Raw genomic sequence first — 71,031 nt, 5'->3', positions numbered from 1 at the left:
ATTGAGATTGAATTGTATAGGACATGGATGAAAGGAAAGGAAAAGGAAAAGGGATCTGCTTTTTCTATTGTTCTTGATTGGTGATTGGGTTGGGGGTAGCATAGGAGAATAAAGTTCTTCTCTTTCGGAATGCCCCCTCCCTGTTTTTTTTTTTTTTTTCCTGATTACTTTTTCGATGACTTCTTCATAGGTTTATTCAATACATCGTTGGAATTTTCAGTGGGAGGAAGCAATTCTCTCCCACGTTCATTTCTTCAATTGCTTCCCCTGTTTTTTCTTGTGGTTCGATTTCTTATTGCAACCTAGGGATCTAAGAAGGGTGCCTGACACACTGTCGAAACAATGCTACAGTTCTTCCGCTAATAATAAGGTCAGTTCGTGCCAAATTGGTCTAATTCCGGTCTCTTTGCCGATGGAGTATCTGTATGTTCGGCGATTGCTAGCCTGCTCGGTTAAAGTTATAATCTTGGTGACTGGAGCTGCAGCTGCAATCAGATACCTTCTGATTCCCGATATAATGCCGATGCTTCTTCTCATTCGGCATAATCACTGCCAATCTCCATAGAGATCGGTTGCATTGCTGATCCTACTTCGCTCTCACTGAGCCCGTTATAGAAGGTTGCAGCTTGCACTGTGGAGATTGGTAGGAGATGTCGAAGTGCAGATCAATGAAAACTGACACTCTTGCGCTGAGCCCTCAACCAGCACGCTTACCTGATTTAGCAAGAATCAATCACGAAATGCACTAAATGCTGATAGGATTGTTGGGCTTCCATTCTTGCAGGGATTCAACCGGTATACGATACTCACTGACAGAACTCGGGGTAGCTTTGGCTTTCAGTGTTCCTATCATCTCCTAGGCCCCGAAAACTGCACTTAGCAGTTTGTATCATAAAGGGTGCGGTCATTTTTTATCGGGGCTCGACTTTGCTTAGTAGTGCCGAGGCAGTGATCGGGGGAGTGAGTGAATTTAGTTCTCGCAATATTGCTTTCCTCATTCGGTGATCTGTGATTCTGTAGTGGAATGGAACAGTATAAGAATGCGCCTTTGCCCTGCGGCTTGTTCCAATCTTTCCAGTCTGTCATAACTCAGTGACAACGAAGACACAGACCTGCGCCTTAAAATCATTCACATAATCCCTGTCCTACCTGTCCCGGTGACCCTGGTCCCATTATTAATAAAGAAAACCAAAAGAATTATTTCGCGATTTCGATCCATTTTCAAATCGTAGATCTAAAATATAATTGCCAAAATCTTTTGTAATATCAATCTTGATGAGGGTATCTTGTAATTGTTATGGAGCTGACGCATTGATTTTCCCTACTGATGCTGATCTCTCCCCCAAATTGATGTTGGTTTAGGTGCCTACGTTGTCGGTAGCAGCAAGCTTGACTCTTTGTCCTTCCCCAACTTGCTCTACGTATTTAATTATAGACTTCCTTTTATAATATATATATATATATATATATATAAACAACCTGTCGACGCGGTACCATGCCCTCCCGATGCCATAGAAATTCCTCTGCTCTCGCGGGAGCTTCCTGCGAAGCTACGGAGGATTTAGGACCTGGCTTGGTCGCAGAGAATCTGCTTGATGGCCCTCATTAGATCTAATCCGATCCAACGATTGACATTCTTCTTTCTTCAGTTAGTTAGATGCGACGACCTGACGGGGTCACACAGTAACTTCATAGCACAAGATCATGGATCATAGGGCGACACCAAATGAACGAAAGAAGCTTGAATGAGTGACCGATGATTGTGAAGCGGTATTTAAAATTTCAATGTACTGGTATTTTCTCTTGACTTAACATGACAGGATACGAAATAATGGTTTAAAAGTTTGATAAATTGATGGGATGTGTAAAGAAAAGGTCGTGGAGGCGTTGCGGGATTGGTCATGAGAAACTTCCAAGATGGCTGAGCTGAGGAATAGAGTGAGTGGGTAAATTATGTCATACAACATTACGCACGATGCGTAGCATCACCTATCAATAGCCGTTATGCCTTCATATTCAAGTATTCGTCCACTACTCATCATTCATCGGTTGGTGATACCACATGTCAAATGTAACGTAACAAAATTACATGATGTAACAATGTATCTTCATGAGTGAAAGAGTCAAACATGCCTGTGACTTGACCTCAGCCCGGAGAAGAATGTTAAGGCATGGTGTCTTTCTTGATGGACTAACCTAAATTCGAATGGACTGCGATTTCAATTTAGCCACCTGGAAAAATCTAATATATATCTTAGTGCATAAGAACCAATGAAATTCATGTTATTGATTAATATCATGGCTATTCACCTCGTCTGTCCAGCAAAGCTATCCATTCATTTGCTATGATCCTAGTAATACTCCGTATCGTCAAGCGGCAAAAAATGGTCATATGACAATCAATAGATCCTCGCAAAAATGCTCTCCTTTCAACCACCAAAGGGCCCAACCTGCCCATTATCCCAGGTCAAACCAACAAGCCCATAAAAACATTTGCAATTGCAATCTTCAGTAGGTGGTCGGTCCACGTGATGAACTCATTTGGTCACTACATAAAATCAACATAATTTGAGTATCCATTTTCAGCATGGAGAAGAAGAAGACACAGTTATAACTTATAGGTAACTGAATTTTCCAACAACAACTCAGGATCTTTCGAGAGACAGGTCGTTCGTGTTCCCTTCCCTTCTCGTTTCTTTTCGGAACCTCTGTATTGCAGGAGAATAGATAGGAACAGAAAGTTTGCTATTTTTGTGCATTTTGGTTGTGCTCTTTGATTTGAAAACCCATGGAGCATTGACAATAAGTTCCTAAAGGAAAGAACCAATGTCGGGACCCTTTCGGAGACTTTCCTTCGCCATCTCAACCTCGAGACAGATCTTTCGAATAGAAGAAGGATCGTCCCGTGAAGCCCTTTCTTCTTTGAAGAACCATGTTCGTGATGATTGCTCTCGTTCCCCATCTCTCCATATGGAGAAGATATTAGGATGGAATAAGCAGGAGAACGTGAAGAATTCCTTAAAGGTATGCAGATGTCCATTGAAAATACAGAATTGTGCTCTAAACAACAAATTTGGAAAAAGGATTTGCTTGGAATACGATGTCCAACTTTATAGTTTGTTCTCTGGACGGAAGATCATGATTAGGATTCAGGGGGGCAACTGCAAAACCGGTTGGGACGAGGGTCGAATTCGAGCTAACACAATACATAAAGGGAAGAGGAAAAGCTGTACACTTCTTTTTTCTCCTAGACCCCGTGACAAAATTGAAAGCAAAGATGACTTTTGCATGATTTGGGAATTGGGAGAACGACATGTCCATCTTTCTGCTGTGTAAGACCAACCAATTTAATTAGCCATAAGCCACAAGATCTTCTTCTCGTTCTTGGTTCTTGATATTGATCTCTCTCTGCATCTGATCTTCACGGGAACTTCCCTAAAGTTCCCAACTTTTCCGAGAAAGCTACCAACCGAGCAACCACCACCACCACCTTCGAGCTGACAACTTATGATCACAATTTGCTCGCCCCTCATGACTCAGTCGGACGCTATTTATGCGTAAATATATTCTGCTTGGAGTTAATCGAATGAATGCACAAGGCCGTTGTAAGCTGAGATTTTCCAGATTTCTTCTCTTCAGCTTCACCACTAGCAAAAATGGACAGACGCTCAACTTCTCCTAGCTCACCCGGGAACCATTTCGTGGACATCCATGAAGTCCTGCCTGAGGAGATAGAAGTAGGGGCAATTAAGAGAGCGGCTGATAAACCTCCCGATAAGCGGGTCAACAGGCCGATAAGGTTCCGTGATGGGAGGCAGAGGCAGCAGAGGAGCTTCAGCAGGCAGGTCTCCCTTGAGACCGGCTTCTCAGTTCTGAACAGGGAGTCCAGAGGCGGAGACAATGAGAGAAAGGTTCTGTCGAGAAGTGGCCTCAGCTTCGGGGGGTTCGAGTCAGCCAATCGGGTCGTGGGAGAGGGGACCGGGAAGGGAGATTTCAGCATGTTTAGGACAAAGTCCACTCTGAGCAAGCAGAACTCCTTGTTGCCTTCCAGGAAGGAGAGGGAGAATAATTTGGATAGTCACCAGAGGAACAACGAGGGCTCTGGCGGACCGGAAGAGTCCGTAAATAAAAGCGTTCCTGTAGGAAGGTACTTCGCCGCTCTCAGAGGCCCCGAACTAGATGAAGTCAAGGTAATAATAATCATCACTTCTCATGCCTATATATGGTTAAGATTTTGCATAAACATTCTCTTACTTACAATAGCATACCTGCAGGACTACGAAGACATCCTCCTGCCAAAGGACAAAACCTGGCCCTTCCTACTTCGCTTCCCGATCGGATGCTATGGGATCTGCCTCGGCCTCAGCAGCCAAGTCGTACTCTGGAAGGCCCTCGCCATGAGCCCCGCCACCCAGTTCCTCCACGTTACCCCTTTCATCAACCTATCCCTCTGGATCCTGGCCCTCACAGTCATCCTCTCTGTCTCGATCACATACTTTCTTAAGTGCATATACTACTTTGAAGCTGTCCGGAGAGAGTGGTTCCACCCGGTGAGGATCAACTTCTTCTTCGCACCGTGGGTCGTGTGCATGTTCATGGCCATTGGGGCTCCGCGAGCACTGGCCCCGGGCCCCCCGCACCCAGCTATCTGGTGCATCCTAATGGCACCATATTTCTTGCTGGAGCTAAAGATCTACGGCCAGTGGCTCTCCGGAGGGAAGCGGCGGCTCTGTAAGGTAGCCAACCCTTCCTCCCACCTCTCGGTGGTCGGGAACTTTGTCGGGGCAATTCTGGCATCTAAGGTGGACTGGAAGGAGGCTGCCAAGTTCTTCTGGGCAGTCGGGTTCGCGCACTACCTTGTGTTGTTTGTGACCTTGTACCAGAGACTGCCTACCAGTGAAGCCCTACCCAAGGAGCTCCATCCGGTGTACTCCATGTTCATCGCTGCCCCTTCCGCAGCAAGTATTGCCTGGGAAGCCATATACGGGGAGTTCGATGGATTGTCGAGAACTTGCTATTTCATCGCACTTTTCCTCTATGTGTCGCTTGTGGTCAGGATCAACTTCTTCACCGGGTTCAGGTAATATTTCGAGTCTTCTCATCGGTATAATTCCCAAGATTGGAATGCATACTTTTCAAAAAAATAAAAATAAATTTACACACGGATGGATTAAAAAAATGCGTTTGTTGAGAGTGGGATTTGAACCCACGCCCTTTCGGACCAGAACCTTAATCTGGCGCCTTAGACCAACTCGGCCATCTCAACTGTTGACGTTAAGAATGAATGAAATATTTACTATTTCAACGGCTGCTAAGTTATTTCTCTTTTCGGTTGCAAGACAACGAAGCCGAAACCTCTTGTTTCTGAGTTGGTGACCTATGTCATTAAACAAAGCCCCCTTCCTCGACGAATTCTAAGTTTTAGTTCGTGTATCTTCTGCAGGTTCTCTGTGGCGTGGTGGTCATATACATTCCCGATGACCACAGTTTCTGTGGCAACCATCAAGTACGCCGAGCACCAGCCTTGTGTCATAAGCAAAGGCCTCGCGCTGGCACTCTCGTTCATGTCCTCGACAATGGTGGCTGTCCTCTGCGTCTCCACTTTGCTCCATGCCTTCGTCTGGCACACTCTTTTCCCTAACGACCTTGCTATCGCCATCACGAAGAAGAGGCAGGCCAAGGACAAGAAGCCAGGGCTAGCTACCAAGAAGGCTTATGACCTTAGGCGCTGGACCAAACAAAGTCCCCTGTCCTTTGTCTCCAATATGACTAAGCAGAATTCGGGCTCCAAGACCACGGGATTGGACCGAGAGAATGGAAGCGAGGGTGAGGAGTGAGATTCATGGTCTCACTTGGTACGAGGAATATAATTAAGAGGAGTGCCATGGAACTTAATAGCCATGTCAATGGAGTTGTATTCATGTCTCCTCTGCTCGAGGTAGCAATACTATTCGATTCTGAGCCATATGATATAATGAATGTACGTATTCCGAATGTTGACGAGATTGAGATCTTAATGTCAGGAAACAAGCAGGCCTCTGGCTTATAGAGCGGGTTCTGGACTCATCCTTATTGAACAAATTGATTTTGCTAAGGGAAGTGGTTGAAGATTATAGATGTTAGGCCTTTAGCATATTTCTATGTTGCCGAAAGTTTAGTAAAGGCAATTGTTACATTATTCTATTTCTGTTAATAACATTGACTAGCACATTAGCTTGTATATTTTCCTTTTCTGGATACTATGGAAATGGGACTTTTTTTTTTTTTTTGGGGGAAACTTTTTCGATCCACCCTTACGTCTCTTAATACACATAACAGATAATATCCTCTACTGTGCACGGGCTCGTGCCATTTTGTGTCGGAGTGATCATAGTCACCATCCATACGCAATAATCTGCCATCAGAAAATGCTTTATAGTAAGTACAAAGGCCTTGTAAGCTGAAATTGCGCAATTTTATGGATCAATTCGGTCTCATCCTTCTGCCCATAGAAAATCATCGTTCATTATCTTAATGAGGAATAGACTTAGTTTGATGCTCCTCCATATTAAAAATTTATATCATTGGAGAAATAATGACTCTGAATCCTCGAATACTTAAGGCCCCGTTTGGATTCACAATCTATTAATTTTAACTTTAACTTTAACTTTAACTCAACACACTACATAACAAAAATACACATTTCCCAATTCAAAAATTTTAACTTTAACTTTAACTCAACACACTACACAACAAAAACACACGTTTCCTAAGTCAAATTTATAATCACATCTCATTTGTCATTTTCCACAATTAAAATCAAAATTAAAATCAAAATAACTTTAACTCTGAATCCAAACGGCCCATAAATTTACTGGCTATTTTAGTTCCAATATCATGAGGTTGGCATGAACTTGTCAGATAATTAAATTATATTATTTTGTATGCGATAAAATCGAGAGAATGTCGCTAAATTTGACCAACTAAACACTATATAATCGTCTGTTTTGGGGCACAATGGTGGGGATATCACATATGGAATCTAGTGGCCATGTTGAAGGATTTGCCTTCATGTTTCCCCTGCTTAAGGTAACAATACTATTTGATAGCGAGCGGCCATATGATATCCCTAATGAATAAATCCCGAATTTATGAGGCACCATACATATTGTTAATGATTGAGGTAGAGACCGGGCTTTTGTTGAGAAACGAGCGAGCATCCTTGGAGCAGGGGCGGAGCCAGCTAATTAGCAGGGGGTAATTGCCCCCCTGAACTTTGGATTTTTTTGAAATTTTGCTTCAAAACTATGTAAAATTAGTATTTTGTCCCCCCTGAAAAAAATTATTTATGTACTATATATATCGAATAACATTTTTGCCCCCCTGGACGAAAATCCTGGCTCCGCCCCTGCCTTGGAGCACTTACCAGCATGTACTCTTGTTAATGAGCGGGTTCGAGACTCAAGAGAATGTAGATCTTAGGCCTTTAGCATATTTCTATGTTGCGAAAAGTTTACTAAGGCAAAGCTTGCATTATTGTGTCAATAACACTGACAAGCATGTATGATAGCCTGTATATTTTCCCTCTTGTGGTCGATGACTGGGAACGTAATTCCTGTAACGAGGACAACATCTTAATATCAACTAGAGCAGAAAATCAGAAAAATGTAAAGCTAGGAGCCCAAGCCCCGAGTTTTCGGACATATGTAAATCAATAAGTCGTAATAAATTTTGAAGCCTGTATGAGATTTGAATCACAGACGATTTCGTTATATGGAATACCTGTTTCTTGAAAGATTGAGAATGTCATATGTAAAGCTCAGCTCATTGTGGAGTAGTTGGCTCAATATGGTCTATTAGATCCATCAAAATTTGGTTGGGCTAAGCCTGGCCCTTGCTGCAGCCCGGAAGTCGAACCCACGGCCGAATTACAAAGTTGTGATCCGCATACTTGTACACACTCGACCTAATCGTGGTTTATATGTGCTACAAGCCATCTTGGGACCACCATGATGCTCGTAGAAACCGAGTGACGTACAAAACGATACAATATACTCATTCTCATGAGGTTGCTTGTTAGGTTGAAAGGATGTAACACCCTTCAATAATCAATATGAAGTATCCCTACATGAGCAAGCATAAAACCGATAAGAAAACAAAGGAGGCAGCGATCCTCGAGTCGAGATTACGTGCATGGATGAGCCGAATTGGGAGCAATAACAAGGCTTTATTTCGAACCCATGCATTGTATAGCTTTATAGTTCGTCTATGTCCAGACAAAGAGAAGTGACCCACAAACTATGACTATATAATGTATGGCCTCAGCTTCCTCATCTCTTAACAGAGACAGATCAAATCAAACGTTGCTTTTGAGCCTCAAACATTCACATCCGCAAATGTCTCTATATCTCCATTTGTCTTATTCTTGCATAGTGTTGGGGAATTCTTCTCCCAGTTCCACGCGGCAGCCACGAGCAAGAAAAGAAAAATCTTCCACTTGCCCTTCGCTCTCTTTAGTAATTTAAGATTTGTTGAATACAACTTACAATTACAACTTTTTGTCGGGAACCACGAGGTCTTCTCAATCCTTCTAACGAATGCTTAATTTAGTTTCGGAATATGAAGCCAAATATTTTAGGTTATGGGGTGAAATCGCAGTAATTTATTGAAAATCTAAAAAATAGTACGTAAATTTCCTCATAGTCCTAAAATTTAGGAGGCAACCAGTCGTCTCCTCGATTCCGCTCGATCTATCCCTGGTCATATAAAATATATTCACTGATGATATAGTTTGTCAATTATAACACATCAGATCATTTCGTTGTTCTTATTTTTGATAATTTCCTTTTGCTTTGAACTTTAGACTATTCGAGTAAGAATTTGGGCGGGACATTCATTAATTTCTGCATCCAGCATCTCATAAGATTGCCCTTCATTTATTGGGCAGTCCCATGCATGCATATATGGCTCATATATGCAATTACAAATATGCAATTATATATGGCTTTTTTAAGTCTATTTTCCTTTGTAGTTTGTCCAGCGGACCAATCTAGTTTCATGTTCCTGTAATTCATGTATAGTGTTTGGGTATTTTTCTCTATATCCGCTTTTGCAGTAGACCGATGAATCCATTTGGAAATCAATAAAGAATCCTCATTACCGCAAAAAAAAAAATCCTAAATGGTCCCATAAAAAAAGGCTGAGAAAATGACGAATAATAATTTAATTTAATTGAAAAACATACCGCTAGTGCTTAGTAGCCAATAAATTGCAACTAGTCAAATTTCTCTATGCTGTAGATAGAATGGCTTTAAATTGTTTTATTAGTATGCGCATTTATTATTAACTAATAAAATAATCACGTGCAATGCACGTGAAAATAATGTAATTTGATACACTATTTTATATAATTTTTAAATAGATATTAGTTATTATACAAATTTAAATTATATATTTTTATTTTTATATACTAATACATTTCTAAGTGCATTTTGATTTTTCTAGTTTGAAAATATCTTATCTATTAAGTTTTATATTTAGTTCAAAACTTACAATTAACAGTGAAAAATAAATCGTATACCAATACGTATAAATAATTATAATATGTTAGAAAATATGCTTCAAAGTAAGCTTTTATGTAGTAGCAAAGGATTTTATATATACAAATACAATAGTTGACAAACTCACCTATTAGAAGTATGTGAGAGTTGTTTCTTTTATTTAATTAAAACTGGGATGTTGAAACAAAAAATAAAAAGAAAGAATGAAAAGAAAATTGATTTATCCATTCTAAAATATTTTTATTTGTAAATAAAATAGATATTTGTAGTTTCTTATCTAATAGTTGTTATATATCGTATACTTATATGAAATATCGGTTAATTTAATAATAATGATTTCCATAGCAAGTTTGGATATTTCGATTTGGAATAAACCCGAATGATGACAATGGTTCTAGATGAACTTTTAGAATCGATTTATGAAGAATTATGTAAAGGTGAAGTGGAATAATAAAAAGTGAAGACTTATTATTAAGTCTTCAAGAAACAATTTGTTGAGTATCTGACGTTTGTATCAGTTATAGATTATATATTATACATGTTAATAATTTTAAATATATTTTAATTTTTACTATTAATATAAAATGCATATCTTTCATTGGATAATCTAAAATGTATTTATATCTGGATCTATAAAACTGAAATGGAAGAATGGGAAAATCTGGTTTATTTCGAATCCTAAAAGCCACGATAAAGAATATACTTATAAGCTTTAGAACATACAAGAATTAAACTTTAGAAAGATCTAAAGCCCTAGCTTAATTTATAAACAATATCTCAGAGAAAATATGTCGCATCTTCCTATTCATCAAAAAAAAATCATCATAAAATGTTGCATCTTCCTTTTTGGCCACAACTACATGTTGCATCTTCTTTCCTATACTAATAACAACCAAGAATATTTTGCTTGTCTCCACCCCAATAAGAATATTTTGCGTGTAAGCACTGTGTATAAACTAATTTAATATCTTTAATTGAATTAAATACTACATATAGGTAGATCTAATCTGCAAAAAACTAGAAGGTATAAAGTGTCAGTGTACCAAATTCTATTTTCTAGAAAAAGTGATATACCATGAAGTCGCACGTGATGATAATATATTACACCGAGCAAAATCCCACTTCCCATTTTAACTCTTAATTGCAAGTACCCAAGGACAATCAAGTGAATGTGGAAATGCATGCAATGTGGCTAATATGATTGTTTTGACCGCTTGGCCACAACCTGTATTATAGCGTTTAAATGGTCCATTTTTAATCATGAGAGCAGAGATTTCATATGTCTAAGATATTTAATATCTCGAGAAAATTCCCATTAAAAAAAGAAAATATCTCGAGAAAATACTGAGGTGCATGCATGCAATTGGTGGAGGCACGGTGTCTTGATGGCAATTTCTGAAGAGAGTTCATTGGTAGTGCTTTTTGTTTCCAAATAATCTCCGCGATATTTCGTGTTTCGTTCTCTGTCTACAATATATATATCTATCATTATTATAATATATGTGAGGAAAAAAAGTTTCTTATCTAACTTTAAGTTTCTTATCTAACTTTCTCTTTCCGAATTTATCTTTATTGCGTATGATTGAATCATTATATGAGGGATTAAGTGATAAAATGACAAGAATAATCATTCACTATCTTTTTTTCACCCATCCCATGTCCCCATTTTTTCTCCACTCTCACCCCTTCTCTCTCTTTAACGTCACTTTCAGTTTCTTCAATCTTTTTCTATCTAATTAGTTATTATTGTGGTATTTTTATTATTTATTTATTTTAATTATTTTGTGAAAAAAAAATCACTTATTAAAGGTATTATATATATTTTCACCAAAAAAAGGTATTATACATATATTTTTTTATCAATGTTATTGACATGAATATAAAATAAATTAATAATTAAATTTATAGAATTTATGTATTAAATTTATAAATTAATAAAATAATATTGATTAAAAATTCCCGCACTTAGTGCGGGCACACATCTAATATATATATATATATATATAATTTTGAACATTTTAAAAGAAAAATCATCAATAATGCGCGGCGAATGCATGACGTATATCTGAACATAGGTTCTTATGAGAAATTAAATCAAAGAAAGAATTGGAGAATATTGATAAGGTTACAGTTGAAGTTGAAATTACATGACTTGTTACATAGTTGGGCAAATATATATATATATATATATATATGATTTTGCATTAATAGATCACTTTTGATTTTTGAACCCTCGGGAAATAAAATCACGAAAAAAATATTATTTCGAGCTTTCCTTGGCCATGAAAATTTTTATTAGGAGAAGTTCATTGGGGAAAAAAAAAAGAATTCATCATGGAGAAAATTAGTATACTCCACCTTCTGTTGTATCTAGATCATATATATATATATATATATATAAAGTCAAAACCTTCTCTTTTAGTGTCACTTTTTATTTTCTAAAATGTCCATAATATATTTTTTTTAATTAACTACAATCACTATATTTTAAACAATTTATGTAATTTCAACAAGTAATTTTCAAATTTACTCACTCATTTTTCTCTTCACATCTCGCTCTCTCCATTTCCCTCACCGATCCCCATCTTACTTTTTTTTCCTAGTAATTTCTCTCTTTTTTTTACCGTGCATAGTGCGAGTGCGTTAATCTAATATATATGGTGATGCATAGCATGGCATTTGTTTATATGTATCAGCCATGTTTATGAATGGAGGAACCACACATTATTTAATTGTCGTTCATCATATAATATATATATATATATAAGTTAAATCCCAGCGCAAAAGCAGACCATATCTTTCTGTGGAAGATCCTCACTTACTTATATACGTACACTTGGCAACATAGGGTTCGATAAGGAATCAAAATCCTTCAATGCCATCAGCCATCTCATCATAATTTTGACGATTACTCGTTTCAACAATTGGTTAGAGTATAAATTATTTTGAGGATTAAAATTTGATTTCATGTATTAAATGAAGTAGTTAGATTACATTAATCTTAATATTATTAATCTTTTATACACATTTAGTCTAAATTGATCGATTTCCATTATGTCCATGTCATCTCCAGTTAAAATACATATAAAAAAAATGACATGTTTGGATTAAATGTGTATAATACACTAAACGTTTTAGAGCTGATGTAACCATATTGATACGTTTAAAACCCGGATTTAAATTTTAACATACTTGTATGACTTCCTCTATAATTATTAAGTATTGATTGACTTATTTAAGCTACAAATCTATTGGCTATGACTCCTGGATTATTGATTCTACGGTCATGTATGGAGAATTTTTGTAAAACAAAATTGGAGGGAGAATGTTATACATTTGAATCCCTCAGCTCGAAGGAGGGGTCTTTTTCCTCGTCAATGCTGAAATAATTTCTTTTTACATTCATATAAGAAAAAAAAGAAGAAGAAGCTTTTCAATATAAACGAAGGAATATAATTTAATGACGCACTTCTATCGAACAGTTGCTTACAAAATACATAACAGATTAAGAAAGTGTTTACACAAGAGAACGATAAACATCAAATGGATAAACGTTGCAATTGAAATAAACAACATAGAGAAAAATTTTAAATGATTGATCTTTCTACATAGTAATGTGACAAAAAAGAATTAACCAAAATTATTCCATTATGCAAATTCCCGTCCGACTATCCAAGTGATAATAAATTCGTTCATTCATTTGTTGCAATTTTATTAGTGCTTACTCATGTCATATGACAAAATTAATAGGGTTTCCACCATTTGAAATTTCGAATATATATATATATATAGTTGTATCCCCATAATTAATAGGATTAGAAATATAATGTTATATATAATACAATGTAATAAATGTAAATGTCTAAATAAATAATTGTAAATGTATATACAATTAGAATTGCATGTAAATCATTAAATACTTAATAATTTTGCTATACAAGAACATTCTTAATTAAAAAAAAGTAATCTCAATATTTATTGAGAATAAAATATGATTTCATAGAATAAGAAGAAATATTTAGTATTAAAAAATAAAAATCTACTGATATGCAATAAGGATGTTTAAATATTGAATACTTTTAAAAAATAAAATATAAATCTATCTATAATTTTTTGAAAGTAAGAATTTGTAAGAGTAATTTATGATGATAGATCATTTCCACTTCTTTTTTTTTTATACATGGAAGTCATCTATTACAATTTTTAGAATTTGATATTTAAAAAAATTTAATATGTTTTCTAACGAACATCATTATTTTATCCATATTTGATATAATAATTCATTTTAAATATTCCTTAATTTGTTATTGTATACACGGATATTTGAATTGTTTCAATTTAAGAATATATATATATATATAAATTAATGAACATTTCAATTGTGATATTAATATTTTTAAAAATCTACTTAAAAATAACGACTCTAATCAATAAACCCGTACTTTCCTTGTTGGTGATTAGGCGAGAAATGGGGGGCAATTGAGTAAATTCGGTCATCCCATGGATCCCATCTTCTCCTCAAACAAGGAACGGCGCGAATAATGTCTCGAAGTCTCAACGAATCAAACGAGGCAAAGAAAAAAAAAATTCTGACAACATCGAGAGGTCGCCACTCTCCTCACTCCAACCCCGCCCAAGACACCAACTTTCCCTCCTTGTTCTCTCCGACAGCCTCCACAGCCCAATACCCATCAGCCGAGTTTCAGTCTTCTCATCGGAGGATGTCTATGGATTGAAACGATGCTTGTTTCCGGGCGAAAATGACCCGGACCCCCTTTTTCAGGGCCCGGCTCCCCGATCCAGACGAAGACTCCAGGGCTGCGGTGACCACCAGCTCCGGTGCCGGCGGCGGCTGGGGGACAGCCATGAGAGTCATAGTCCCCTTGCAGGGCGTGGTCCAGGGCAGGGGCGGCCTCGTCCTGGGCTCCCTCATTCCCTGCGCGCTCTGCTACTTCCTCCAGCTGTACCTGAAGCGGCATCGCTCCGGGCCGGCCCGCACGCCTCCTCCCTCACCGTCTTCCTCGGCGGATCATCTCTCGGAGGTCACCGGCGCGGTGCTGCAGCGGTCGTCCTCCCGGGCCCACCTTTCGCCGCGCGGCTCCGGCGGGCCGGCCCACGTGTCCAGCCGAGCGGCTTTGATTCTTAGGGGCGGGGACTCGCCTTACTTCGTCGGGCTGAAGCGAGTCGAGGAGGATCCGTACGATGCAGTGGCCAATCCCAATGGGATTATTCAGCTCGGATTGGCTGAAAACAAGGTTGCTGCTTACTTAAGTTTCGGTCTTGGCTTTGTTTTTCTTCTATCTTACTATTGCTTTATTTTCTTGGTGTTAATATCCATAAAATTCTTGCGTAATTTGTTAATTTTTGTGATGCTGGCTATGGTGGCATGACGTGCTTTGCCGATTAACAATTGTGATATGATGAGTAACCGGGTCCCCTGTTTGCATTGGATACAGTTGTGCTTGGATTTGGTTTGTGAATGGTTGGTGGCAAATGGGAACAAGGCAATGCTTGGAGATGAGGCGAGTATTAGTCGGATTGCAACATACAAGCCTCTCGATGGATTGATGGAGTTGAAGATGGTAATTTCTGTTGATTATTAGTTGTGCCTAATCTTCTTGTATGTCCTGCTTCTTAATTAATGGTTAGTGACAGTTAGCTATTTCGTTAATCTCAATTCAACAGCTATCCTCCTTGGAGCTTCGATATGAATTTTTAAGTATTGAAAATTGAAGCTGGATCAGCTAAAGTTCACATTTTAAGAGATATGAACTAATTGTCATTTCTGTAACATCAGCAAATATCTGGAAGGATATTTTTCCGGTGTACTATATCCGGAAGCACCATGATATTGATGGGAACATGTCGATCATTTTCCACGTCTCCCTTTTGCTCTTTAATATAAACGCATATAGTGGTCTCAGTCTCTTTTTTCAATTTCATGCAGGCTGTGACAGATTTCATGTCCCAAGCAACTGAACGATCAGTTTCCTTCGATCCCTCACAAATAGTACTAACAACCGGTTCGACCGCTGCAATCGAAACACTCAGCTTCTGCATAGCTGATGGAGGAAACGCATTCCTCGTCCCTACACCTTATTATCCCGGGTAAGGTTAATATATATTGAAAAAGAATTCCCATGAGAGCTTCCTTCTTTGGAAGCCATGGTTATTGTTAGACTACATCCAGGAGCAATTACTGAAACTTAAAACCTGAATGCAGCTTTGACCGAGACATTAAGTGGCAAAGTGGAGTTGAGATCATACCTGTCCCTTGTCGGAGCAGCGATAACTTTGCCTTAAGTATAAATGCTCTTGATCGGGCATTTTATCAGGCAAAAAAGCGTGGAGTAAAAGTCCGTGGGATCATCATCTCAAACCCATCAAATCCTGTTGGGACTGTGCTCAGTCGGGAAACACTCTACAGCCTCATCGACTTTGTCACTGAGAAGAACATTCACTTAATATGCAATGAGATCTTTGCAGGATCCACTCAAGGGGCCGAGGAGTTCGTGAGTGTGGCAGAGATTGTTGATTCTGAGGACTGCGATCGGACCAGAGTTCATATAGTATATGGCTTGTCAAAAGATCTCTGCCTAACTGGCTTTAATGTTGGAGTTATTTACTCTTTAAATGAAAACGTTGTTGCTGCGGCTAAAAAGCTTTCGAGGTTCTCTTCAGTCTCGACTCCAACCCAGCGACTGCTGATCTCGATGCTGTCAGATGCAAGGTTCACTCAAAACTTCATCCGAGTGAATCGAGAGAGACTTCGGAAAATGTACGTGGAATTCCTTGCAGGTTTAAAGAAATTGGGTATTGAATGTACAAAAGGTAACGGAGGCTTTTCCTGCTGGGCTGATATGAGTGGGTTGATCCGATCATACAACGAGAAGGGGGAGATTGAACTTTGGGACAAGTTACTGAACATGGGTAAGATCAATGTAACTCCAGGGTCTTCTTGTCAATGTATAGAGCCTGGATGGTTCCGATTTTGTTTTGCCACATTGTCCGAGAATGATGTTCCCGTGGTCATGGAAAGGATTAGAAATGTTTCTGAAACATGTAAATCCCGCAGTTAAAACATTGTTTATTGATTTTAGTACAATTCTATATAGGATGTAGTTTGCCCGTGGATTCTTTCCTGAAGTTTTAGCTTGCTCTGTGTGTTCAACATGTGCCACAGCGGCTGCTCGAATTGGTTCATATAATTGCATTGCCGAGCAAAGCAGTGTCGGCAAATTGCAGCAAAATGTGGAATCAAATGATCATTACATTCTTGAGGATTCTGCTTTTTGCGAAATGATTGCAATGTGAAGTTTCTGAATTGGACTGGAAGTTTGTGGAAGAATATTCCGTTAATGATAGCTCCCATGATTAGGCAAAAAGGCTTCATTCCAATAAACTAAAGCAGGACCGTACCTTCATATTGTAAAAGGTTCTCACTTCTCAGCCAAAGGTGCTTCATTCAATTTTTCAATGGCAATTTCTGAATTTCTTTTTGTGTATAAAATATCTAATTTGCAGACTCTGTTTTTTCTATGGTTCTTAAGAAGAACATCGATGAACTTGCCAGTTTTATTTATTCAACATAGACGAACAAGCAGGGTACACAAATGAATCGATTTTATTTCGAAAAAAAAGAAATAAATGTCAAAGAACAACCTCATGATGATGATGATGATGATAATGATGATGAGCAGCTAATGAAACAATACAAAAGAATGCTAAATTCTGTGTTAAGGAATCAATTTCCCTTCTGTTCCCTCTGCACAACCAACCAGAAATCTAATGACTATCTCTTTGTACCTTTTCACAGATAACTTCACAGTCAGAATCAATCCGGGTCGACCTTTGCATCTTCCCTAAACTCTCCCAGTTAAACGGTTTAGGCCCCCTATGGTTCTAGTCCGTTCCTTATGGACTCAAGGACCTGAACTGCCTCGGCCATGCTCGGTCTCCTCAACGGCATATCTGCTGTACAAATCAATCCCAACTTCATGACCTGTATCAGCTCATTCTCGTCAAACCCTCTCAACCTCCGGTCGAAGCAATCCGAGGCGCTCCCACTGTCCAATAACATCCTCACATACTCGCACAAAACAACCACTTCACTAGGTCCCCTGCTCTCAACGGGCTTCCGGCCTGTGACCAGCTCCAGCAAGATCACCCCAAAGCTGTACACGTCACACTTCTCGCTCACCCTCAGGCTCTGGGCTAGCTCCGGTGCAACGTAACCCACTGCAGTGTGAGATCTTGTGAGCCCGTAATTGTTCAGAAGGGCAAGCAACTTCCCGAGACCATAATCGGACAGTTTGGGCCCATAATTTTCATCCAACAGTATGTTGTGGGATTTGATGTTGAGGTGAAGAATTGGTGGTCTACAATCGTGATGAAGGTAAGCGAGCGCCCGGGCCGTTCCTAGAGCAATATTGAACCTCCGAGACCAATACAACTCACCAGCCCCACCACGAGAGCTTGTGCCCGGGTAAGAACTATTCCCATGAAGGTTATCATACAAGTTCCCATTCGGGATGAATTCAGTCAAAATTAACTGCATTGATGAGGACCAGTAGTATCCTTGAACTTGAACTAGGTTCAGGTGTTGAAGGTTCCCAAGCCGTCCAATCTCCTGCTCAAACTCATCCTGGTTCTTGATCCTCCCGATATTCTCAAGCTTCTTCACTGCGATTGAGACCCCGCCCTCAAAGCTGCTCCGATAAACTCTCCCGATTGATCCGACACCTATCAGACAGTCCTTGTCGAGTAGAGCCTTAGTCCCAGCCTCCCAATCCTCATACTTAGAAGGCAGAGTTTTGCTGAAAAGAACCAACTTTCCAATGATAACATTTGATTCTGTTGAGCCCAAAGGAGTGCTTTCTACGATTTCCACCTCATTATTATCGACCTTTCTTCTTCGGGTCCTAAAGTTCACTATTGTTATCACACAAACACCAGTAATGATCAGAGCAGCTGCAACGATCGCCACTATAGCAGATACGCTGAGCACTTTAGGCTTCCGTTTTGACGGAAGTGCCCCACCACCAGTTCCTGAGCAAGCTACGTCCAGTGGGGGCCCACACAAGCCCGGGTTGTTGGAAAACGCAGATGAACCAAATGCTTGGAATGTTGGGACTGCAGGAATCTCACCTGAGAGGTTGTTGTAGGAGACATTAAAATGTTTCAAAATTTGTAAGTTACCTAGGGATGAAGGGATCGGGCCAGAAAGAGAATTCTGTGATAGGTTGAGAGTCTGGAGCTTTGAGAGGTTCCCAAGGGTTTCAGGAATGGTTCCATTTAGACGGTTCCTATGAAGATCAAGAACTTCAAGATATGTCATATTGTATAATGTTGGAGGAATCTCCCCATCCAATAGATTACCGGAAATATCCCTGCGAAAACAGACCATAAATTGTTTTCACTTCAGAAACATGTCAAAGCAGAAGAGAGTTGGCAACACAATAATATCCAATTATCCATCTATCTCTTCTTGAAAAGCAAACCATTGCAAAAAAACGTGGTTAGACTGCTCTTCGATAGATCCAGCACATAGTTTTAAAGTCATTCAGGTACATTTTTTTTTCCAGTCATTTTTCAATCAAAACGAGAAACATGGGAGCTGGAAAAGTTTTCCAGGTTCCCAAGAAACAAATGTAGTCTTTGCATATGGAAAGATAGGCTGATGGGGACTCACAGCTCGCGAAGAAATCTGCAGTTGCTTAAACTCTGTGGGATTTCTCCTACAAGTCCGAGATTTTGCAAGTCCAACACCTGAAGCAGCTCAATGTCTCCAATTTCATTGGGAATTGTTCCGCTGATTGAATTGTTACCAAACCTAATCACCCAAAGCTCCTTCATGCTCCCAATTGTAACAGGAATTGTTCCGCTGATTGAATTGAAACTTAAATCGAGAAACTTCAAGCTGCTGCAACTGCTAATGCTAAAAGGGACCTTATCGCCCAAGTCGTTCCATGAGGCATCCAGAAACTCAAGACTCTCACTGCACAAGCTGAGATCAGGGACCTGCCCGATGAAGGAATTGTGTGAAATGTTAAAGTAGGAGATGTTCCTCAATTCTAGAAACCCGAAAGGAGCTGACCCACTGAACTTATTATCAGCAAGATCCAAATGGTTCCAGCCTAGGCATTCCGATATCTGTTGTTCAAGGTTCCCACTGAGACCGTTACTCCTCAAAGACAGGAATCCCAAACTCGGGATACCACAAATTTCTGAAGGGATTTCCCCGGTCAGGTTGTTGTACGAAAAGTCGAACCCTTCCAGATGCAAGCAATTGGCAATTGATCCTGGGATGGAACCTGAGAGACCATTGTGAGACAGAGACACAAACCTGGTCTTGGAACAGTTTTGGAACAAAGCCGGCGGAATACCCCCGATATAACCGTTGTCGGATAAGTCGAGGAACCGAATGTTCAGTAACCCGCCCAAGAACTCAGGGATGGACCCCGAGAGAGCGTTGGAGCTCACATTGATCTTCCACAGCGACTGAATGCCTCCGTACTCACTCGGGATATTGCCGGAGAATCGATTGCCGAACAATGTCAAGATTCTCAACGATCCAAGACCTGAGAGAGCTGGGGACAGGACACCCGCAAGGCTAGTGTTCCACAAGACTATCTTCTCCACAAACCCAGCATCATTGCAGGAGACGCCGGTGAAGTTACACGGGTCGCGGCCGAGGACCCAAGAACTTAAAACGTTATTCGGGTCGCTCGTGATGTTGCCCTTGAACTGAAGCAAGACCTCAGTCTCAGTCTCCGGGGAGACCGTACCCAACGACAGAGCAAAGCAAGTAATCAAAAGCAAGAGAGCATGAGGAGGAGGGTTCCGGCGGGCAAGTCCTCTCATGCTCTCATAACAGGGGAAATGTAGACAATGCGTGTAATTGAACGGCAGGGCCTACCCGTTCGGCATTGTCGGCGGAGGCTGTCGGCTCAATTCGGGAAGGACATGCTCTGCTCGAGTGCTTGGAACACAACATCAAGATCGCAAGTGAACAGCAGCATTCTGGGTCAGCTGCTACGGCTGCAATGCAGCTGAGTGGCGAAGAAATTCAGCCGGCGTCGTGCTCCAATTCGAGTGAACTCTGACTGCGAGGAGGAACCCAGCAACCGAGGATCGGGAACTCCGAGGAACCCAGAAGCCCCTCGATTTCAAGAAACAGAGGAAATGGGCAGAAGCGCTGGTGCCTTGAGCTGGAAAGGGAGAAGAGAGGGGGGAGAGAGAGAGAGGGGGGTCAGAGAGGCAGAGGGGGGTGGGGCAAATATTAATGGCAGAAAATAAAATAGTGGGCAAAAAAAAATTGCAAAAAGAAAAAGTGGAAAAGACCAATTTCTATATGAATGAAGAAGAGAAGAAGGGGGGAAAGCTGAAGCACGTGCATAAGCACTTCTCCTCTGTTTTTTTGCTCTCTTCCTCTGTTTCTTGATGATGGTTTTAATGGCGGAATCGGATCATTAAGAGAGAAAGCAAAGCGAGAGAGAGAGAGTGAGAGGTCAGCTTCTTCTTCTCCTCCTCCTCCTCCTCCTTCCAATGGTCACCGTGTAGGGCCCTCGGGGCTGGGGGAGCATTTATTCTGCCCCACCAACCTCTCCAGCTGAGCAGCCCATCATCATCACCATAGACCCCATTATTAGTAACCCAAAAAAAAAAAATCCTCTTTCTCTTCTTCCATCCTCCATTTATGACTCATTCACCTTGAAAATGAAAACTGGATCCCGGGCACGGGACCCATTTACGATCATCAATCGACATTGAAATGGCCGCGTTGATCTTTCTGGATTTGGTTTTCTTTCTCGTTCTTCTTCGGTTAATGTCCATGGATGCATATGCAGCTTTGCTCTTAGCGTTCTGCATCAGGTTTCAGCTTAGCTTTTATTAGCTGCTCCATTGAATATTCGGGCAAGCAAATAGAATAATAACGACATTATTAGAAAAAAAAAAAAAGTGAAGCGGGAGGAGGAGGAGGAGGTTGGTTTGTCTTGTCTCATGTAACGTTTTGTTCTTTGACTCAGCCTTTTCTTTTTCCCTTGTTTTTTCCTTTCCCACATTTTGATTTGGAGTTTCTTTAAAAAGACATTTGGTGGAATCTTTTATTACGGAATTAATTTTGAAGCATGACACTGTTGACAAACTACTACTTCATATGTACACAAATTTTTATCTGTCTTGTAAAAGTTCGAAATAACAATCCAGCAATTACAGTCAAGTCAATAACTAAACGAGAATTAGTATAATAATACCTCGTATGTTGTGTTATTTGGGGGGAAAAAAATGTATGAAGTAGAGGAGATGTCCCCATTGTTTATTGATTGCTTAATTTAATACGCATAAATGAATCAGAGGAAGTCCGAGTCTCCCCAGCAGAAAAAATTCGCATAATTTAATCTTAATTAATTAAGTAATTATTCTACAATCCGTATCATCGTGCCCAACAACAAGGTTCCCTACAGCTCAGACTCTGATGATTTTCATTAAAAAAATGGAGAACATTTGCTTCACATCATGCCACGTGGCCTTCTGGGTTTTCTTCTCCCACTAAAGCCAATTCCCGATCTTGATTTTTGCCTGATATATATATATATCAGAAATTGGAAGACGAAAATGCTAATATTTGTCATTCGGGATTTGTTGAAATTGATTGCGTGCTGACGGGGTCAAAGAAAGCAGACTTGACGGACAAAAACCGTGTTCTTGCAGTATTTGCACGCTGCAAAGTCTACGTAGCTTGATGGAAGTACATTGTAACCCACCCGTCGGTCCCGGATTAATGAACCGATCAGAGGAAGAAGATCGCATCGTCAATACATGGGAATCAAGTTTGCATTTGCATTTGCAGTGGTGGTCTATCAAGTGCAGCCTTAAATGGGTTCCGGTGCCACCACGTGGACCGAAAGCGATGAATGCAAATGGCATTTAACTCTTTCTCATGGTCATGGTGGTGGTCCTAAGTTAAAGCATCACGTTACAGTCGTCTTCCCGCAAATGATTGAATTTCATATCTCCGCCAGGCCACGCAATAAAGCATTAGAGACCAACTTTAAGCAGATGTAGTTAAAGATAATTAATTAATTAACAGAAGCCCTGCAGCATGCAATGCACTATAATGAAGGTTCAAGCAAGTGCTTGCTCGCTGAGGTAATCCCTCCAAGCACATGGCTGTGGGGCTCCGTCCTCTAAGCCTTGTTGATGAAGGTACCTACCTCGGGGTTTTATTTCATCGATGTGCCGGTCAGCCAGAGGGGCGTGGCACAATGAGAAACAGAGACACCGTGCTGTGCGTAATCTGATAACAAAGATGATTCGGGCAGGTGATAGATACATTATTATTACAAATACGATGTTCGTAAAAAACCATACGGAAAGCTTGGCATGGCTAAGAAGTAATAATGCCGTTGCTGCTGCTGCTCTGGGTAGGTCATTAAATATTTAATGGGCAGGGCAGGTAGATCGATGTTGTCACCAGTCACCTTCCGCTTTCGCCCTTTCTGCACTTACCTTATTTAATGACCGTTCTCGTTTGTTATTGTCTTTCAAGGAAAGTCTCAATTCCATCGTCCATGAATTGAACGGTTCATGAGGCCTCATTGGCCCAGAAAAAATATTGATCGAGTATTTACTTATTCAAAGTAGATAATTAGCAACCAATCAAACCAACCGAAATTCTGCAGCTCCTTAACTGGATCGACCCAAATCAGAATTCTATGTTCCCTTGATTAGACCAACCGAAACCTATTTAATGTTGGATTGTATTCTGCCTTTTCTCATCATGTTGAGAAAAACCCAATGCCCATCTCAAAAAACCGCCATTCACGTTGCATCCTACCATGAAATGAAAGGAAGCTGAGATAACGGGTCTCCAGCTCTTCCTCTTGGCATACACTTACCGCCACCATTCAAGATGGCAAAAGAGAAAGCAGATATGAAGAGAAAATGGTCGACAAGCAAAATGATCTTTAACAAAAACAATTCCATTTCTATTTACATACACGAATTTGCGAGGAATCCAATTTGACCCTCCAAACAGGCATTTCAACCATATACAACAGGCAACCAATTGCGAAAAGAAGGCCGTAAGTTAAGGGACTATTCCCGACCTATGGAGCATCGAATGCGATGCATCTTATACATAATTCAGGGAGACAAGTCAGGAGCAGGAGAGTCTGCCTATCTTTAGAATTCTGGCCAATTGGGTTAGAATGTTTTTCACTTTCATTTCTCACAATACTACCAATCCCCACGACATTAATATTCCCATGGATGAAGCTGCTTAATAAATGGAACTTCACCCTAACCACCGGAGTTTTTGCAACCATATACGTGACAGGAAGTGCCTTGAGAAGCTTGAGAAGATCACTCGAGCAGTGGTTCCTCTTCGCTCTTCAATTTCTTGAGCTGCCTCTTCGCGTAGATTGTGAAGATAACCGTAGTGGCAATCGTTGCTAAGAAGCCAAGAACATTGAATATGATCTGAGGGGCTGACAGAGAGTGCCGATCGTATGAAGCATCGGCCAGAGTCTTTATAAAAATGCCACTGCAAAGAAGGGAAAAATTATGTAGGTTAATATCAAAAGAACCACCAAATTACGGCAGGATTTCAGGATTGACAAGTGACCGATTTTAATTTAAAGAAAGCTTCAAACTAGTGGAAAGATGCATATGAAGTGAGAATTGTTCACAATTTCCTCACACGCAAACCAAACATGACACGTGCAAACTGAAACTGGAATAGTGAGAACAGATACAGACAGGATTAACTAAAAAAGGGTTTGTGTTCAGATGCAAGGTGTAAGTTTTAAACAGTAGGTGAACCACTCACGCATTAAGTAAAAAAATGATAAATTCATCAATATTAAAAGGCATCTCCAGAATTCTTAACATAAATTACAAATCCAAGCAGCATAAATATAACAGAGTAAAAGCAAACTTCAATGAGGTATTGCACGGAGAGAGGGAAAGAACGAGAGCTTACGTATACATTGCAACAAAAATTTCAGGTATCACCCCAATCAACGACCCCAAGATGTATGGGACATACTTGACATCTGTTGCCACGGCACAATAATTATATAAGATATAAGGGAAGGGAGATATCCTGATTAAAGTCACTGCTCGAAGTTGATGAACCCAGTTCCCGGCACCAGCAGATCTTATTAGTGAAGCTTTTTTTGGGTATTTCTCCAACCAACCCTGCATAAGAAACATGTGTGTTTAAAGAAAACTGAGAAAAAAGCCTAATAAGCATGTCTACTAGAGAGAGATTATAACTTAAGGATTGTCACAAACCTGTATTTTGTGATGGAATCGAGACCCGATGAAGTAAGGAAGAGATACACCGATGGGTACTCCAGAAATAATGAGCAGGAAACCGTAACCATATCCAAAGGTCATCCCAGCGACCCACATTGAGGGAGTGGATGGTAAGAGAAGAGTGGGAAATAGCGCTATTGTGATAAAGACGAGAACCGCAAGGATGGGAGGGCTAAATGTTGCCGTTTCCCAATTTATGATTGGGATAATTTCCTGCCAAACAGCAATTAACATTCAGAACATGACACATAAAGACATGTTTAAGCTCCCACAAAACACAATTACATTGTCCATCGTCATTGTTCGCAAAATAACAGTGAGAATAAACACAGCTGACAGGGAGATGCAAACGGATTAAATCTAGTTGACTTGCATTACTTCTAGAGAAAGAGAGAAGAAGCACAGAGTACAGCGCTTGCGTGATGACTTCAATCCTTGCTATATCATGACAAAGTGAATGTCATTCACTGATGCTATCTAACAATATATATGTTACATATACCACAGATAGCCTATGCCAGTGATGAACCAGAAGGTCCAGAACTACAAGATGAATGCCATAAGGAAGCAACCTTGCAAAACTGCAACCATAACATGGAACATAGGCCCGAAACTGTAATAGCCAAAGTCCACACACACCGATTGAAGTCATCGAGCAACCTAAATCAAATCTAATTCAAGGGACTGAAACAAAAGGCCTAACAATCCAAAAGAAAAAAAAAACGACACAAGGCCACAGGGAAGTACCTAATCTCAGACATAGCCTTCCAGAATCTCTCCCAAACAAAATTTTCCACTATTAGTTCACAGCCGCGATACGAAGACAACCTCAAATTTATAAAACCAGCCTCAAGACACAATCAGCAGAACCGAGAATCTATATGTACATTCAAGATGACATGCATGAATCGGCATATCAGCAAAATAGCGAGGAAGTAAACTGTGCCAAACGCAAATTACCGACCTTGTCCATGAAATACGGCCACACCCATTTAATGCAGACCCCGGCTAACAAGCCCAGGCAAGAGAATAACAGAGCCAGCTTAACCCAATACCACACGAAACTTCTCCACCTCCTCCTGGGCGACGGGGGCGAATCATCGGCCTCGCAGCTCCCCGCATTCCGCTGCCCCAAATTGACATAATCCCCCTTCTCGACGTCCCCGTCCTCCCCCAGCATCAGCTTCAGCTCGGGAACCACCTTGTCCTCATCATAGTAAGTCATCGACGATCACGAATTGCCGGCACCCTAGGGCTCCCCGTGATCCCCCGTTAAAGAAACCCCAGAACGCCGCCAATGCCGGGACAGCACCGGCCAGCAGAATTGGGAACGGAGAACGAACGGTAGCCTCCGAGAGTCCAACCCAGTTGCCGAGGGAAGACGGGCAGATGGGAGGGTTTAATCAAAAGGGAGAGAGAAGTGCAAGCTTACAAGCAGAAGGCAGACATTCGTTAGACGCAAAAAAAAAAAAAAAAAAGATGTTAAGAAATAATTTGGGGGAATTTTTTGGGTATTTTCATTCCGACTGAGCATGAGATTACGGTTTTGCCCATAGATATAGCGAATCAGGTGGCGACGCGTGGCGGCTTGAGGGGGTCTTGCTTGCCTTTTGGAGTGGACAGGTAGAAGAGGACCCCCGCCGGGGTTCGTTTGTCGTGACTTCACCGTCACGGCGGTTCCGATTCCCTGTTTCCGTGAAAGCTTGATATGACTGGCACCCTATTTTCCTTTTTCCCTTTTTGCCTTTTTCGGGATATTTTATTTTCTGAATTTCTCCCACTTTAATAATTCTATAATTTGCTAAATTCACTAAACTAAATCCACGACCTCATAGCCCTAAAGCCCTATAACTCTCCTGTACAATATGAAGGTTATTGAGATACCATAGACGGGCACCTGCTGCTGCTTGCTGGGAGCTGAACGCAATTAGGGATGATCATGGCCTCTGTAAATGAGTTTTTACCATCCTAAACTCTGATGACACGTTAAAAATTTTGACCGTTAGATCACGATAATGATTTAGGAATTTTTATTCAAAACCCTATTATGTTCGAAAATGGTACAAAATTTAGCATCAAAACTCAGTTTATAAAATTACTAAAATATATCTAACCATTTATTGGGTTTATAAAACACCCTGGCCTTTATTCATTTTTATATTATATATTAGAATTTTTTTACCCGTGTATTGCACTGGTAATTTTTCTAGGAAGAATTGTTAGATTTTTTGTCTTTAAATGTAATGTTATAATTCTTTTTTTCTCAGTGCAGAATTTTTATGTTTTTTGAAATTAATTATGATTTCAATTTGAATAAAGTAGTTTCTATAAACTAAGCGGGATCCAAGGTACAAATAATTATGTCTTTATTTTATGGAATTAAATGATTAATTTGTTATGCATAATATAAATTGTATTTGCTATAGTGAAATTTTCAAGATAATTTTAAAATCTTAGGATATTTGTTTTGCAATAGTCTAACAATATATTGAACATTGTACTTATAAGTTTTAGTTCTTTCATAGATTGTATAATTAACTTATTACTTAAAATTTAATTTTTTTACAAATAAAATTTTCCAGATTGGGGCAAGAATACCTACATTAATTAATCAAAATAAAGTTTCTTCTCTATCTATTTTATTTTTAAAATACAAATAAAATTTTCAAGATTGGGGCATAAGTACTTAGATAAATTAATCAAGTAAAGTTTTTTTTCTTATTTTATTATTTTTAAATTTAATTGAATCTAAATTAGATGTAGAAGTAAATATTATTTAGATATTGACTAATCTAACCCTGTATCAATAAACATATACTTTTCTAACCATATTTATTATATAAATATTGACTTTTCTACCATTATATAAACAAATAATTACTTTTATAACCTTATTTATTATATGGCATATAACTTTATATATATATAGATTGAGTGAAATTCAATGTGATGGAACTTTTTTGGTACTTTTGTTAATTTAGGTTGCCGATTCTTACTGTTGTTTTTCTTGTTCATTTTTAAATGTTGAAAGTTCATTAATTGGAAAAAAAAAAGAAGGGATTTCCTGTTGGATATCCGTTAATTATTGAAAACGGTTTCGAAATTTTTCTCCAATTATTCATCCAAAAAAAAATTTCTTCAATTGCTTAACGAGTCTGAAAATTAACCCTTTCCAACGAGTTTGGATATGAGAAGGATCCTATCTTCCCAAATCCATCCCATGATCATACGGCATACCTACAAGCAATGTCCTCTAGGAATCTGTTATACATTGTCTATTGGTGACATCAAGATAATTCTTCCAAAGTAGAAGATATATAACACGTTTTGAAGGCACAAGGGTGTTGCATTTGCAATCATCCGTCACAGGAGGAACCCAGACGTCAATCCGCAGTAAATTTGCATGTGAAGGTTGATGTTGATTATTGCATTGCAACCATGGATGCAATACAAATCGAGCTTGAGTAGCATATACGCGTTTGGTACAAGGTAATCCATGTGGATTACTGAGAATCTAATTTTAAATTTTCTGGAAACACTAGATTATAATATTTAGCTGAAGCAGATTTATGATAATTTGAATATCCAAGACAATTCACTTTTTCACTCAGCTATAATATACTTTCTTAGTAGGGAGTTGACTATTTATCTCACCACCAAGATTTTCCAGTAATACTGAACATTACTAGTCCATTTCAAATATGGTAATGAACATCCAGTGATTTCAAAGTAAGAATTTATCTTAATGAGAATTTAAATTACCAATAATCTCAACAGTGATGTACCAAACTACCTAAAGTCATTCACATAATAGATGCGTGAGTTGCAGAATATGCATATACTGCATTTAAAAGTAATGGCAAGATCAAAATTCAAAACCTGCCCAAAAACAGATTAAGAACAATTTTTTTTATTATAAAACAAATTGAGGATTAAAATCAACATTTTCCCTTTTATATTAAACGAAGCTATTCATTTTTTTTTGGGTAATGAAAAGAAGCTACTTATTGGATGTTAATTGATATGATCTGAATTACAAATAAATAAAAATCAACTTTTTTTTTTGGTAAGGAAAAATTGTCTCAACTTTACGTGATCGATTATTTCTCTCACTAGATTGTAGATAATTCATGAATATATCACAGAAATTTAGTAGGATAGCCTTCTCGAATTTCAGAAAATCGAACATCTAAAATTTGGGCAAATAAAGATAACTCATATATACATATTTGAGAACCTCTCGAAAATTTCGAGGTCTGATTATCCTTAATTACGCCTCGATATGTAATGTCGGCATTCTCCTTTCATTGCCAAAACATCAAATTGCCATCGCTATTATATAAACGTTACTTGCACGTAGTAATATAGAGGTTTTTCTTTTAAAATATGTTCGTTGACGGATATCCTTCGATTAAAGATCGGTTCGTTCCTATCTGATGCTGAGTCGATCGGTGCCGGTCTCGGCCGCTAAGAGCCACAATGCGGCGGCTCGGCCCGCACATCCTTATCCAAAGTGACGGAACCTCCTGGACCCACAGACCTGTGCGTTGCACGCGCTTCGTCGTATCCCTTGATTTCCTCGAGCGTTGAATCTCAGCCGCACGTTAACTGTTGGGGGGCCCCCGATGAGCGTGGGGGTGGTTCCGAAATATCAACCGTCCAGTTGCTAATGGAATGCTGCCTTAGTAATTGCCAGCTAAACCGATGGCTCATGAGCCCAATGAAAGCTTCTCTTTCAATAATTGCTGGGAGATAGACAGAGCCGCTGATGTTTTAATATTAATTAATTAATATTATACTAAAAAATCTTTAAATGATTATTGTTTTACAATAAAAGTTTACTATTAACTCCATAAATGCCGCTTAATCACATGAGTTAATTTAAGCGATTTGTGACTACTCTTCTTAAATAAAAGTTTTATGTTCGAGTTTTATCGCATTGAAAATATTCATGCTTGGGATTTTGTTCTTTAGATAACTGTTTTGGCTCAAAATGAATCAGTGGGGACTCTCTGAACTTTTCGAATACAAAAGTATACGCCGAAAATGAAAGGCGTGCGTCACGTGCCTAAAAATGATAGTAGATAGACTTTGCTACTGGCATGCTTAATAACCCATTCATTCTTTCTCTTTGATTTTGTTTATTTATTGTGAATTCACTCCATTGTGTGCTACAAATTTTGTCATGGAAGTTTTGCGATTATATGTGACCATCATTAATAAAGGACAGAAATTCTTGAATTGAATTTAGAGGTCTATCTTACAAAAGATTATTCGGTGATTCTACCTTCCCACGTAATATGAGGAAACACTAATTAAATTATAATAAATTAAATACTAAGTGCTAATAACTCGATTCGTTGTGGTAAAATTTTTTAATTGAAGCAATCTTATTAGTTCTTGCTCACCACGTCATTATGAGATAGGATGATTTAAAATTTCCTCCTATCTTACGCGCTCTCTCTCTCTCTCTATATATATATATATCATATATCACGTCGAACCAAACGGAGCAAGTGCTTCCTGCATGAGAATTGAAGGGATTTCCCTTGCCTAAGATGGAGTGATTTAGTTATAAATGTATAAATTAATTGATCGCGATCGTCATTCCAGATATTAGTTTTTAATATATCCAGTAATATTAAACTATACACAATTTGTTTGAGGTAATATATATATTTCATTTCTGTTTTCATTCATTTGACTGACTTAATTGATTCCCCTCATATTCTAATGAGTAAGTGGTTCAGATGATTGAAAAATATTATTTTCAACTTAATTAGACAAGTATTATCATCATAGCTGCGTTTTTCTGGATAATGTAAAATATGGGTTCCATAATAAATGCCCTTAGGTGGCATGTGATGTCTTTTATTTACCCAAAAAAAAGAAGCATTTGATGCATTATCATTTAAAATTACTAGTAATCTAGATATTCACTTTTTAATATTTCATTACAGTATTCGGTACGATGCGGTAATGTTTTATTATTGGTAATTCTGCTGGTAGTCTAGATAATCAACTCTTCCTAAGAAAGTATATGATCAATTTATCAAGAAAGATGATTACCATGGACATCTAGATTATTGATATGTTTCAGCCAATCATTGTAATCTAATAGACTCAAGAAATTTAAAATCAAATTGCCAATAATCCACGTGGATTACCTCATACCAATTACACTCTAAATAAAATTAAAACGACAATCAATGTAAACAGATTAAATCAGAATTATTCATGGTTGAGAGGATTTTACCTCCTTAATGAGTCAATCCGCCTCAATGATTAATACGACGGTTAGACTTTCAGATATCAATGTGCACATTGAAAATAATGAGATTTAACATATAAAATAAAATCATAACTCTTTTCTTTAGCATTAACTCATTCTAATTCTAATATACATGCTAAACTAAAAAGGTTTTTTCACGAGTATGCTAAATGTTAGGAGATACTGTTCAATAGGGAAAGATTCAAGAGTAAAATCACAAGTTTATGAGAGATTTTGCACCACAATTTATTAACTCGAACTTTTTTTGTTGAAGATGAGTTCAATTGACACAGTGAAAATTTCACATGGTATTAGAGCGGATTATATTTCCGGGCGCTCGTGTATAAGATATAAGATACATGGAGTATAACATAGGATAAATAATATACAATATATTCATTTCACATCTATATATATATATATTTACTGAAAATTCAATGTGAATGAGAAATTGGTAAATATTTTGTTCATGAGAATTCCCAAGAACATAATAACGGGCTGTTTGGATTCGGAGTTAAAGTCACGAAAACTTTAACTTTGATTTTAACTGAGGTAGAAGACAAACCTGCTTTATTACCGTTGTGGGCCCCCTTCATCTGTCCCATTGACTTTCAGAGTTCGTATTGCAAAAGACGGATGACTGGCCCCCCTCTTTGCAACCGTGTTCTTCCCCTGCGACACAACGCCGACCCCCCATCCTTCTTCCTCCTCTGCTCGACATCTCAAGGTTAACGAGTCGAATCTGTTCTACCGTGCTTGTCCTCTGCAAGAAAGAGTAGCCCCTACACCTACCTCTGAAGCATCGTGTCGGCAGTGAAGCAGTTCCAGGATTACGAACAAAGCCGGTCCCCTACCAGTTCGTTCTCTTCTTAAGAAGTGCCTCAGCTTACTTCCAACTTCCATATCGACATTCTAGGTAATTTCTGCGACCTATTTCATAATGTTATCGAATTGTATCGTTGAATTGCTGGTTAGGGTTTCGAGAATGTCAATGCCGTTACTGAGGGTCGAAGCATTCTTCGTTTTTTTTGTTAATTTCCGTTGGATTCTGTTCTGTATTGCATTTGTTTGGTGAATTTGTTGGACCAATTTAATGTCACTTTGTGTTTATGAGCTGCGTTGGTTGCTTAACACAGAAAACTTTCTGATATGTACATTAGTTGTTCGATGAAATGTATGTGAGAAAGTGTTTGATCGAAACTTGTTAGAACTTACGGATGGTTCAGTTCGTTTGTTTTTTTTTTGTACTCCGATTTCACTTCGCTTTTATATGAAAGTTTGTTTTGTTGGCAACTCTGTTTCGCTGATCGGTACTGCATTTGTTCGCTGAAATGCATTACAGAAATTGATCTGATCGATACTTGCTGTGACTTAATGATGGTTCAGATCGTTTGTTTTTTGTTGTCCTCCTATTTCACTTCGTGTGTTGTATGAGCAGTACAATATGAAAGTTTGGTTTCTTGGCAGCTCTGTTTTGCTGATCGGTACTGCATTTGTTCGCTGAAATGCATTACAGAAATTGATCTGATCGATACTTGCTGTAACTTACTGATGGTTCAGATCGTCTGTTTTTTGTTGTCCTCCTATTTCACTTCGCGTGTTGTATGAGCAGTACAGTATGAAAGTTTGGTTTCTTGGCAGCTCTGTTTCGCTGAGCTGTACTTCATTTGTTCGCTGAAATGCATTACAGAAATTGATCTGATCGATACTTGCTGTAACTTACTGATGGTTCAGATCGTTTGTTTTTTGTTGTCCTCCTATTTCACTTCGCGTGTTGTATGAGCAGTACAATATGAAAGTTTGGTTTCTTGGCAGCTCTGTTTCGCTGAGCTGTACTTCATTTGTGGAATGAAATGCAGTACAGAAATTGTACCGATCGAAACTTGTTGTATATTGGATTGGTTCAGTTCGTTTGTTTTTTAGAGTACTCCAATTTCAGTTCGCGTGTTGTATGAGCAGTAGAGTATGACTTGTGTTTCTTGGCAGCTGTGTTTCGCTGATTTCTCGCTCCTTGTGTTCGCTGAATTTGACTGATATTGTGCTTGATCGAAACTTGTTTCTCGGATTGTTCAGAGTTAGGTATCGTTATGTATTTGCATTTGCCATACTGCGATTATCACGTCTCTGCTGTTTTACTGTTGTGGACTCCCTTCTTGTATGAGCTGCGTGTGAATCTGATCTGTACTGCATTGGACTGATATTTGCGCTGAACAGTTCGTGGTTTCATAATGGTAGTTACGTGCGTGGCTTTGTAAGTTTTTGCTGCAGCATTTAGAAAGAGATGGCCCCCAATGGTGATGGAATACTTGAGTGGACAGATGCATTGGAGAGTGCATTCATTGACGTGTTGCTCGAGAAGTTCACAAGGACGCATACTACATCTTGGAAAGGAAAGGATTGGTAACAAATGAATAAGGAGCTGGAAGAGCAATTTCCAAGCACCACTCTCGGCAGCAAGAAGTTGCAGCAGAAGCTTCGCAGGCTGCGGACCCAATACACGCAGTTCACTGAGCTTGTTTCGCACACTGGTGTCGGTTGGGATGAGACAACCAACACGGTAAAGGCGAGTGCTCATGTGTGGGACAAATTTATTAAGGTATAGTAATAATAACCTGTGTTTCTTTTGCTTTCCAATTTGTATGTTTTTAGTGTAAGTTGTTACTGCGCAACTGTTCATTTTTATTTACATGCAGAAGAACAGTGGGTACAAGAGTTTCCAAGCCAAAGGCTTCAAGCATTACAACTCATTAAATGAGTTGTTCAGATCTAAGACAGCAACAGGTGCGTTACGTATTTCGTCTGCAGAACCACCAAAGAGCCCAGAATCTTATGCACGCATGGAAGATGACTTCCTAGCAGCAGCGACAAGTCGGGGAAAAGAACTAGTCAATCTTGAAGAGAGCTCCGGCGATAGTGATGACCCGGTCCATGAGGTTACCGAACCTATTGTTACAGCGTCCCGTCGGCAAGTGCGTAGAAGGAGTTCCAACGCTGACTCCCGATTGCAAGAGTGCCTCGACATGTTGAAGTGCAATATGAGCAGGAGGGAGAAAGAGAGAAATTGTACCCCTCCGACATCGAAGAGAAGTAAATTCGTGACGAGCCCGGAGAAACCAGCTGCGGGTTCTATCGAGGAGTCGATGGCTGTACTGAATGATTTGCGTCCACAACTGTCCATTGAAGAGTACCTCGTGGCCAGTGATTGTCTATCAAAGGATGAGCAGACAAGGCGTATGTTCATGTGCTTGCTCGATGATACAAGGCTTCCATGGGTTCGTCGCCTTGTTGCCCCTTGAGTGGGCATGATGCATCCTCTACTCTGTCGTAATTTCGTATCGTTTAAATGCTATGACATTAACTAAACACTTCCCTTTTATATTTGTTGTGTGTGCAAGTACGTTGCTTTAATTGTTTGCCTTGGTTATATGTGAATGTTGTGCTATTTGTCTATTTTGTTTGTGCACTGGTCTTGCATTCGTATACAGTGGTTGAAACTTGATTCGTTTCACCTTATAAATCCGAATTACGTAGTTGATGCCATTTTGTTTCTCACTATAGTCTGCTGAGCAAAAGGGAAGGCACGATGCCAAGACATGGTAATTCACGACGAAATGAAACTCAACCAAGTGATGAAGAAGATTACGACAATGAGCTTATGTGGATTTATCTTGCACTTGAGAATGCAGCGGCCGAACAACATGTCCCGCGCAACATTCCTTATAGAACCTCAACTAGGGCCGGCAATTCGTATCGTGTCGTGTTTATACGTGTCGTGTCTAAACGGGTTCGTGTTATCGAAGTCATAACCCGTACACGACACGATTATTAAACGGGTCAGGTTTTGGAAACCCGTACACGACACGGTTATATTCGTGTCAACCCGTACACGACACGTTTAAACCCGTTTATCGAAACGTGTCATAATAGGTACACGAATACACGACACGATTATAACCGGTACCCGGACACGTTTACACGACCTGTTTATCCGATAAACCCGATTACCCGTATACGTTTACACGACCCGTTTATCCGATAAATCCATTTACCCGGACACGTTTACACGACCCATTTACCCGTTCAATCCGGTTACCCGGACACGTTATACGACCCGTTTATCCGTTTATTTCCTCCATGCATTGCACAGTTGCACTGCAGCTCAGCAAAATTTCAAACAATACAATTCAGATCTTACCAATACAATTAGTTCCGGAATTATGCAAACACGACATGTTCATTGACAATTCCACTGGCAACTTAATCATTAAGGAGTTCCGTCATCAATGTCAAAGAACGAGACTCAAAAATGAATTCATCAATTCATAAATTCAACCCAGTAAATGAACTGTCTTGCTTACGACATCAAATGAAAAGCTGTAATGAACGAGACTAAAAAATGAACTGTCTTCTGATTCTCCTTCAGACTCTTCATCCGACACTTTTTCCTCTTCATCGTATGGAACGTCAGTTTCCTCCAGGAGATGGTCAATTGAATCACGCCTCTCACCTTCACCGTTGCTCTCGCTCTTGTACATCTGGATATAAACAACCGGACACTCAGTATCTGAATACATAAATGCTCAATATCAGGGACAAACCGTTCTCGCGACAGAAAACGACAAAACCCAAAGTTACCACTTATCTACGAAGGGAATAGAAGCAAATTAATGATGTGGGCACTTAAAATTGATAACTATACGAACCAGAAAAATAATGTGTATTATTTTACAATTTGAACAATATAACCAATCACCTGAAAGATCTTGCCGCATAAGGGGTAAAAATTAAAGTACACAGCTGGTGGCCAGGATCGTACCTTCATTCCCATTGATCTTGCATAGCTTACAGCAGCCACAAGGTCGCCATCGGTGGCCAACAAAACTTTGTCCCCTTCTTCATCTTCATACTACCAAAAAGAAATTCGAGGATTTAAAACGGATATTGACGCACACAAATTCCAGCCTTTAAGCCATGAGAACAAAGGAAACGACTGCCCAAAATCCAATTTCACCAAGAGATGTGGTCGCTGATCATCACCGGCCCCAACCCTTTGCACGACAGCGGACAAAAGTTCTTCCAAATGCTCCGTGCCTGGTAAAGTAAGCAACCACAACCAAATCAATCTATTTTGTGTTGAACCACATAGTTCTCTAAGAGCTTCCCACCGTGCAAATCTTCATACCACTCAATAACAACCCACTTACCACTATTTACCCTGTGAATGCGACCTTTAAGGTCCTCAAACTTAAAAGCGAAGGAAGTCCCGAGACCGAGAGGAGGATAATTGGATTTCCCACTTTCTGGGAGGTCTGATGGCATAACTGCAGACATTTCACTGAGAAAATCTTGCAGGATCAGCAGCAGAAATGACCTACAGAGAAAACGAGACGAGAATATAGACAAGAGTGGCACCTCTGAGTGTCATAATCATCTGCTGGCTCCAAAGCAAGTGCTGAGTCCTAGAACTTTGTTGTGCGCCATCATTTCTCCCGTGTTTGACCTCAGAGACTTGTCGGACAACGATCTCTGTGGACCAAGCAAATCAAATCAAGCAACGACTACAGACTGTAAGTTCCGATAACACATGCTTTTCCGAATACAGAATCACTCTTCAAATAGTCATATTCTTTCTATACATTTTGTACAGACAACAGGGGAATCCAAATCTTGGCAAGTCATGTTCCCCAGCAGAACATAAAAAATAAAAAATAAAAAATAAATTTATACCTGATACTAGAAGGTGGACGCGAATCAGTGACGATAATCAGCAAGCATACCTGATACTAGAAGGTGGACGCGAAGAGGAGTATGTTGATGATGAGGAACGTGACGGAGAGGATCAGAGCGGAAACCGTGTCCGATCGAGATCCAATCGAAGCTCCGGCGACGGAAGGGGAAGGATACTTCCAGTGAGGTTCTCCTCCGGCCAAAAGGCAACGAAGACGAGAGATCTTTGACTGGACTGTGAAGACGATCGAAGTCGTTCTTGACTCAAGTGGAGGCTGGATCTACAAGAAAGAGGGAAATCGACTTCGACTTGTGATTGTGAAGATGAAGGATGAAGGGGGGCGTGTGAAAGACTGAAAGTTGAAATCGGGTACTGCGGCTACTGCCTATGGAAATTTCGAAATTAGGGTTAACCTAAGGATATTTTTGTAAATTCAGTTAGATAAACGGGTTAATGGGTTACACGATTATAGTAACACGATTAAACACGGTTAAATAAATAGGTTTAATCGTGTATAATCGGGTTACACGGGTTCAACCCGCTAAAACACGTTTATTAATCGTGTCTAAACGGGTTGGACCCGTTTAACCCGAATATCAAAAATACCCAACCCAAACCCGTTTAACTCCGTGTCGTGTAATCGTGTCGTATCAAATATTGCCGGCCCTAACCTCAACGCTACAAGGTAGACATTACATAGAGGAAGTTCTTGCCAATGACACAAGGTGTTTCGAGAATTTCAGGATGAACCCTCACGTATTTCATAACTTGTGCGATACGCTAAGGACAAACTGTGGAATCAGAAATACCAGGAAAGGTACAACCGTCGAGGAAATGGTCGGCATGTTCTTAATGGTTGTTGCACATAGTACGCGATTGTCTGTGGTTGCCGAACGCTTTCTGCATTCTAAGGAGACGGTGTCACGGCTCATCAAGGTAATAGTTAGAGGAATTCATTCATTGTCACCAACGTACATAAGACGGAGGAACGTTGACGTGCAGCCTGAAATTCAGAGATGCCGAAAATGGTACCCATTCTTTAAGGTATTTTTCATACATCTGAGATATTAATTTGGCAGTTAAGTTTTCCAATTAATTTGTAATTCGTATTCTTTCCATTATTCTCGTAGAATTGCATTGGAGCAATCGATGGAACACACGTGTCGGCTACTGTTCCTTCATCGGTGAGAGGTGCGTATCGCGATCGAAATAACGAGATTACGCAAAATGTTCTCGCCGCTTGTTCGCATGACATGATGTTCACACATGTCGTGACTGGATGGGAGGGTTCGGCTCACGACTCGAGAATTTTGTCCGATGCCTCAACATTGCAGACATTCCTCGCTCCATATGGTGGTAAGTTCTTACTCATATCGCATGTTTTCTTGTCAATCGCGTATGTATTTCCATAATTACATTTTACAAATCTTATATATTAAATCTATATTTATAATATTGCAGAACAATATTATGTAGTTGATGCTGGATACCCCAATATTCCCGGTTATATGGCTCCTTACAAAGGGCAGAGGTACCACCGCAGTGACTTTAATGACGACACACCACCAACGACGGAGCAAGAGTTATTCAATCAGCGGCACGCATCCGTTCGTAATGTTATCGAGCGGTGTTTTGGGGTGCTGAAGAGCAGATTTGCCATACTGCGGTCAATGCCAAATTATGGCCCGGTTTGCCAAGGACAAATTACTCTTGCATGCTTCGTATTGCATAATTTCATTCGCCTTAATAATTATCACGACAGATTATTCGCAGAGCATGGAAATGCATGGCAATATTACGATGAATTCCGAAATCCTCCTCATCTAATTGGAGATCGGGTTGACGTAAACATGAGAAGCAGGGAAATGGATGCATTACGTAACCGTATTGCAGATGCAATATGGCAAGCGGAAACAAGATGAAGTCGGTAAAAAATAAAATGAATGTATGTAGTAGATAATTGTGTATAATGAGATTGTGTGTTTGTATAAGATATGGGGCTCACCAGTTTGACTTTTTAAATGTGTATTTTGTTGTGTAATGTAGAGTTAAAGTTAAAGTTAAAGTTAAAATCATGGTGATTTTAACTCACTATCCAAACGGGGCCATTTGCGCAGTCATGTGTAGCTGTAGCATTTTTCCTGGTGCGACCCGGAAATACGGACTGGGTTCCGAGGCATGCGAAAACAGTATTTCCATGCACCGGGAGCACCGCAACCTGCACACGGCTAGCCTGACCACTGTGGGTCCCGCCTGCCTTTATTCCCCCCATTTTACGTGCTCCGGGCGCATAATGAATCCCCCATCTTAGTTCAGGCTCGTGAAGGAGACGTGTTTATGAAGAGACGATAGATAAAAAAAGGCAGGCGAGGGCGCAGTATGTCCCGCTTTCCCGAAAGCAACGTCTCATTATTCACATCCCCTACTGCAATCCCCACTCATTGGCCCAGTAACAGCCGTCAGATCCACTAACCCTCCCGCCACGTCAGAATACCAATCTGATCGGACGGTTACCACTGCAGTTCCACAGGAACACTGTGAGACGCAACACAGGGGATCGTATGGAGAGGCGGGGGCCCCTGGGAAATGAAATGAAACTGGGGGTGGTGGCCTCTGATTTTTCTACCCCTAAAAAATTAATTAATAAAATGAATATAATCATCATTCATCCATCGTCAAAAATCAGGCGCGCCCTTCTCTTTCTATATCTTCGTCCCGATTCTCCTTTTCTCCCCCTTGCCCTTTCCCACACTTTCCCGTTCCCAAAAAAAATCCTCAATCGACAGGTCCCATCGAGCCGAGACGCAGTCGATTTCGCTCTCTCATCCGATCAGCGGATTGATTCAGCAGCCTACAGAGGAAGCAGACCTCCGGAGAAAAGATCAGGTGAGGAACAAATCTCGCCGACCTTTTGGTTTTCTCCTTTTACCTTTTCTCCAGAACCGGTTGAGTTTTCGCTAGGGTTGACGTTTCCGGTTAAATTGCCGATATCCGATCGAATACCATGTCGTGGAATTTCTTTCTCCGGTCTTTGTTTCTCGTGAGGATCGTCGCCGTCGTCGTCAGCTGGAGACGGAATCGGAGAGAGGAAAATAGCTGGAAGAGATTGTGACGATCGTAATTAGAAATTCCTGCTTGTGATGATTTTCCTGAATTTTGTCTCCTATTTTCCTAGTCAATCTTCTGAAATTTCTGGCTGCAAATTGCATGACGGCCAAAATAATGGAATATTAAAATATTTGGAAGTGATATTATTTTTGGCCAAAAAAAAATTTACACTTTTATATTTTTGCAAGAATAAAATCCGGGGGTTTTATGAAATCACGGAATTACCCCCGCAAATAAAATGTTAACATTTTTCTTTTTTCTTTTTAATATAAAAAAAGAATGAGTCCACTGATTGGTTTAGGAAGGCTCGATAAAAGCTCAGAAGGTAGCTTGTGTAGGGATTTTTTTCTTAAATAATAATCAGCGTAGGTTCATTCGCGTTGGCTTACCTGATAGCCATGTCGATAGCCATACTGAACGTGCTTCGGTTTTTTCGGAGTCGTATACACCCCGATTATACGGTCACTGATATTTATGGGAGTTCTAATCTTATGCTTCAGCCACTTATGGAAAGGGCATCTTCTCATGGCATCGTGTTAATATGTCGCGTGTGGTTGTGGATATATATAACGGGATATGGAGCGATACCGATATGTTATTCATCTAAACGGGAGAGTTGGCGAGGATTCCTAATTTTGCAAGACGAATTATTATTATTATTATTATGGATTGATTAATAGTAAAAGCAGAATCTGATTAATTTGGAAACATCCTTTAATTGCACGCGGTTTCCGCCACGGCGAGTAAGCCCCCGCGCCCCCTGAATTGACTGTTCTGGCCCTATTAGTTGGGAGAGTTTAGTAGGGCCCACCAAACCTGCCGGGGGCAAATATGTCAAAAGAGGTCCCGGTCAATCACGGAATTATGTTGTTCTCCCACTTTCCTTCCGAGTCGGCTCTTCCAGCTATATAAGAACCCGACCAGGACAATCCTTGTGCATGAGAGACATCATAGAATCAGGGAGTTTACACTGGTCGATTTTCTGCTCACGTCTTTGAGTTTTCTGGTTGATTTTCGATTGCTTCAGAACATGGCTTCCGAGCAAAACGAAGGATCGACAAGCGTGCCCTTCTCCGACCCGAAGCTGTGCGCGAACAACTGCGGGTTCTGGGGCAACCCGACCACCATGAATCTCTGCTCCAAGTGCTACAAGGACTGCTGCCTCAAGGAGGAGCGTGACGCCACCGCCAAGGCCGCCGTCAAGAGCTCCTTCAACTCCAAGCCCGCCTCCTCATCCTTTCCCAAGGACAAGGCTGACATCTCCTCCTCCATCATCGACTGCTCGGCGGCAAAGGCGGCGGGGGCGGTCGAGGTCGCGGCCCCTGAGGGTTCCGGGGCGGAGCAGCCTCCGCCGAAGGGGCCAACCCGGTGCGGAGGGTGCAACAAGAAGGTGGGTCTGACAGGGTTCAACTGCAAGTGTGGGAAGACGTTCTGCGGGGCGCACCGGTACCCGGAGAGCCACAACTGTACGTTTGACTTCAAGGGGGCCGGGCGGGATGCCATAGCCAAGGCCAACCCGGTGGTGAAGGCGGACAAGGTGGAGCGGTTCTGATGCCAGGTAACGATCACTGGTGGGTCCCCCCTCAATTCCTATGGTGTCTTAGCTACTTTAGGGTGTTATCTCTTTTGGTGGGGTTGGGTGGAGCTGGTAGGGGAAGAAAACAATTTGGAGGGGCTAAATAAAAAGGTCTTGTGATAGGATCGGTTGGCTTTGTTGTTGGAGTTTAGTTCCTCTTTGCTGTGGTTCCAATACAATTTGTCTTCCTCTTTTATGGATGAAAGTTTGCGACTGCGATGCAAATCGTTGAAGCTCTGAGCTCTGACAGGCGTGGAGTGCCTGGTGCGACGCCGTGAGAATGTCGCAAGTGTTTTCTGAAACCTTTCATACATATGTTACTTCCCGACTCCCTTCTATGAGAAGATTACAGTTGCATACCGTGCAATGTTTTCTTTCATGCTGTTGTATTATTGAACTGTCGGGATACATATGAAAAAGTCGATGTCAGCATGAATTTGTCAACTCGATTTTTTTTTATTGATCGATCGATCTACCAAACGGTTGACCTCTATGATTATAAAATAGCACCGCTTCAATTGGATTCGTCTCTGCTGTCAATTGATGCTGCTCTAGGAACTAGGATGATGAGATACGTGCCTTTCTTGTATCAATATTGTTGCTGCGTCTCCAAAAACAGTCGCATGATGTTTTAAGTATATCTTCTATCCATGAAGAAGATGAGATCATATGTGCGAGGACCTCCTGTTCAATTATCGAATCGAAGCTTTCGACATTCCCGACTCAAAGATGCACATAATTCCGACCATACGGGATCTCCAGAAGGATTTTCAGTGCGTTGTTTAAACTCAACTCTAGACGTGTGAATAAATTTATCTTAGTAACTAGCAGGAATGGAGCGAGATTTCAGAGTTAAAGAGGGGCAAGATCTTTGAGGGAGCGATGAACACGAGAACTTCGATATAAGAACTTTGCTATAAAATGCAAACGCAAATTCGAAAAACATGCAACAATTCTACAAGAGATCGGTAATATCAGGGCGGGGATGCAGCTCCCCTCCCTAGTCCCCTTAGTGATATTTAGAAACGACACTCTTTGAGTGGAATCGGAAAGGGGCTCCTACCCGCTACACTACACCTCGACACATATTTTATATTAAACCAGTGTGATCAATTTTCTTGGAATAAAATGATGGGTCCTTCAGTCATTACATGATAATGAATAAAGTGGCCAGTAAAGAGACATTCTACGACATTATATCTTTTTAATTTTCTCGATTTGGAAAAAATGCTCACTAGGGTAGCAGATACATCGCATTAGGGCATAACCACATCTCCTTTTCAACCCCATATTTCTCATGACATAAGACATCGAACGATAATTGCAATAGGAACGGTTGACGCTAAGTCAGGGGGTCCTCCAATTCTTTCACAGAAACAACTCCGATTCGTTCACAGAAACAATCTCTAGACATTAAGGATTTGATCAAATAGGAAATACTAGATCAAATCGGAAATGAAGGCATGTGATAGATAATGATTGATCTATCTTGATTCGATATTTTTAGCCTTTAAATCTTAATTAAGATTAAGGAGAAGAAAAATCTTATCGTGCTTACCTCTAAATCAAATACTTACCCAAAAAAATAAAAATAAAAGAAGCTCCCATCTCCCCTGAAACCTACCAATTGGAAATTTTGGCTTGAGAGAGCCTATCAGATCATGGGCCCTGTTTGCCCAAATACGGGGTCCTATTACATGCTAAAACGAAGCCGACCGTTTGCTCAATGCAAATTGGTTTTGGGCTTTAGTTCTAAGTATTCAAATTTTCTCCATTGGATGCTAAAATGCTAAATGTTAAATTGCAAAGGAATTGAACTAAAATGCAATTATCATTTTAACCGAAAAAAGAAAAAAAGATAAAATACAATTAGCATGCAAGCATGAAGTGTATTGGGTTGTCATGCGATATTCACTGGTACAAGATCGTCGGTGCATGTAAATCTTGTTTACATATTAATTTGGACGCATTGTGGGTATATATATATATCACCTATGATCATGGATCAATATTATGTATCTACGTAAGTGAAATTTTCTAGATAATGAGCTATACAAGCTGATAACTGATACACATTTCTTTTATCTAGAAACTACTCTAAAATGCATGGATCTTCGCTAAGAATGATAAGAAAAGTTTATATGGATAGCTTAGAAAGGTCTAATTAAACATCACGTTATCTCGCCTCCATTTAATTAGCCTAATTGTTTTGTTTCCTGCACAATGATCTCAAGCTTGCTATAAATAATGTTAGTTAAGATCATATCATCATTATTCATAAAAAAATAAATATCATATCATCATTAGAAAGCATGGAAGAGATCAAAGACAAGAAGGATCATAGATAACAATAGTCGTTGGTAATTGTACTTTGTTTTAGAGGCTATAAGAGAATATTGGTGATTGTTCATACAACAAGATGAAGTTCCTAATTTATACAATTTGTCGATCTTTCCCCCTTCAATTCGTTTCATTTTTACAAAATTTGATCTTAGACCAAAGTGACTAAGATCATGGGAGTGAAGGGCACTAACTCTAGGTTTCAGGTACATATCTAGTCCACAAAGCTATTTAAAGCAAGCCTATTATCCAAAATAATATTCCTAATCTTCCAAGAAGAGTTCCCGGGATTCGCAACAGCGTCTATCACTAAGAGAGCATCACCAACCAACTAAGTTGAGAAGCAAGGAAGGCAACAAGCAAAATGGCTTTGGCTTTAGCTTGGATGGAGGAGGCAGAGTTTAAGTTGAAATCCATGACCTGTAGATTGCGTCTGAGATGTCGAGTACCACTCTTGCTGCAGCAGTTGCAGTTGGACTCTGTTGTTTTGGTGGGAATTTTCATCCATCCTTCTTACCAGGACTTGGGTGGGGCGAGTCCGTTTCTTGTAGTACGAGATGGAGGCGCACCCTCTTCCCAGCAAACAACATGTTCTCTATATGAATTGGAGATGCGATGTAGGGCTCCCATTAGACCGACTTGCACCTAGCATCCATTCGAGTCCTCCGAGTCGAGGCTAGGGTTTGACTTGGCGAGACGCTTCCTGCTCATGGTGGAATGAAATTCTTGCTTTTGATTTTGCTAGTGTGTCGGGGAGAAGAAGATTCGAATTGGAAAGAGGTGCAAAAGGTGATGTGTACTGATTGAGTGTGCAGGGTTCGTCCATTCTTTCTCCCCAGCTCTCAAAAATGGCTGCCTTTCAATTTCTTTGAAATAGGGAATGGCATCTAATCTTGGGAAACCATTGCATCTCTTGCAAATACTGTTAGTTGAAGCTAAGAAATGATAAAGACATATTCTCAGCTCTTTTACACCATGAATGACAAGTTTTCACTTATTCACAACATCAATAAATGTGGGTTGCTCAGCTCCAATAAGAACTTGAGAAAGTTGAAAGGCGAAAAAGTCAATACAGTTAGTGGCGCAAAAACTTGAGAATAGTGAAGCTCAAGAAATTAAAGTGGCAGTTTCAGCATATGGAAGGTCAACTAAGAGAGAGGTTGGAATATTTGGCGAAGATATACTGCTAATCAGAGAGGAGAATGTTGTAAAAGATATGTAAGGACCATGATAAAGGTGTAGCTCACATGTATAGGGGAATCCTCAATCACTTTCGCAAAGCTTGTGATTCCAACTCAGCACCGGCTTCACCTTAGCCCACAAAGAAGGGGAGGAAGAGGAAAGTTTTAAAATTAGAGGCGCCCACTTCATGTCAAGCTGACAAAAATGTAGGTTCCAGTTTCCATGCCTTGAATGTAGAGCTGCAAAAGCTACCCTCTGATCTCCTATGAGTTGGTGCAACCTCTACTGGAAACAGATGGTTCTTTTTTCTTTTTAATCTTGGCTGATTAAATTGATTTTCTTCTCCATGTACGATGGGATTTTTTGTGCTTTCTTTGCAATGAAGAACTCGTTGTTTGGTCATTTTTTATTCCGGCGATGCTTTTAACAAAACAACATATAGCTGAAGAGGTCGATGTCGGGATGAAACACGAAGTGGGACTGATTGGGTTCAAGTTCAAGTGCGAGGCAACATTCTGCAGGGTGTACTGGTACCTAGAGAGCTACGACAACATGTTCGGCTTCAAGGTGGCAGGGCAGGAGGACATAGCGAAGGACAACCCAGTGGTGAAGGTGGACAGGTTGGACTATTGGAGCTATTCTATCGCCGGTAACAATGATCAGTAGGGTCCTCGTCAATTGCTATGGTTTCTTGGCTTCTTTAGGGTCATTCTTTTCTTTATACGGGGCCAGTGAGGGGAGAGAACAATTTGGAGGGGCACGTGCCGGGCCACGAGAATGCCGTAGAAGCTCTTGATAACCTTGTATATTTGTTAAACCTCCCTGCCTCACCACCTACATCTCATGAGATGATGTCTTCTATATTTAAAATAAATCGTTAATTACATCATTAAATGGTCGAGACATATGAAACTCTTCTAGTTTGATGTCAGCATAGATTGTCTGCCAAAGTTTTATATACTATTGATCAACCAAATGCTTGATCTCTTTGAGATGATGAGCTACATGTGCGCTCTTGTATCCAATTATTTATCTCCTTACCTTATTCCATGTTGTGTCTCCAACCCAGTCATGCATTTTTAAGCTCCGAAAGAGAGAATGGATGCGAAGTCTATAGAGAAGAGCATTCCGCCAATATCATATATGCAGACCCATGGTTCAATTGTCGAATCAAAGTTTGATATGTTGAGCTTCCGACATTTCCAATTCAAAGATACACAATTCTTATCAAGAAGGGTACGGACATTTCAATCGTAAAACAAAACTAGCTTAGTGATATCAGAAACGAGATTCTCTCCCATAAATCACGGCATTCATATTTACATGGACCTAGGGGAATCAATTTTCTTCGTATAAAGATAAATCGGATGATTGCAGTATGTCCTGTACGTCCCCTGTTGACTATATATAAAACAGTAGTTGGTACCTCAGTCATCATAGATTATGGTTCATTCTCGCGCTATGCACAGTGATACATGTACGTTTAAAATTTTTTTATGCTTTGCATTATTAAGATGCCTTGTTAAGATAACAAGAAAATTATTAGCAAAAAAAACTAACAATATAATTAGAAGAGTCAAGATTTAATAAAAAAATGCAGATGAAAAGGATAAAAAGTAGTGATTTTCCGTGATAAAGAGAGAAATTGTAGTGGAATTAGTGCATGGATGATTATTTACTATTTAATTAATGCGCTATTATATATGAAGTTCAATCCAACTAATCTAGATTAAGAGTAAAACTCTTGTAGAGTGGATATTTTCCACTCACAGGATTCGAATTTGAATTCAAAATTTTGTTTAAAAAGAATAAGTATTAAACCACTTGAAACAACTAATTTTAATGATTATTTATTATTTGATTAAGACCTTTATTTACTATATCGTTATATACATTGCTCTTATCGTCTTCAATCTGGGCTTGATGGAGCCTCAGACTAATATGTCTGATCATGGGCCCCGTTTGCCAAATTATGGGGTCCAATTGCCTGCTGAAACAAATCCCAGCCATTCGCTCAACGCTAATTTGTTCCGGGCTTTATTTATGAGTATTTAATTTTTTCGTACGTGAATTCTTAATGTGATCAGAAATGAACTTCGAATATCTTGGTTTATAAGTCGACCGAAGTATCAATGTACCTTTTTGTCGAGTGCTCAATAAGAATGCAGAGAAAGCACGTGTAATCATCATGCTATAACTAAGAGTGTGAATATTGTGGAATGACCGAAAAGACCAGGGATGATCTCCTTTTCTCTTGCGCTATAACTAAAAACATTTGGATGAGTGTTCTGTGCAGAATTGGAGTCACCAAGACAAGTAGGTGACTAAGAATCAGAATCGATTTGGCTGATCACCCTAAAGGGGAGGAGGCTGGACATCATTATATTGAAGTTGCTTTGGGCTTCCTATGTGTACGTAATTTGGCAAGATAGAAATGCTAGAATTTTTAAAATATATGTTACTTCTGTGGGTCACTTAGTAGGAAAAATTTTAAATGCTGTAAAGGAGAGGGTTTGTGTGATTTTTTGTATACAGAGTAAGACCGCTAAATCTAATCTTGCTCTTGGGTTAGGTTTTAGACAGTGAGTGCAATGGTTTTGTATTATGGATGACCGTTGTATTTGTTGCATATATTTTTTGATTAATGGAAATAGTCAAACACTTATCCCAAAAAAAAAGAAAAAGAAATCATCATGCTTCTGGTGATTCAAATAGTTTTCTGCAAGTCTGTTACATAGTGCTTATTAGTGAAGTAATATTCCCCATATATATAGTAATTATTGTACAGAACATGAAATTAATCATTGAAAACATTTTACTATGTTAAGAAGCAAATATATATATCTTTAACAAATTAGAATAAACTTTATATAAAATGATATATTATGACGTTAAAATGGACATATATAACAAAAACAATAATAAAAGCACTAAAAAAAGGATAAATTTCAAAAATATTTATTTGATATTTTTACTTAATAAATTAGTCGATATTTGTATAATGACTATTAATTAGAAACTACAATAATTTAATTAGGTTTCACAAATAAAAACATTTTTAGAATGTCATTCTATTTTCTTTTCACTCCTTTTCTTTCGAAGTATTATTTAACATCCCTGTTTTAATTAATAAGAGAAATAACTCTCAAACACTATATACACAAAATCTTTACTAGTACTTATGAAAGGCCTACTTTCAAGAATATTTTATAACATTTTATATTCATTTGTACATATAAATTTTTAATTATTAATCATAAGTTTTAAATTGAATATAAAATTTAATAGATAAAATACTTTGAAACCTGAAAGAAAAATCAAAAGATGCTTCAAAATGTACTATCATTTGAAAAATAAAATTATATGTTTTTTGTACTTATAAAATAACTAACATTTACTTAAAAATTATGCGAAATAGTGTATCAAATTACATAATTTACACTTACAAGATACGCGATTATTTTTTTGGTAAATACACGTGATTATTTTATTAGTAACTTAAAGAGAAAAGAAGGTGGTTTTTTAGCTACACCATCGTATCATAGGGTTTCTTTTTTGGGCCAAATACTCATGGGTTTAATTTGATTAACATGGATTCTCTACTTGCAACCAAAACCACAAATTTCACAACTTTTGAATTGATTTAATAAATATTAATTCCAAGTAATATATAAGATAAAACTTGAAGCCTGTCATGTCTCTTTTCGAGAACCATGAAAGGAGATATATGAGCTCAGACTGGTCAGAGAATGGGAAGTACTACAATGCATGTTCCCGACCAAACGCAAGTTGTTAATCAGTCGTCCCTATGCATACATTGTGGCATAAGACATACATATACAACTATGATATACACTGTAACAAGATATATCTTGTTTCCACGGTTACTATTCCGAGACGAGAAATGGAGCTGCACGCATTGAAGAACCTCAGCAAATTCTAAACCAATTTGTACAGAACAAGTTTGAAGTCTCCGATATCCCAATGAGAGGACAATGAAACAATACACTATATAATGCTACAAAATGATTAGCAAAAGGCAAAAGCTAGCATATTATATAATATAATGGCAATGCCAAGGAGGGCTAGCATGCTCTCGGTCCAGAGATATAGACCTTAAACTTCGACGCAAGCAAATGTAATATATATATATATACTTAGACATATAGATACAAATGTAATATATATATATATATATACATAGACATATAGATAAATGGATGTTTGAAGAAGAAGTCTATGGAAGTCATATCCACATCGCAGTGTAAGCTCGAGAATGCATATACAATGTATATAAAGCGATTATATCAATTTAGTTGAATGAATCCTCTCATACTGAGCAAAGAAACTAGTAGATAGCCAAGATAAAGAAAATAAAGAGTCGGTAGAACGGACTCATTTAAAACATTGAAGTTTAAAAAGAGAAAAGAAATTACTACACATGATCAAATTCGTGACTGGAGATAAAAAGCATGTGCCAAGCGAACAATTATGAGCAAATGAGGCTATGTGCTGTTTAATTGCTTATCCAGTAAGCAATGAGTGTGAAGTATTTTAAAAAAAAATTATATGAACTTTAAACCTAAGTACCCGAAATATATCAAAAAATTCACATAAAAGATTCATCCCATTGCACTTTATGAATATTTAATCGGTTCCAAAATTCAAGACGCATATAAGATAATGGGAGATCTTCATCAAAGGAGATTCGAAACATGAAATTTTGGCATGGGTACCATGTATTTAGCTGCCCCATCCCCCGAGAGAGACAGCCCATTTTTCATGAACTGCTCATCCAATAGAAGATGAGACTGGGAATTAACTCTTGCATTTTATTTTTTCTCTTTTCTTTTTATTTTTCTTATATTTTATATTAGATAAAATATTTATTTATCTTTTGTTTGCCTCGAGAAGGTGCAAAATTGTTCAGAGCAGTGCACGTGTAGAGCAATTAACGAAATTATATTTCCATGTCTCCTTCCTCCTCCTTCCTTGTCCTCCTGTGAAAACCCTAGCTAGCTGTTGCTCATGCTTAAAATTTAAGGTACTTTTCATATATATGTCTGTTTGGGAGACATTACTCAGAAACCCACATATCTCCATGCTCCCTCTCATAAATGTATAGCTCGTCACCCCGACATTAATGAAACCCTTTTTCCTTTTGACCTTCTCAAAAAATAAAATAGAAAATGGAAAAACCTAGCTAGCCAAGGCACAACCTTAAATTAGATAAAATTAAATTTCCACTATGTGCTGGACAGAAAGTTGTTTAATTATCATGTCAAACTATATGCTATTCTAACTTGTATGTATGTACATTCATAGACTTTTTATCATCATGATGAATCCAAATGGGACACTTGGGTCCCCGCTTTATCCCATGCAAGTGATTTAAGCTAAATCAAGAACCAGAGAAGACGGAAAAGCATCAAACCTCAAAAGGATAGTAAGAATAATTTGAACTAACCAAAATTGATTTTTACCATGTCAAGGTACCAATATATATACTCCCGCCATAACGTCGTAACGTAATTAAGAGAGAGAGAAAAATGTTCAATATTCTCTCTTAGGGGTCATGCCAGCTTGTGCATGAAACACCGGACTTTCCACATGATAGTTGAAATCTCTATTACGTACAGACAAAATAGTCTATTAATAAGTTGCGTTACAGTTCTGACCAAATTAGTTTTGAACTCACATGTTCCACACTCCCACCTCTTGGATGCCTTATTTTACAAGGTGATTCCAACTAAAAGTTCATCTTAATATTCTTGAAATGAACTCACATAACGGGATTGGAAGGGAAATTGCATGTGAATTTGGTAAATTTTCTTCTTCTTCTTCTACTTCTTCTTCTTCTTTTTTTGGGTAAAAGGTGAAGTTCTTATACTTCACCATCTCATTGCTAAATTTCCAAAGGGACAGAAATTGGCATCTATGGAAGGATTTGATCATCCTCAAATGAAGAAGTTGATGAAGCTTTAACTGGCAAACAATTAGGTAATTAGCTTTATAAGTGGATCAATTTCACCACACCAACAAGGCTTGTCTCTTTGAATAATTGGACCAAAACAGGCAGATATGTTTTTGCATAAAAATGAGCCTCACCAGGAATTTACAGAAAATTATGTTGTTCAAATGAAAACATAGAAAAAGCATAGCTCCTCCATCAATCTAAATTGGAAACAGACCTAAACAACAAGAAGCACAAACAAAATCATCATTAGAACCTCGCAAATTCTACTTAATTTTAACCCCAACTCCACTGACCTCTAGCTCGCTAGCTAAAAAGGATGTCAGATTAATGTGATCATATCTCATGTGAGATGAAACGAATCCGCAGAGAGAGAGAGAAATGGTCGCGTATCTGAAGAACTTCCGATGGTTAATCAGTACGGCGGTCGTCCACCTGGCCAGTAAGTGTCGGACGGCAATTGTATGGAGTTGAGTAGGTTTGGTGGCAACCCATGAAATAGAGCTGCATTTTGTTGATCTCCCAAGAGCTGCTGATGTGCCGGCTGCGGAGGCTGTTGTGATGCCAGCTGCTGTCCTCCTCCTCCACCACCAGGAGACCCTAGGTTTCCTCCTTGGATCGGCATCCCTGGCTCCTCATCCTCCAGCGGGAGCCTCTCGTATGCTGCGTTGCTGAATGAAGCTGCCATGATCACTACGGGTCCGGATGCCATTAGAGTCCCCACCACACTGCCACCGACCACCTGACCCTGGCCGCCAGCCAAGTATATAGTCAACCCCGAGGCCGCAGGCGGGGCCGGTGGAGGCAGGAAAGAGCCTGCCAGGGACAGGATCTCGAACCGTCCATGCAGCGTCACGATCGCGCCAGGGGAGGCGGGCTGGCGTAAGGTCACGTTAGTAACGGTTCCGGTCCCACTGAGGATGCAGATGCCCCGCTGGCGGCGCCGTGCGAAGGTCGCCACGCTCTCCACGATGTCACATCCGTCGGCCACCTCCATGACATGGGTCCGCAAGGCGTTGGCACTATCCCTCGTGATTATGATGGGGGGCTTGGGCTTGTTCTTCGAGCCTGCGGGCCGGCCCCTGGGTCTCCTCGTGATCTCTCCCTCCCCTCCACCTCCTCCGCTTCCGCCAGAGATAATCGCAAGATCCTTGTTGTTGTGGCCGTTGCTACCGTCGCCTCCGCCCTTCCCACTGCTGTCGCTTGTCTCATCACGCTCCCGCTTCTGACCGCCGGTGCGGTCATCCTCGGAGTTGTGCTGGGGGTGGAGGCTGAACTGGTGCTGGTGGTGGAGCTGAAAGTCCCTAGTGTGGAAAGGAGGCGGCAGGGAGTGGCCACCGTGAGCTGAAACTGGATCCATCTTTTTAGGCCTCTTTCCTCTTTCCCCCACACCTAAAGAGTTCTAATGAGCTAAGCTCCCAATAAATTTTTTCCCTTTTTTGTATGCAAAAAAGGAGAGAAAAAGAAAACCCAAAAACCAAACACCAAAGCTTTTTGCGGCTGTGATTGGGAGAAGAATCAAATGGAAAATGGATGGGGAGCTTAGCTTGCTATAGCTAGAGAGTGGAGAGAGAAAGGGGTTTTAATATTACAATTAAAAAAAGAAAAAGAAGAGAAAGAAAAAAGAAGTCTTATCCTTTTTCTTGCTGCCTTTCTGGTATGGGTAAGCTCCTCATCACCACCAAGAACAAGAAGGTAGGAAGGAAGGAAGAAGAAGAAGAAAGGGGAGAGAAAGGTAATGATGATGTTGTGAGAATATTGGTCTTGTTGTCGACAAAAGGGATGATGAGCTGAATTTTATCTACCCTATTGGCTTGGCTATCTAGAGACTAAAAGCTGCAGAAGAGCTGCACTTGGACGGGGAGAGAGGGGCAAAGACAAAGGAGTCCTCTTTTACAAAAAAAGAGGGAGAGGGAAGGGAAGAGAGAGTAAGGGTGAATGGTGGAGAGAGAGAAGAGAGAGGAGGGAGGGGAAGGGGAAGAGAAAGGGATCTTGTCATCTTGTTTGGGGTTGATTAGACCTTGAGACTCATGAAGAGTCTTTTTTTTAAGGTTCTAGGTTTTTGGATTTTACGATTTTTTTTTGGGTTAGATAAATATAAATAGTGAGGAAAGTTTTGTATATAACTTATATATGATATGATACTGTATCAAAATACTTAATAATTCTTTTAGGTAAGAAGAATAATTTTTTAAATAATATTTTGTCATAAATTTGATATCATTTTGTGCTGACGCGTTTAACATGCATTTGGCTTATAATACATGTCATGAGATATATGCATTACATATAAAAGGTTGTCTTGGGAGAGAAATAGGTTGTTGCGGGGAGAGTATATGCCTCATCAGTTTTCAGCTTTGAGAGCTAGAACAGCTGGGCGGTGGATGGGGCCCACATGTCCCTTTCCCTAGCAAGGTGAAGTTGATTGATAGTTGATACGTAAGAAGAGCACGACTTACATATTAGTTGACAAGTTGTGTTCCATGAGCGGAATTTAATTGCAATGTAAATGTCCTAAATAAGTATTTCATTCGGAGATTTGCTAAATAATCAGAATTCCAAAGTACCAAACACTTGTATGGGTATTTAATTTATAAGAGAGATCAGGCGGAGGCTCTTCCTCAGCGTTGAAAATAGTTGGAAGACAAGCAATTTTTCAATATTACTTGATCATAGTCGAGTCGGAGTTCAAATAAGAATTAGCATCAATTAATACGCTATGAACACTCATGACCTGATTTACAAAAAAGATATGATATGATATGATTGATACAAAATCGTCTTGTACTAGTTACTCAATTAATATTAATAAATCTTAATTTTTCTTTTTCTTCACTAGTATAAAGATCCACTTTAAGAGGGGCCCTATCAGGATAGTTGAGAATAGAGATAATTAATGTAAAGGGAAAATAGAGAGGTACAGGTGTTTGCAATGAATACTACTGTAGCAAATCTGTTTATCCGCATTATCATGTTGTTGCGATACCGTGCTAATACGTCATTAGACACTTAGTAAGTAGATAGTTGAATAGAACAGTACAGATGGTGACTGATAGAGTTACTGTAAATCAATACCATGTTCTTGTAGTCCATATAAATCCTCTTGTAGTCCATGTTTACTCTCTCTTTCTACGAGTGAATGGGAGTGTGTGCAAGAGATAGAGAGAGAGCATGAATATATATCCGGGTAAATATTCACTCCATGTTCTTAACTCCACATGGTTCATTGAGAGAAGAGAACCTTATCTCTTCCCATCGATTTAGTTATTGCTACATATGATATTGTCCAAGAATTCATTCTTTATTTATTTTTTCTTTTTATCTTCTTATTAATTAATTCTTTGCCCAATGTTTATCTTCCCCATGACAATTGGGTCCTCGAGACGCAAGCACACCAAATGTGGGTACAACAAAAGATCAAACCACGGTCAAAATGCATATGGAGATACATATAGATTCAACTACTTGTCATCTAATCACTTCATTCTCCCCATTATATATGACGCGAATACTCTTGCAATTAGATCGGGAATTAATGACCTAATAGTATCACCTGAGCAGTTCAAAAAACCAACTACAAGCATATCTAGAACCAAAATAACCATAGATCGATATATGGATTAATTTGGCTTCTTCGTCTTACTTTAACACATTGCGATTAGATATAAAGGTACATTTATGGAGGTCTTAACAAAGAACGAAAGAAGGGAAGGACAAGAGAGGAGTCATCGTCAATGATCAATCATGACCCAACTGGAGCCTGTCCTGCAACATAGAAGTGTTAGCATAGCATGATGGTCCACCATTCAATCTTTGGTGTGACACGTGTCGCTCCCCCCTCTACTGATGGGTCCATTTCCTAACTGTCCTTCCATATTTGGTGCTAGCTCTTCTACTTTCCGGCCGTCATGTCTGGCCAATTATAACAATTTGGACAGTCCATTTTAATTTCTTCATTTTCATAATTTTTTGGGGACTAATTTCTTCTTTTTCACGTAGAGTAGAGCAGAGGGGAGTCCCCTTGCCTTGAGACATGAAGACCAAAACAAAAGTAACAAATATTGTCCGGGTAACAATCCATTCCAAATCATGTCAATATTGCCATTTTTAGTGATCAGTGGTTTAGAGCAATAAGCACTACAAAAGGATATATATATATATATATATAGATATAGATATATAGGTTAGGTTCTTGTATCAGTCTCTTCCTCCCCCTTTCATTTGCTTTTCTTTTCTCGTGTTTCTTTTTTTTTTTCAGGACAGAGATAGACATGACATGTTGCCAAAAAAGAAAATGCGGAAGGCCTAAAACGGTAAATTAGCATTACATGTTACATCAAAATGAATTGAATGAAATTAGTTCGTTTCCTTGTTTATATGGCATCACAAACTTCATGGGTCTCTAGTCATCCACCATAAAAGAAATCGCAAAAGCATGCCACGATTCTAGTTCACGACACATGATTATGTGACAATTTGGATGCTCCCTACTTGTGATTAATTTGTAAACGTGCCTTTGATATAACGAGCGGCATCCCACATTAATATGAGATATCCCACATTATCTGTATAATAAGTTGATCATAGTTGGGTCATAATTTTATTCTTCGGATCGATAGGCTATGAGATCTTATTATTTAGCAAATAAAATTCTTCCAATCGTGAATTTCTCTATTCACAAAAATCGAATCCCAAAATTTTAACAGAAAATAAGCGTTGAAGCATCTAAATTGGTCTAGTATAATTCAAAAAATTATTTTGTTTTCTATATTATCATAAGAATCTATTTCAAAAAAGAGCCTAGCCTCTTGGGGGGGGGGGGGGGGGGGGGGGGTTGGGGGGAGAGATCAGAGAAGGGAGGGAGGGAGGGAAGGAAGGGAGACGCGTGGGAGGCGCTGACACCCACACCCACACCCACACCCACACCCACGCACGCACCAACACACAACCCCAGCGCTGAGCACGAGACAGACAATTACACATTGCATTGCTTAGCTAAGTCAGACACGCAGAGATGTGGGCTGGCTTTGTCTTGGCTCATTCTGCCTCCATCCGTCCTTGATTCTGATCTTATCTGATCAGCAAACCCCCGCGGACTTAGCTGAGTGGATAGACGGATGATGCATGCATGCATTTCTAAACTTTCAATTTTTGACGAGTGAGTAACATCTATAATGATCTCACAATCATAAGTATTTTGATCAAATATTACTCATTTATATGGATCCTGTCAAGCTGTTCTCTCTTTCATTATGTGTAGGTGCACACAGAATTCCCGACTTTCTCTTTTTTTTTTTTGACTGAAAATGAAAATTTTTCTATGGGAATAATTTCTCTCGATTTACCTACTTGATGAGGTCCGTAATGCCCTCTGTCAAAATTTCTGATATTAGATTCACACTGATTGGACTCAGTCGTGTAAATATTCTAACTATTAGATGGATCGATATGAAAAACTTTGAAATCATACTATATGAATTGAATTTTCATTGAGCCTATATAATCACACATATATATACATGAGGACAGTGTTATGTTTTGACTCTTAAATATTAATACTAATATATATCACCAGTAGAGGGGCGTCCTACGTTGATCCAAGAGTCGTGGGATCTCATGAACTGTGGACAGTGGCATGCCGGAGAGTCCCCCCTATCTTTCCCTAGGGAAGCTAGATATAGCTGACTTTAATGATCGGCCAGCTATTGCATATTTTCTATATAATTAATTTATTGTATAAAAAAATATCGAAATTGACAGACGAGCCCCCTTCCCCTTTATTCACATCCCGTAGTTTTTAGCCATATAATTTTATTCTCCTGAATTTCCAAATCCATGCTTATTGAATGGCTATATTTGCAACATTAACATCATTTTCCTCATTTATCTCCAGTAATGAATAGTTTTGTTCTTCTTAGGAACACATGCCATTTAACTAGTTAATTGAGGAAGAATGTGTAGTGTAATGGTGCATATCCTCACCTAATAACAGAGAGGTTCTCGTTGAAAATTATAATCCCATATGAAAAAAATAAAAGAATAATCATCTGTTTATAAATACCAGATTTAGACCATGTGATCATAGGATGACCAGAGACAAGCTTAAAAGAAGAGGACGGTGCAGAGCTAGGCTGTACAGAACACAGAACAGAATTAGGAGCAACATAAGAACCAGACTCAACAGAAGGCAGATCAGTAGATGATTGATGCTGCTGTACAAAAGCAGCTGAGTAGAGGAACTGTGATGCTGAACTGAATGGGATGGATTTAGACACAGAAGTGGACAAAGGAGGAGTAGAAACAGACGCAACTGAAGCTGGACTACGGAGGAGCAGAAACAGACGCTGAAGAGGAGGGCAAGGTCATAACAGGAGCTAACTGTGCTGGACGGAATAGGATTTGAACTCGAACTCGAACTCGTTTCCACTTAAAAGTTCAAGCTGATAAGTGGTGATACTCATACCTTATATAAACTCATGGTTGTTATGGTTGTTCTTCCATTTTTTTTCTATCATATGGGCGTGCATACGACGTAACCTAAGTTCTGATACCATATTGAATTTTCATTGGATTCATATAGGTTTGGGCTCATTTCCACTTAAAAGCTTAAGCTGATTAGTGGTAATACTCACACCTCATATAAATCCATGGTTATTATTTCATTTTTTTTCCATGTGGGATTAAATCCCGACAGTTCTAGCATTGATTCTTGCGGTTGAGCTATCCGTGTCTCTTTATTAACTATTAGAATTTTTATTTTATTGTATCCATGACCTCTCTAATATGCGAAAAATTATTAGAGCTAATTAATTATTAGGAAGGGGAAAATAAAAAGCGGAGTTCAACCCCACCATGTGGGAGGAAATTATAAGTCCCCGCAACGCTAGCTGTGCAAATTTCCTTCTCTAATTCGTGTTTGCTCTTCTTAAGCACCCTCGTTTTTCTTTTTCATTTTTTGTTCTAAAACCCATAATTCCCCCAAAAAAATATTAAAAAGAGAAGGAGAAGATCCCATGGACTTGTAAAATCATCATGGTTTTATCAAGTGAAATGAATCTTTGAATAATATTTTGATAATAAGCCAAAATAACTTAGTCATGTAATTTGTTAATCTATTGAATTGGAGTCGGCACCTTACTACATGTTTTTCACGGTTTAAGACAGAATTCTAAAATGAAGACTCCAGATATAATTCTACCATCTACATATAGATCTCTCTGTGTGTGTATATAGCCAATTAGCATTATCGAGTTAATTTTAAAATATTATATAAATGTGTGTATGCTAAGATAATGAGACAACGATACACGTGTAATACATGATTAGGGAAAACAAATGCCCTGGGAAAAAAGTTCATCGAAAAGGATAAGTGTACGTATCAGTTCACATTATAGAGAGGAAATTCAAGACCAACCATCATATAATAAATCATAAATAGCAATCCATACTCTGACTATTCGAACTAATTAAAGTCTTCGAAATCTACCCTTACTTGGCCAAAAAAATATGAATATCCCAACAACGCCTACAAAGTGATGGAAAACAAGGAATTTCATAACAGCTAATTTTTGCACCGTTAGTTGGTGGTGACTTTGGTAATATATTATACAAATTAATCAAAAGTTTTGGTGCTGCTTAAACAAATCAAAACCCATCACTATCTCTCCTCATAAACAATTATTTATCTCGAAGCAAAGTCCATGAGAGGGAGCTAATTAATAAAATAAATTATGGGGAAATAATTAATGCAAATATTAATAAAATGGCCTCTCCATGTGAAAGGCACCTATTAGCCTCGGATTTTGCCCACTGGTCCCTCCTCCTTTGTTTTTGCTCTCTCGGTAAGCCCTAACTTTCCGGCCTGAGTTTATAGCCCCTTGTCCTCTTTCTTGGGCTGCATATCATGCTCCTCTCATAGGATAATTAAGATTTAATTAATTGAACCCTCTTTTGGTTTCATGTGGGTATCTTAATTGTAAAATTCTAGATTAATGGAACTTGATTAGATGCTAAGCAAAGCGATAGACTTTGGTAACCCATGTGATCTACAGAAACATCAATTTGGAATCTTTTGTCAGGCCGAGTCGTCCCCCCTAACGGAAGCGATTTCAAAGTTATTGGATTCCATCGAATATGTACTTGTCGAAAATGACTCTGTCTCACAAGGCACAACTGTCTTGGTTAACTATTCAATCTAAGCAATTAGTGTCATCCGAAAAGTCTTTGCATTGACCATTATCGCTAAACATTTTTCTCAAAACTTAAGCTTGAAGATCCCTCACTAATACTATATGCCAAGCTTATTTACTCCTTTTCAAATGTAAGCAAGCTTTATGCATGCAGAAGGAATTAGGACTAACATGGAACAGAAATAAACGAGTTAACTTAAAAGTACGAGCTGGAGGAGGGTAAGGATGAACCGATCTGAAGAAATTCTTAAATGATCTTATCACAAAATAATGTGATGGAGAAGAACCAATAATTATGGCAATTACCCATGTGATTGACATCTTATTTACAAGTTTGGTGCATTTTAATTGATTTTTTCTCATAGCACGTGCTGAGATAGATCATTGACATAATATGGGTTTTTGATGCTATGTTAAACACTATGTTTTCCTAAATGAGTACAAATAAGCACGGATATACCATGAAGTTATAAAGATTGTACCTGTGAACCAACCCCTAAAGCGAAATGGTTTAATTTTGATGATTAATTTTCTGTCAAATTTTTCGTTCTCCCCTTAGGATGACTAATTAGTAGTAGCGAACTATAAAAATTCTTAGTAATGGAGCTGACAATAAATATAACTTAGATTTCCTTTTATGAAATCTTATGCAGCCCTTTAATTTTCTGTAGGCTATACCTAATAAATTAAAGGGTTTCCCTAGCCTGTGAATCGAAACAATTATTAACATGATTAAGAACATCCGTCTGAAGAAAAAGTAATAAATACTTATATTTAATTAAGCAATCAAATTAACGTAGTAATTAACTATATATTTGAAAAAATAAATAATTGTGTTTTATAATTAACAAAGGACATGCTAGCAAAAAAAAAAACTGGAAATGGAACGCTGCCAACTATTTGATAATGATATCCAAATCCAATAATAACCCAGTTCTAAAGAACAAATTAAGTATACTTATATCTATCTATACCTAATAATATTCATCGTGTCTGTTTTCCAATCAAAGCAACATCGGTGTAGAGGAATTTCCTTCAATTTCCTTTTTTTTCCCCCAATATTCTCACACACAAGAAGCATATTTTATGCCTATTTAAAGAAACTTTATGTTCAAGAAGAAATTAAATTATTGAGTTCCATTATCTGGATAAGAGAAGTTTGTTAGTTTGTCGAAGAACTTTCTTTCCAGTTAATTGTCGTCCTTGAATTCAGCTCCCAATTAGTAAATTTTGAAAAATTAAATAATAGCAAGCTAATTAAGAAATGCATGAAGAGGGCTAAAAAAAGAATTGTCTAATAAAAGAGTATTAGCCCCCTCCTAAAAGCAGCCTCAAGTACACACACAATCATTGAGAAGCAATGTAAACTAATATATATGACTTTGAAAATGAGTATAAAAATATATAAACAGGCTATGTTAATAATAAATTAGGGTTTTGGTGAGAATTGAGTAATGAAAATTGTTTGCTTTCTAGTAAATTAACCTATTCTTTTAGCACAAAATATGTACGGAGATCGATCGAAGAACTTAGGTCATGATCTAGCAGCTATATCGATTTTATTAATTTCTTAATTAGCTCCTTGCATCTTTATCGAGCTTGATAAAAAAAAATTGAAATTCGACAAAGCCTTTTAATAGGGATATATTCAACTAATGCATGTCAAGAGATTTTCCAGTATAATCTAGTGCCATCCGCCCAAAACAATAGTATAATCTAGTGTATGCTCTATGTTGTTGTAAACAAACAGTTGGCCTTGTCGGACGGCAAATTAGCTAGATCGAACATACTGATATCAGGATTAATTAAGTCTGGTATATATATATATACTCAAAGATGAGATAAGTTTAACTTGAAGCATGTAAATTGCACGAATAGATGCTCTCAGTTTTCTGAGATTTATTGATGTTCATGTTGATATGATACAATTTCTTCTCATTTCACTAAGCTTTCTCTCGGGCTTTTCTTTTTGGAAATTACGTTATGGTTGATCTGGCCTACTATGTGATAACATGCTTATATATATTATATATGAATGAAAGCCAGAAATATGTATTGATAATATATATATATATATATATGTATGTATATGTACATGGACTCTTGCAGCGTCCTGTTCCAGTCCTATTGTTGTTCCAAAAATTAGATGTTCTGAATCGTAGAGTGAAAGGAAAAATATTAGATTTCCAAATGGTATTTTAGCATAGTTTGATAAAGGTGCAAGTTTAATTCCTGTTGTTTCCGGCAGTCTGTTCAAATTTCATGGGCCACAATGTTGCCGAGCCCAATTAGTCAGCCCAAGAAATCGCGTGACACATTGGAGCCCTTAGAGCTTTCTATCTTCAAGAAAGGCCCAAAGATTTCGAAGCGTCCTTTTGCAATTTCCTTTCACATGTCCAGAAAAGAAACTAATAAACATTTTTGAGTTGAGAACTGCTAAAACTAAAATCCTTCCATGAGAATCAAACACAAATGAAAAAAATAAAAAAGAAAAATTGTTTTGCCCAAAGCACCTCATGAATTTACCTGCAGCGGAGAAATTTAAAATCCTCCGGAAGCACTTCTGTATCAAGGCTTGTGTATAGCAAAAAGGTCTATGACTAATCAAGAATATGCGTGCATTAGGAATCCCGCACACTACCTTGAGTCGGACTTCTCTGATGGCACATCGAAGGACACTCTCCAACAAATGTTGGAGCTTTTCATTTTATGACTTAAAACCGATATAATTAGATTAAATTGTAATCATATGAATATACTTGATCGTAGATTCTTGCTAGACACGCCGGGAAGAATATATTGATCCAATACCGAACACTACTCGGAACAAATTCATAAAATTCTAACTTCAGCGTGCTCATCATTGTATAATATCATAATTATTGACTAGCTTGCTTTGGATGGTCAAGCATGATTGTATATGGAATGAAATCAACACACAGGCTGATTCATAATTTGGAAAATTATCCCGTGTCATTGCAATCAGTAAGCACCCAATGATGAGATGAGGAATTGCTAAGCTATAGGGGACTTATCGGCACCTCATTTCGGTCCATTGGCTCTAGAGGGGCAAAATTATCATTTTTGTCATCCATTGGAGGGAGGTATTTTCAGCAAATTGCTCGAGCATTCACGACCTTTGAAAATATGCCATTTTCGTAATTTAACGTCAATTTTATATTTTTTTAGAAAAAATACTTTACGTGACGTCTTTGGATTTCACGTGTGTCGACATCAATTTTCAAAATTCGGGATGAAAATTCGGGGCCGGAAAATATGTTATCGCACAACATTGATCCATGAATTTTTTCAGACACAATGGTGATCCCATATCGTTTTTCTGACCTCTAATTGAAAAGACAAGAATTTTAGTTTATACGCGCGTCAAATTTAAATTTTTAATATGAAATCCTAAATTTGAAAAAAAAAAAAAACAGAAAACAGCTGGAGGGTCAATCAGTAGTCAATCAGGACTTCTAACCATTGCCCATGATTCGCTTTCCCTCCATTCATTCTTCTCTTTCCTCTCCTCTTCTCCTTCTTTCCTTCCTCCTCCGTTGAAAAAAAAACCCTAAAAAAAAAACCCTCAGCCGCAACAACACTCCCTCACCTCCCCCCTCTCCTTCTTCTACTCTATCGTCTGTTCCTCCGGCAGCTGGAGGTCGATTCCTCTCACGCAACCGACCCCTACCTACCTCCTCTCTCTCTCCCTTAACTGGCCCTGATTTTTCCCCTCTCTCAGCTGATGACACAGTAAAAAAAAACCTAACCAACTCCCTCAACCGACCCTCTAGACCTCGCTCTCTCTAGCAGTCCCTCTCTTTAGCTCCTTCATCTTCACCTCAACTCTCCCTCTCGACCTCTCTAATTCCTCACGTCCATGGCCCCTTCATGAGTCACCACCCTTCTCTACTTTTCAACTTCTTCCCGTCTATTCCCTCAGTTTCAAGTCGCAACTGTTGTGGTGCCACCTTCCCCAAGCTCTCTTGAGGATTTGCGGATTGTTTTCTTCGTTTTTCTTGTTTCTTTCTGGCAGGGTGTTGTGACGGCTATGTTTAGAAGCTGTTGTTGAGCCGTTTCTGTGGACCTTCTTTGGGTCCCTAGGTCCTCTTAAAGTTGAGCCGACCCGCCTTACCGCTCCCCAGCTGCTACTCGACCCCCACATCCACCGAGGCATCCTTGGACAACCCGTGTCAGCTCTAGTCGGAGTAATTTTCGAAGCTTCTTGATCCTTCTGACGTAAACCCGGAAAAGGTACTGTCTTGGACCTTTAGAAGCATGCTTAGGACCCCTATAATCTTATTTGAGTGATTGAAGGTTGTGTGTTTGCTTCTAAAGGCCGAAAACACATGAAAACGACAAAATATGAGCTTGGACGTTAAAAACCGTTTAAATATCCTCTTAAACCACTTCTCATGATCTTAACAGGTCCTAAGAATTGTAGGGAGGTGGCTGTGATGTTGGAATAATGACTCACATGAACTTGCAAAATTGAACTTGGCTCAAATAAACACGCTAACGCCGAAATGGCCTTGAAATGAACATAAAAAAGGATTTTAAGCAATCTGATAAGATCCGGAAATATTAAAAATGCCTGATTCGAGTGTCTCTTGCATGTTTTGACGTTGTTTCGATGCTTGGCGGATGACTTGAATGAAGATCCTTTGGAATCTCACATGAATCGGACTAATTTTAAATATTGACCTTAAAACCGGTTGTTTGAAGTGAAAAAAATGAAATAACATGAATTGAACCCCATGCTTACTTGGTTTTAAGGAATAAAGTCGATTGAATACACCAAAACCCGGTTTTATAAACTTTTTTAACCGTCTCATTTCAGTCCCTACCGCTATTTTTTCATTTCTTCAGTCAGTCTGAACTTTAAAATTTATTTCAATGAATCCATGGGCCATTTTCAACATTTTCAGTTCAGCCATAGAATTTTTTGATGATTTAAACCAGTCCAGAAAACTTTTACATTTGTTTCAGTTCAGTCCCTGTGGAATTTTCCACCTTTTTAGATCAGTCCCGAATTTTAAAATTTGTTTCAATCGAGCCTGGGCCATTTTCAACATTTTCAGTTCAGCCATAGAATTTTCTGATGATTTAAACCAGTACAGAAAACTTTTAAATTTGTTTCAGTTCAGTCCCTGTGACATTTTCCACTTTTCCAGATCAGTCCCGAACTTTAAAATCTGTTTCAATCAGGTCCCAAGCCATTTTAAATTCCGGTTCAGCCAAACAACTTTGCAGAAGTTTCAAATTAGTCCAAGAAACTTTTCAAGCTGTCTCAAATCAGTCCCCGAGATTTTTAGCCCGAATTTCCAAATTAGTCATTGTTCTTTCAAAATTATTTTGATTCGATCCCTGAGCAATCTATGAGATATGTGTTATGATCGTGGGTGATATATGATCGTATGCGACCGTATTTTTTGTTTAGTTTTGATTGGATGATAAATCATAAGTTAAATGTATTAGATTTAAACAAATCGCTTTGTAAACTCATAGAATCTAAGGCAAAGAATACATCAAAACGGTTTGATTAATCTCTTGGACTTAAAACCGACGAATTAATTTTATTGTGATCATTTTGCCCATATTCGTGTGCTTGGAATGTTTGTATGTGTCTTTGATTAAAAGCTTACATGAATCGGTTTAATCATGTAAAGTTGGTTAAAAATTGGATTTAAACTCAAGACGGTCGGGAATTAGAGTTTATCGGGGCGGTCCACCAATGACCATTCCGGCTGCTCGAGACCTGTAAATTAATGCATTCGGCAAATTTCCAATCAACCTAAAATTCCACACACAGGGTAATCGGGACGTTAAATTTGGGCTAAATTAAATCACTTGACTCCTTTAAATGAATTGCACGAATCTATTAATAATCTGTAATCGCGTCAACAGTTCAAGAACTATTAGCCATGCCTCTTTTAAAAACAAATTCACGTTTTCAAAAGCACCGAGGTACGTGTCACGTGTAGCATGGATATCTAGGGAGTACTCGTATATCTTGACTTAAGTCTAAATCTAATTTGAGGCGGCTCAAGTCGGGGTATACGAGTCCTCTTTGGACCACTTCCGAGCGGAGTGACCAGTTTCTCGGCTCTTTCGGGGTCTTCACAACCCCGATAGATCCAAGGGATCGGTCGACACCGGCTATTGACTTTTGATAGTCCGTGTCACGTGATCATGATTTTTCATACACACATATATTTTCCGGTTCAAGGGCATGACTACCGGTTCTTGACTCACTGACACCTTAGCGATGTTTCGTGCTCCCATTTCCCTAAATTTGTGTTTAGAACGTGTTAAAATATGAAAAACAGATTAACCTTAAACTCGGCTTAACCAAACATGGGCAAATAGTCAAGTAAAGGGTTAGGTTTCGGATTTTAGGTGAAAACACTCTTAATCTGTAAAAGCCACATTGTCACGATACATAACAATTTAAAAACAACCCACACATTCGAGACTTGATTACAAATATCGTGTTTGTCGGGTCCACTAAAATAACACCGAATGCTACATGCCCCCTCCATCACCGCGTTTGTCTGCTTTAGGGTAGGATTTGCATGCCAAGATACCCCGGTTAATAATCGGTTAACTCATGTAAATTCGACAATAACAAAACCCCTTTGTTTGTTTATTTGTGCTTCTTGTTATATTTTTGCACTTGTTTGTTATGCGGATCGAGCCCGATCCTTTAGGACACGATTCACACGGGGTCCAAGGCCCCTAACCGTCGATCACGGGGTCCAATGCCACCATATCCGAGTGTACACTTTAATTTAATTTTCAATCTTTTCCAAAACCACACGGTGAGTACGAGTGAAATAATGACTGAACGCGAACCGACCAGGATTCAGTCGTTGTAATTTGTATTCTTATTTATTTGTGAGAACAATGTAAGGATTTATTTTGTACATTTATTCATATAATAATCCCGGTCAGATAGTGAACAGTCTGAGTGCTGAATCAGTCGAGTCGATTTACTACCTAGGGATGAGTAAACCCAATGCTTCGCGGTTTTGGTTTGTGAGGACGTCGACCATCATGGTTCGATGTACCGTTGCGTGAGGCTAGCGAATCGATTCATCGATATACGGGCCTACTCCTTTTCAGGTTCTTAACCCGAATCAACCGTTTTCTTCAAATTTACGGTGTCAAAATGGGCGAGTCAATGCAGCTCTATATCATGCGGTAAATAAATAAAATGGCAAGTCTAGCAAGCTAGAGTACTGTAAGGGCGTGTGGGATATAGACCCACACGTAATAAAACCCCAAAATTCGAAATTTCCTTTTCCGTACAGATCATTGCTTTAGCATACTAGGTGTATCCTATACTCCTAGACTCGGGTAACTTACCGGCCATCGACCTTTGGGTCGCAAAATGGTAGATGGTTACTTTTTCTCACGTGCGTCCGTCGCGCGTCCCTGAGAAGGTGGACACTCCCAAACCGCGTTGCATAGGCGCGCACATGCGTGCTTTCGAGACGAAATTCGGGTGTGCACATGACTGAAAGGGAAGAGGTACACCTGTGATTTCATTAATTTCAGACCTTTCACCATTTCCCAAAACCACTTGCCATAACTGTCCTCACCGATCAAATCCTTTCTCAATATAAAAAAGGAAACTTATCAACCGGTGGAAGATCATGGTCCCATCCCATGATTAAACATTTATATATAAAACTTCTTCCGTGAAATTTATGGTACTACCCTCGTGCTTTACCGACTCATACTTGTCGTAACTAGTGGCCTTTACTCAATCATGCGTAACGAGACCCATTGCAAGAATCTGCGTCTGCTGATGACACTGGGCTATTACTTAGTTATCAGCTTAGATACTTATGTACACGAGCATTGAACTTTGTTTTTCTAAAAATCAAATTAATTACAGGTTTTTCCATGAGCATAATCGAGTTCTTCATTAGAAGGGGGATAATTCCGAGCCCCATTTTGACCGTTGAGAGCCATACAACACATTTATGGGGGACTTGCATATCAATCTATCCCTTTCATGAAAAAGCAGAATTGAAAGGACAAAATCGAGCGACAAAAACAAAAGGAAAGGCAATCAAGAGAGGGTATAGTGCAGTAGCGCACTTTTCGCATGATGACCAATAGGTCTCAGGTTCGATACTCAGTGGGACTATCCGTGCCATTTTATTAGATATTTAGGATTTCTATTTCAATGTATTAGATCCATGGGCCTCCCTTGTAATCGAAAAAAAAGAAAGGCAAAGAAAGAAAGAGAGCTATATGAAAATTTAATATGGTATCAGAGCCACACTCTTGGCTACTGCTTCTTGTCGTCTAATCAATTTTCTTTCATTTACTAAACGTGCGTTCTGAATCCTCTTTCTCCTCTTCGACTCTTCCCTCAAGTCTTCCCACTATTCCTATCAAATTGAATGGGACTAACTATTACTTTTGGAGGAGTGTGATGACTCCCCTCCTCGGGACACTGCTTGGCTATGTTGATGGCAGCATTGCTGCTCCTCCTGCAACCATCACAAAGACCGTCGATGGAGCTGAAACCACTGTAGAGTATCCCGACTTTGTGCTGTGGCAGACTCGTGATCAGTTTGCCCTTACTTATATCATGCTAGTTGTGAATCAGGACGTTGGAGCCAACCTATTTGAAGTGAATACTGCAGCTTAGGCTTAGACAACTCTCTCAAGTTCTCAACTATGTTTGATTCACAAACTGTGGCTCAAGAAGATCTCATAGATCAGTAGTGAAGAGAACTCGGCAATGGGGAGTCTTCTATGATCGAGTACCTGAAGAACATTAAATAATTGGCTTCTCGATTCTCACTTCTTGGTAAGCCCTTTACTTCTCAACAATTGAATTGTCGTATCACCTCAGGTCTTGGTGCAGATTGGGAGCCTCTGTTCCTTGCCCTGCCATCCAACTTGGTGTCCATGCAAATAGAAGAGTTGTCCGTTTTGCTGCTCAATCAAGAAGCACGCAGACAATTTTAGACTGCCTCTTCAATTCAGTCTCAATCGCAGGCTCCTCTCTCTGGGTTGCTAGACTTTCTACCTGGTCCACCTTCTGCTTCAGCGCATATTTCCTTTATTCGTAGCTAAGGTCGTGGTCGAGGGTCTCACTCAAATGGCAAAGAAAGGGGGAAAGGCAAGCACTTTGCAGGTCCTGTCTCTTCTGGATCAAACCACGCTTCTGCTGGTATTCTTGGTCCAAATCCACATCACTTCGACTCTACTGTAGGTTCAGTGCATTTTAGTCCATCACAGTCCTCTTCTACTCATTTTGTGGTGACTTGCCAACTCTGTCAAAAGCTGGGTCATAATGCACTCCAATGCCGTCTTCTACCTAGGAGCTTTCAACTTGCTACATCAAGTGCTACTGCCCTCCTTACTCATGGCAACACTTCATCTATTCACAACCTTGACTGGTATGTGGACTCCGATGCTACTCACCATGTCACATCAAATCTTGGTAACATCTAGCTTCATAAGGACCATTCTACTCCGGAGCAGCTCTTGATTGGTGATGGCTCAAGTTTACTTGTCCTCTCCTCTGGTTCTTCCTTTATTCATACTTCCAACCGCTCTTTTGCCTTAAATAACAACCTTAAGTATCTTAAATATCTCTATTAGAAATAAAGGTTGAAATAGGCTCGATTTTGATTTATTATATATTGGTGGGGGTATTTACTTAAAATGACCCATGATTTGTCCGTTTTGTCAAATCTATCCTATGTTTTTTTTGTCAAATCTATCCCATGGTTTTCTTTTTGCGTCAAATTTATCTCGACGTTATCTTTTCCGTCGACATCTAACGGCCGTGCTGACGTGGCGTCTACGTGGCAAGTGTGGCCCACTATCTCTCCACGTCAGCACGGCCGTTAGATGTCGACGGAAAAGATAACGCTGATATAGATTTGATGCAAAAAGTAAACCATAAGATATATTTGACAAAAAAAAACATAGGATAGATTTGACAAAACGGACAAACCATGTGCCATTTTAGGTAAAAACCCCTATATTGGTGTGCCTTGATTTTACCTTAAATCGGTATGTCCATGATTGTCAGCACGACCTTCATCAAAAGTTGTTTTGCGCAAAAAAAATAAATAAATAAAGAGTAGGAAACATGGTGCACCTATGCAAAAATATAACCTGCTCTGATGGAATGTAAAATATCCATTGAACTTACAAGAAATTGAGATAATCTTCAATTTTAAAAGTTCAAATTGACCGATTGTGATACCAATATTTTTTAATCTCGTGATTTTCTTGTTAATTTTTAGAAGTGGGATTTCTTAAATCTTGAGGTCTCAACAAAGGTTGGCCTATTTGGTTTCAAGATGGTATTTTAGAATCACAATTCTAATTTTAACTCTATCCACTACAAAACAAAATAACTCATACAAAGTCAAAGAGTGGGCCCCATTTATACCACTTTTTTCTACAACAAAACAACATAACACATACAAAGTCAAAGGTGGGCCCCATTTATACCACTCAAAATCAAAATCAAAATCTGATTTTAAAATCCTACTATGAAACCAAACGCAACCTTAGTTTTTGGGTAAATGGAAAAGGATTAAGAGATGTTATTATAGTTATTGATGTAGATGATTATTCGTCTCCATGTTTTGTATATGTTCTGTAGCTTCTCGGTATTTTTTGTATAGAAATTATTATCCTTTTACTGATAAAAGAAACAATATATGTATGTCATTGATCGGACTAGTGAATTCTAGGTAAGAAAAAAAATAGTATATTTTGCATTATAAGGAGATAAAGAGAAGCTGAGAATTTCAGTCAAAAGTTCAAGTCAAATTAACTAAATAGATGCCACATCTTATCCTAGAAGGACTTTCGATCGATTCTCATCTCATCGGAATATTTCTGGAAGAGCTTTCAACGGAATTCTCGTGCGGCAGAATAAATCGATATCTTGCCCAACTGATCCATAATAAAGCAGTTAGCATCTTCTTCTTCGAAGGATATGTTAAAGTCGCACTATGTGAGATATGTTATATATATATATATTTTGCTAAATAAACAGTTAGGTCGGGTTATTAGCCCGCTGTGACTGCTTCAACTAAGGGAGCCTAACCGCCACGGAATGTTCCTTTCGCCATAGCTCGCTGAGACTTTAGCTCAACTTGATCACCGCTGCCTCACCAACACACAAGTGAATTAAGTCCAGGTCCACTGAATCAAGCATTATGGGCCGGCCACCATCATCCCATAATACACCCACATACTGGCAAGCTTTACGTTCTCAGTGAAGTTCGAACTTGTGATGTTCAAGTGGAGTGCTTGATACTTAACCACTAGATCACTGTGCTGGTGGTTATATATTCCATGTTAATTTTTTTATTAGTCCTTAAAGATTCATCAGTACATTCCTTTCACTTTAAAAGGATAACAATCCCTTATTCCTCACTTCTATTAAACTGTTATATTCTCATTTTCCCTGTTATTCTTATCCATCAGCGTCGATCCCAGTAGATCTTTTTAGATTTCTTTTGTGCGTGTCGTTAATTAACTCGATACTTTCACTTTGTGGTAATATTCTTAATTTTGATCGGACTTTCAATATCACAATTATGCTTTATTTGGATGGAAATAAAAAAGGGAAAGAGAGGGAAAGTTTATGTAGAACTAGAAAATTGGATTTGTATAAATTAATATGTGTTTATAATATAATTGCCAGTTAATCAAAGGGTGCATAGAAAAAAAATATTTTAATTTATTTCTTGTAATAGTAAGAAGCAATTCCAGTATTATGTGGGTATTCAAAACATGTGACTCA

General features: G+C 39.1%; 7 protein-coding genes, 2 long non-coding RNA genes and 1 other non-coding gene across 11 annotated transcripts in view; 5 read left to right on the top strand and 5 right to left on the bottom strand.

Moving 5' to 3' along the window:
• The window catches only part of LOC116192674 (probable sugar phosphate/phosphate translocator At1g12500), a 1,807-nt gene extending 1,544 nt beyond the window's left edge, over positions 1–263 (top strand). The window contains exon 1 of the mRNA XM_031521284.1: positions 1–263. This exon is cut by the window's left edge and continues 1,544 nt beyond it. The gene's annotated coding sequence lies outside the window, so the exon portion shown is untranslated.
• Positions 264–2,894: 2,631 nt separating this feature from the next.
• On the top strand, positions 2,895–6,267 carry LOC116195784 (guard cell S-type anion channel SLAC1). Of its 2 annotated transcripts, XR_004154700.1 has the most exons (4): positions 2,895–4,190; positions 4,275–5,080; positions 5,444–5,938; positions 6,024–6,267. XR_004154700.1 is itself a non-coding variant. In XM_031525128.1 (3 exons), exons 1-3 carry the CDS (start codon positions 3,657–3,659, stop codon positions 5,835–5,837), a joined length of 1,734 nt encoding a protein of 577 aa, XP_031380988.1. In that variant the 5' UTR covers positions 2,895–3,656; the 3' UTR covers positions 5,838–6,267. The 2 variants fall into 2 exon arrangements, 1 of the variants encoding a protein (XP_031380988.1); XM_031525128.1 differs by having other exon boundaries at positions 5,444–6,267.
• Positions 5,186–5,266, bottom strand: TRNAL-AAG. Its single transcript has one exon. It is a non-coding gene; the product is annotated as a tRNA-Leu (tRNA).
• A 7,815-nt stretch (positions 6,268–14,082) lies between the features above and the next one.
• LOC116193523 (probable aminotransferase ACS10) lies at positions 14,083–16,685 on the top strand. Its single transcript, XM_031522257.1, has 4 exons — positions 14,083–14,794; positions 14,996–15,121; positions 15,487–15,647; positions 15,763–16,685. Exons 1-4 carry the CDS (start codon positions 14,300–14,302, stop codon positions 16,616–16,618), a joined length of 1,638 nt encoding a protein of 545 aa, XP_031378117.1. The 5' UTR covers positions 14,083–14,299; the 3' UTR covers positions 16,619–16,685.
• Positions 16,686–17,096: 411 nt separating this feature from the next.
• Positions 17,097–21,148, bottom strand: LOC116193512 (probable LRR receptor-like serine/threonine-protein kinase At1g12460). Its single transcript, XM_031522250.1, has 2 exons — positions 19,231–21,148; positions 17,097–18,928 (listed from the first exon to the last, which is right to left on the bottom strand). Exons 1-2 carry the CDS (start codon positions 20,400–20,402, stop codon positions 17,434–17,436), a joined length of 2,667 nt encoding a protein of 888 aa, XP_031378110.1. The 5' UTR covers positions 20,403–21,148; the 3' UTR covers positions 17,097–17,433.
• A 2,342-nt stretch (positions 21,149–23,490) lies between these two features.
• On the bottom strand, positions 23,491–26,334 carry LOC116193531. Its single transcript, XM_031522269.1, has 4 exons — positions 25,828–26,334; positions 24,840–25,076; positions 24,526–24,743; positions 23,491–24,087 (listed from the first exon to the last, which is right to left on the bottom strand). The coding sequence occupies exons 1-4, from the start codon at positions 26,086–26,088 to the stop codon at positions 23,907–23,909; spliced, it is 897 nt and encodes a 298-aa protein (XP_031378129.1). The 5' UTR covers positions 26,089–26,334; the 3' UTR covers positions 23,491–23,906.
• A 9,822-nt stretch (positions 26,335–36,156) lies between these two features.
• On the bottom strand, positions 36,157–36,618 carry LOC116192852. The gene is made up of 3 exons (XR_004154153.1): positions 36,547–36,618; positions 36,339–36,469; positions 36,157–36,225 (listed from the first exon to the last, which is right to left on the bottom strand). It is a non-coding gene; the product is annotated as an uncharacterized LOC116192852 (long non-coding RNA).
• A 2,906-nt stretch (positions 36,619–39,524) lies between these two features.
• Positions 39,525–42,071, top strand: LOC116188038 (zinc finger A20 and AN1 domain-containing stress-associated protein 1-like). Its single transcript, XM_031517148.1, has 2 exons — positions 39,525–39,748; positions 40,998–42,071. Exon 2 carries the CDS (start codon positions 41,001–41,003, stop codon positions 41,520–41,522), a length of 522 nt encoding a protein of 173 aa, XP_031373008.1. The 5' UTR covers positions 39,525–39,748; positions 40,998–41,000; the 3' UTR covers positions 41,523–42,071.
• Positions 42,072–44,777: 2,706 nt separating this feature from the next.
• Positions 44,778–45,962, top strand: LOC116192328. The gene is made up of 2 exons (XR_004154049.1): positions 44,778–45,366; positions 45,511–45,962. It is a non-coding gene; the product is annotated as an uncharacterized LOC116192328 (long non-coding RNA).
• A 5,167-nt stretch (positions 45,963–51,129) lies between these two features.
• On the bottom strand, positions 51,130–53,025 carry LOC116193781 (AT-hook motif nuclear-localized protein 26-like). The gene has a single exon (XM_031522533.1). It carries the CDS (start codon positions 52,400–52,402, stop codon positions 51,458–51,460), a length of 945 nt encoding a protein of 314 aa, XP_031378393.1. The 5' UTR covers positions 52,403–53,025; the 3' UTR covers positions 51,130–51,457.
• Between the last annotated feature and the right edge of the window lie 18,006 nt (positions 53,026–71,031).

This window comes from Punica granatum, chromosome 1, assembly GCF_007655135.1.
Source record: "Punica granatum isolate Tunisia-2019 chromosome 1, ASM765513v2, whole genome shotgun sequence".
In the NCBI taxonomy this organism is placed as follows: Eukaryota; Viridiplantae; Streptophyta; class Magnoliopsida; order Myrtales; family Lythraceae; genus Punica; species Punica granatum.
The sequence above is the reverse complement of the archived record's forward strand: the minus strand, read 5'-3'. Positions and strand labels throughout refer to the sequence as shown.

What these genes read in the sequence shown, in the direction of transcription:
- LOC116193523 (XM_031522257.1), top strand. Translation starts at nt 14,300, where the DNA reads ATGACCCGGACCCCCTTTTTCAGGGCCCGGCTCCCCGATCCAGACGAA. An exon ending in GATTGATGGAGTTGAAGATG is followed by an intron (nt 15,122 to 15,486) that starts GTAATTTCTGTT and finishes AATTTCATGCAG; the next exon opens with GCTGTGACAGATTTCATGTC. An exon ending in CCTACACCTTATTATCCCGG is followed by an intron (nt 15,648 to 15,762) that starts GTAAGGTTAATA and finishes ACCTGAATGCAG; the next exon opens with CTTTGACCGAGACATTAAGT.
- LOC116195784 (XM_031525128.1), top strand. Translation starts at nt 3,657, where the DNA reads ATGGACAGACGCTCAACTTCTCCTAGCTCACCCGGGAACCATTTCGTG. An exon ending in CCGAACTAGATGAAGTCAAG is followed by an intron (nt 4,191 to 4,274) that starts GTAATAATAATC and finishes GCATACCTGCAG; the next exon opens with GACTACGAAGACATCCTCCT. An exon ending in AACTTCTTCACCGGGTTCAG is followed by an intron (nt 5,081 to 5,443) that starts GTAATATTTCGA and finishes TATCTTCTGCAG; the next exon opens with GTTCTCTGTGGCGTGGTGGT.
- LOC116193512 (XM_031522250.1), bottom strand. Translation starts at nt 20,402, where the DNA reads ATGAGAGGACTTGCCCGCCGGAACCCTCCTCCTCATGCTCTCTTGCTT. An exon ending in TGCAGATTTCTTCGCGAGCT is followed by an intron (nt 18,929 to 19,230) that starts GTGAGTCCCCAT and finishes CTGTTTTCGCAG; the next exon opens with GGATATTTCCGGTAATCTAT.
- LOC116193531 (XM_031522269.1), bottom strand. Translation starts at nt 26,088, where the DNA reads ATGACTTACTATGATGAGGACAAGGTGGTTCCCGAGCTGAAGCTGATG. An exon ending in GGCCGTATTTCATGGACAAG is followed by an intron (nt 25,077 to 25,827) that starts GTCGGTAATTTG and finishes GCTGTTTGGCAG; the next exon opens with GAAATTATCCCAATCATAAA. An exon ending in ATTTTTGTTGCAATGTATAC is followed by an intron (nt 24,088 to 24,525) that starts GTAAGCTCTCGT and finishes CCTTCTTTGCAG; the next exon opens with TGGCATTTTTATAAAGACTC.
- LOC116193781 (XM_031522533.1), bottom strand. Translation starts at nt 52,402, where the DNA reads ATGGATCCAGTTTCAGCTCACGGTGGCCACTCCCTGCCGCCTCCTTTC.
- LOC116188038 (XM_031517148.1), top strand. Translation starts at nt 41,001, where the DNA reads ATGGCTTCCGAGCAAAACGAAGGATCGACAAGCGTGCCCTTCTCCGAC.